The 63,417-nt window shown below is 39.7% G+C and overlaps 1 protein-coding gene and 1 pseudogene across 4 annotated transcripts; both read left to right on the top strand.

The window, feature by feature from the left end:
* The first annotated feature begins 5,744 nt into the window (after positions 1–5,744).
* LOC128583384 (solute carrier family 25 member 43-like) lies at positions 5,745–6,744 on the top strand (annotated as a pseudogene).
* Positions 6,745–31,004: 24,260 nt separating this feature from the next.
* ZNF268 (zinc finger protein 268) lies at positions 31,005–50,518 on the top strand. 4 transcript variants are annotated; one of them, XM_053587559.1, is made up of 7 exons: positions 31,073–31,105; positions 31,587–31,671; positions 34,046–34,157; positions 35,399–35,599; positions 40,062–40,188; positions 40,481–40,576; positions 46,696–50,518. In XM_053587559.1, exons 5-7 carry the CDS (start codon positions 40,077–40,079, stop codon positions 49,158–49,160), a joined length of 2,673 nt encoding a protein of 890 aa, XP_053443534.1. In that variant the 5' UTR covers positions 31,073–31,105; positions 31,587–31,671; positions 34,046–34,157; positions 35,399–35,599; positions 40,062–40,076; the 3' UTR covers positions 49,161–50,518. The 4 variants fall into 4 exon arrangements, with proteins under 4 accessions (XP_053443533.1, XP_053443532.1, XP_053443531.1 ...); XM_053587558.1 differs by having other exon boundaries at positions 31,005–31,671; positions 34,046–34,118; positions 34,207–35,599; XM_053587557.1 differs by having other exon boundaries at positions 31,005–31,671.
* The last annotated feature ends 12,899 nt before the right edge of the window (positions 50,519–63,417 follow it).

Below are 63,417 nucleotides of genomic sequence, written 5' to 3'. Positions count from 1 at the left end.
GTGGATATATGAATTCATATCTGAGGGTCAGCAAACAACTTTTAATATCATATGCAGATCTGGTTTGTACAAAGGTTCTCCTTTCTAGATCTTCGGTAAGTCCATAATCCTAAGAAGATTCAGAAAGAGAATCTATTTTAATTTTCTATTGTATTCTATAAATTTTATGTGTGTAGAGACTGAGCATATATATTAGATGCTCAATGATTGATTGTTGAAGGATAAATGAATATTGTTGTGACCAAGTGGACAGAGATCTTGATGTCTTTCTGAGGAAAAGTATAGAAAGGATTACTAGAAGTGCGAGACTTTAGAACTACAAGGATCATGAGAGGATCTAACTTGTACTCATTATAGTACAACTGAGATAATGTGAGTCAGCTCAGGTATCATGTTTTTAGTGAAGATCCAGAACTAGGTCTTGGGCTTTCTCATTCATTTCCTGCTGCTCCTCTTGGTGCTTATACAGCATGCAAATATGTAAGATGCCTGTAGAAATGGTTTCCATTATAGTAGTGGTTCTTTATGAGAGTAGAATAGCTCCTTAATTGGGCCTCTCAAAATTGCAGATAACCTGTGTCTCACCTTCCTCAATTGTATAATGATGGTAGCAGTATCTACCTCACAGGGTGGTGGTATGGATTAAGTTAGATGATATGTATGAAGCATACATACATAGTAGGTGCTATATGTGTGATTTATTAATATTACTGTTAATACCCTAAGAACCTAACCCATAATGTTTAGAGTCATATACATCTGTGGATAATCATAGAAACATTGCTTATAATGCACAATTTGCAAAGTAAAAATGTACAAGAGTATAATAGTTGTTTGTAGCATAGCTCTGTGATGGAATGTTATACAGACTTTAAAATTAAGTGCATATTTGGTACCAAGAAAATCCTTGATGCTGTTATGTCTTACAAAAAAAGCATGATAAATAATTTTCAATATAAAGTAAGCTCAAACATATAAATAATCACATTGTAAAAAACGAATGTTGCTGAAAATTATAAGGAAATTTTGGAAAAGATTAATAAGCATTCAACCTATATATTGGGAAAATTGGTGTTTGCTTTTCAATTTTTTGTAATTTTTGGCAAAATTTCTTCAAAGAATATATGTTACTTTTAGAATCAGAAAAACAGTGTCTTCAGTGGTAGAATCATTTTTCCTACTCAAAATGTCATATCTACAAATAAGCCACTAGAATTTTCTTAAGGGAATTTAGCAAGGTCATAGGATACAAGATTAATACACAAAATTCAGTTTCATGTCTGTGTACTAGCAGTGAATGGGAAGTGAATTCAGAAATACAGTTACATGTACAATGATGCAAGAATGTGAAATATTTTGAAAATTTAATAATGTGGCCGGGTATGGTAGCTCACGCCTGTAGTCGCTGTGGGAGGCAACTGAGGATTTCCTGAGCCCAGAGGCTCGAGACCAACATGAGCAGGAGTGAGCCAGAGTGAAACCCCATCTCTACCAAAAAAAAAAAAAAAAAAAAAAAAAGCTGGGCATTGTGGCAGGTGCCTATAATCCCAGCTACTTGGGAGGCAAAGAATAAGAGAATTGCTAAAGGAAGAACAGAAAATTAAAAAAAAAAATTCAAACTAAGAAGTGAAAGCCAGCTGAAATTGAATGCCAAAATAAAAAAAAAGAAAATTTAATAATGTATAAGATCTATACAGTGAAAACTAAAGAACATTTTTGAAAGAAATTTAAGAACATATAATAAAGAATACATAATAACCTCATAATAAAAGGAGAACTATTTTATGGCCAAGGTTGGGAAAACTCACTATTGTTAAGATGGCAGTTCTTCCAAAATTAATCTTTAGATTTAGAGGTGTTTCTTTGGAAATTAACAGACTAATCAAAAATGTATATGAAAATCCAAAGGACCTAGACTAATCAAGGCAAAATACTTAAAATAGTTGAAGGACTTATATTACCTAATTTCAAAGCTTTCTATAGAACTACACTTATATGGACTATGTGGTGTTAGAATGATGATAGAAATACATAAATAAAATATGATAGACTTCAGAAACTATAAAGATAAATTAGTGGTTGGCTGGGGGTGGGAGAGTATTTAAATGTAAAGAGACCATCAGGGAACCATGGGGGTGATCTGTGTCTTGATTGTGGTGATGATCCCATGACTATTTATTTTTCAGACGCATCAAGCTACACTATTAATGGATTCACTTTGATGTATGTAAATTTTTATCTCAATAAAGTTGACTTCTTTTAAATGCTTGGGGATGCGTGCAAGTGGCTTATACCTGTAATCCCAGCACTTTGGAAGGCCAAGGAGGGAGGATCACTTGAGGCCAAAATAGTCCAAGACCAACCTGGACAATAGTGAGACCCTGTCTCTACAAAAAAATGTAAATAGTGTGGTGTGGTGTCATGCTTTTGTAGCTCCAGCTACTCAGGATGCTGAGGTGGGAAGATCTCTTAAGCCCAGGATTTTGAGGCTGCTGTGAGTTATGATGACATCACTTCATTGTAACCCAGGAAACAGAATGAGACCTTCTCAACAAAAAAATGTCCAGAAAATCAGGGATTGCTAGGAAAAAAGAAAATCTGCGGCTTTAAGTCAATGCTAGTAGTAGTAGTAATAGTAGTAATTTTAATTGCTGATTTTTGTAACTTACCTATATTTATAGACTGCTTAATGTGAGATAGCCAATGTACTAAGCCCTTTAATGATTAGATAATTTCATAATTTTATCAACCCGATGAGGAAATTGATGTCATCACCCATTCTATAGTTCAAGGAACTAGAGTTTGGAAATTTTAAGTTACTTGCCTAGATTCACATAGCTTGTAAATGGTGTAGGCTTGTTGGAAGAATAACTAGCAAGTTTGTGGCAGAGATCAAATAAGATATTGCCTGGCACATAGTAGGCGGTGTCTTATAAAATTAGCTATTCTAATATTAAATATCTAATAAATTTTAATATTTATTAAAAATAAATATTTACTGCTATGTTTCTTATTCTCCCCAGAGACTCATTCTCTCAAACCTCCTTCAGAAAATGTCCTCTGTCTCTGTTTATATTGCCTCTTGGTCATTATTTACTTTCAAAATGACACAGCTCTTAAATGAAAATTAAAATCTAAAGTGAAGAAAGTAAACTATGCTGAACAAGTCACATGTGGCATGTAATTATATGTATCATTTGATTTTCACAACTTGGATAAGTATATACTGCTTCCTTCTGTTTTATTAGGTCAGAGTAACTTGTCCAAGGTTGTATAATAAGTGGAGGACCTGGGGTTCAAACCCAGATTACTCGACTCCAATGGCTACACTTTTTCAGCTATAGGTCTTGGCATTCATTATGTTGAGAATAATAATAATGAGAAAGCATTGAGGAACTTTAAGCTAGGCTGTGGTCATCAATTACCAATGCTGTAGACACACGAAAAATCAGAAAGTATTAACATTCATCCAAGCTTTATGCACATACTGATTATTTGCTATTTGTATAGCTCTCCCTGGAAATAAAATTACTGTCTGAATGAATCAATTATTACTTGTATTTTCTGAAAATCCTAGCATATTTATTTCTAGAACACCAGGAGTTTTAGTTGCCAACTCACCATATGTTCCCTATAGCTCATATACTCATAGGATCCCTATTTATGCTCTTGACTCTTCTCTCACTGTCAAAGGGAAGTTGCCTTTTATAATCTAAATTTATGTGATAAAGAATCAGAAAAAAAAGAAATTGGACAATAAAGGCAAGAGGAAGTGCATGAATTTCTCTTTTGTGGCCAAGCCAAGACAGTGTGGAGTGTACGTAATACCACTGAACAGTACACTTAAAAATTAAGATGGTGGGCAGTGCCTGTGGCTCAAGGAATAGGGCGCCAGCCCCATATGCCAGAGGTGGTGGTTTCAAACCCAGCCCCAGCCAAAAACTGCAAAAAAAAAAAAAAATTAAGATGGTAAATTTTGTTACATGTATTTTACAACAATTAAAAATAACCTTAGGAGACAAAATAATGTTTCACTTGATAGGATGTAATGAAAAGAACTCTCTTGTTTCATCCCATGGAACCCTAGGCTGAAGTTGCTCTCAAAGCAAAGACCATGACATTCCATGTAAGTGAGTGCCCCAAACCATCCCAAGATAGGGCTGGTTGAGATACCAAAGAAAGAAATGCTAAACACCAGGGTGATTAGTCCAAAGTATATAAAGTATTAGGGAAGCTTATGTATAGAGTGCTTGCAGCATATCCTTGTGACAGTGAAAGAAAAAGGGTGTTCTACCTAGGCAAGTCTATGGCAAAGGGGTCAGGGTCTGGAGGGTTTAAGGAATTTAGCTCAGGGCTAAATTTTTCCTTGTTTTGGGCAACGTCGATTGCTTCTTTAAGGAATGTTTAAGGTTCTGGTTTGGGTTTAAGCCTGCTGGGAAAACCATGCAGCTGGCTGGATAACAGAATGGCCAAGGCACTCTGGTTTTCAGCCAGAAAACAGAAAGCAAGGGAACCCAGGAGTCCCTAATCAGCATAATTTCTATGGCATTCTTGCCAAAGATAGATGCATAACATGATTTAATTGTGAGTATATATTAGACAAAAATTGAGGATTATTCTGCAGATAACTAGCCTGTGATTTTCAAAATTGTCAATGAGTCACAAAAAAAGCTGAGGACTTGTTCCAATTTGAAGGAGGCTATAGAGACATGACAACTAAATAAAATACATGCTATTGTTTATTGTTTATTTAGTGTTTGACCCCTCTAAATCTTATGCTGAATTTTAAGCCCCAATGTTGGTTGTGGGGCTTAATGGGAGGTATTTGGGTCATGGTAGTGAATCCCTTATGGCTAGATTAAAGCTCTCCCTGAAGGGGCTGATAAATGAGTTCTCTGTTACTTCCTGTGAGAACTAGTTGTTAAAAAGAGCTAATACCTCCTTACCCCCTTGCTTCCTTTCATACCATGTGATCTCTGCACACACTGGCTTTCCTTTTCCTTCCACCATGGATGGAAGCTGTCCGAGCCCTTATCAGAAGCAGATGTGAGTGTCATGCTTCTTACACAACCCACAGAATCAGGAGCCAACTAAAGTCCTTTATGGCAATAGAAATGGACTAAGACAATGATTCTGGGCTGGGTCCATTACCATAAAGGAAATTATTTGGGGGATACTTCAATGAAGTTGAAGATTAGATACTAATAATAGCTCCATCTTAATCTCCTGATTTGTAAAGATACAGAGAATGACCTTATTTAAAGGGTATTTTAAGGTTTGAAAGGTTATCATCATACTTGAATGGTTCAGGAAAAAAGTTACTTTATTGGATGTGCAACTGTCCTGTAGGTTTGAGCTTGTTTAAATATTTTTTTGAAAGGAAATAATTTTGTATATTTTTCACAAGTAAAAGTTAAATTTATGGGGCTCGGTGCCTGTAGCTCAGTGGCTAGGGTGCCAGCCACATACACTGTTGCTGGCAGGTTTGAATCCAGCCTGGGTCTGCCAAACAACAGTGACAACTACAACCAAAAAATAGCCGGGCATTGTGATGGGTGCCTGTAATCCCAGCTACAGGGGAGGCTGAGGCAAGAGAATCTCTTAAGCTCAAGAGTTTGAGGTTGCTGTGAGCTGTGATGCCATGGCACTCTACCAAGGGCGACATAGTGAGACTCAGTCTAAAAATTAAAAAAAGAGAACCTACCCCTGAACCACACAGTATCCCAGGCCGGGCCCGCAGCTCGATGGTGACGTGTAGGCAGGACAGCCGGCTGACCGGCAGCCAGAGGCTGCTGTGCGCCCGGCTGGCGGGGGTGCTCAGCCTCAGCCTCACCACAGCCCTGGAGCTCGCCACCGTGCTGGCCCAGGTTGGTGTCATGGGAGCCCATGCCCGGGGGCCGTGGGCCACTGGCCGCTCGGTGTGGCAGGCCGAGGGGCCCCGTGCCCTGTGGAAGGGCAACGGGGTGGCCTGCCTGCACCTCTTCCCCTGCAGTGCCATACAGTTGGCCGCCTACCACAAGTTTGTTGTGCTGTTCATGGATGACCTGGGCCATATTTCCCAGTGGAGCTCGATCATGGCTGGGAGTCTCTCAGGCATGGTTTCCACCATTGTGACATATCCTATAGACCTCATCAAAACCCGGTTGATTGTATAGAACATGCTGGAACCATCTTATAGGGGGCTTCTCCATGTTTTTTCCACTATTTATCAACAGGAAGAGTTCCTGGCCCTTTATCGAGGGGTTTCCCTCACTGTTTTAGGTACTCTCCCATTCTCTGCCGGCTCCCTTCTTGTTTACCTGAACCTGGAGAAAATCTGGAACGGACCCGAGATCGATTCTCTTCCCTGCAGAACTTTGCTAATGTCTGCCTGGCTGCTACAGTGACTCAGACCCTCTCCTTTCCCTTTGACACCGTGAAGAGAAAGATGCAGGCTCAAAGCCCCTTCCTTCCCCCACTGCGGAGGATTAGACATCCATTTCTCAGGAGCAGCAGACTGCTTCCGGCAGATAATGAAGACCCAAGGAATACTGGGGCTGTGGAATGGATTGACAGCCAACTTACTGAAGATAGTTCCATATTTTGGGGTTATGTTTAGCACCTTTGAGTTCTGCAAGAGAATCTGTCTTTACCAAAATGGTTACATTGTATCTCCTCTGAGCTATAAATTGATCCCAGGAATTATGGGAATTAAAGAAGTTCTTCAAAACTGGAAAACTAAAGTCTAAAAACCCAACTCTGTAAAATGGAGTGGAGCTAGAAGTGCACGGACTAAAGGCACGTCACGGTCATAGATCAATGTAGCCTCTTAACTGTGCACAAGAGGAGGGTTGAGAGGCCACTCCTGTCTGCCGCTCTTGGCAATGACATGGTTTGGCATTATACCACTTCAGAGCTCCCAACTGGTTTCCCCATGAACACCTGTACCATAAGGTTTCCCAACACCACTGTGTCATGATGGCATTCCACCAGATTATAACCAAGACCTAACAGTAAAAAAATGTGCTCTTTACACTTCGAATAGAAACAAGACAGACACCAAAGCAAGGGCATTGCTGTGACACCTCAAAGCAACATGTAGTTAAAGTGGCTGAGTGCATACCACGTGGTGAGCCTAGCCCCAAGGTCACTCCCGGTTGATGCAAACAGGCACGGTCCAATGTCAGGCTAGTTTCACTCAGTCCTGACCTGAAGCTTCCCAGTATCACTGTTCTTAACTCGTAACCTTTGCTGACTTCTGAGTGCACACACCACAGTGTAAATTATGACTTATCAGAAAGTAAATGAAAATATTTAACATTTAAAAGTTGTTACTATTGGCTGGGTGCAGTGGCTCAAGCCTGTAATTCTAACACTCTGGAAGTCCGAGGCAGGTGGATTGCTTGAGCTCAGGAATTCCAGACCAGCCCGAGCAAGAGCAAGACCCTGTCTCTACTAAAAATAGAAAAACTCGCCTAGCATTCTGGCAGGCACCTATAGTCCCAGCTACTCAGGAGGCTGAGGCAAGAGGATCACTTGAGCCTAGGCATTTTAGATTGCTGTGAGCTATGCAGGCTTGGCACTCCAGCCTAGGGCAACAGAGTGAGACTCTGTCTCAAAAAAAAAAAAAAAAAAAAGTTATCACTATCTTAATACAACCATCCTTCTTTGTTGAAATTTGAAGCATCCCAAGGTCAGAATCTTGTGTTACAGGAAGGCAGTTTTTACTGTGATTGCTTAATTATGCACCCAATGGCATTATTTGAAATGAAGTCCTGTATAGTTCAAGCAACCTGAATTCTCTACCTTTGCAACTTGCTTTTCAAGCTTACCTTGAAGATAAATTATTTAATCAAGTTATTCTCGCAAGATGTCCCAGTTGCCTAGAAAGGATCAAATGTAACATTTGGCACATGTACCAAAAACATGTGATTGATTAAAAACACTTTATTTGGCACACGTACCAAAAACGTGTGACTGATTAAAAACACTTTGGGCTAAATATGTGTACTAATTTTTTTTATTTAATTTAATTTAATTTTTTTGCAGTTTCTGGCCGGGACTGGGTTTGAACCCACCACCTCTGGCATATGGGGGTGGCGCCCTACCCATTTGAGCCACAGGCGCTGCCCCTAGTATGTGTACTAATTTTTTAAAAAACAAAATTTAGGATTATTCCACCTTGGGAATTCTATGTAAAGTTTTTAAAGTACAGATAAGACACTTTTGAATAGTGTCTATCTGTACTTTAAAAATATATTAATACCCTGAACCCCATAAATGCATCAATGTACAAAGTTATTTGTAACATTTAATAAAATTATATATATATATATGTATATATATATTAATAGGCCAGGCATGGTGTCTCATGGCTGTAATCCCAGCACTCTGGGATGCCAAGGCAGGTGGATCACTTGAGCTCACAAGTTGAGACCAACTGAGCAAGAGTGAGACTCCATCTCTAAAAACAGTGGGACGTTGTAGTGGGCACCTATAGTCCCAGCTATTTCGGAGACTGAGGCAAGAAAATCGCTTAAGCCCCAAAGTTTGAGGTTGCTGTGAGCTATGATGCTATTGCACTCAATGGAGGCAAGAAAGTGAGACTCTGTCTCAAAAAAATAAAAAATAATAAAAAATGTATTAATATCTAACATTAAGTTAAAGTTTCAGTATGTCATATTTTTTCCTATTTTATTTTCCAAAGAAAAATGATGTATCAGTTTCTTATCATTAATCTGAGTTATAAAACTATGGTTAAATACACACTGGCCAAATCTTTAAACTCTCAGAACCTTGTCCTATTTAAATATACTAGAATAACTTACTTGTCTCACTGCTATGGCAGACTGTTTTACGGGGAATGGAAGATAACACGCACATGAAAATCTCATCTGTAGCCCAATCTGGTAGAGTTTGAGGGGCAGAAAATTCTTCACCCGGAGTGAATATTCATATGTGTTACTTTTCATTTTCCTTGAAACAAAGAACTTCAAAAAGTTCTGAAAATGGAAATAAATTTTTTTACTTTTATTCTTTTTTTTTTTTTACTGAATCTAAAATCCTAACCTCAGTTTATTTACATCATACTAGTATTTTCTGTATATTGTACAAGTATTATGAAACAGATAGCTAAGCTCTTGCCACTGTCACACATAGGAATGTTTTCTGAGCTGTAGTTTTGATTTTTTTCAATACATTGAGAAAAATAAAAATAAAATAAAATAAAATAAAAATAAAAAAGAAAAGAAAATTAAATTTATGGGATGACAAAAAAATTATTTATTATTATTAAAAAATTGATTATTATTAAATTTCATATATTAGTCATATATGAAAGGTTATAGATAGTTTAAGTACTGAAAAAATTGCTGATTTGGCCCCTCCCAATTTACCAATTTACATTGCCATTATATATTTTATGCAAATATCTGTTTCACTACATTTACCTAATAGTTAAATACCAGTCCATATTCAAAAATTAATCTGATCTCCAAACCAAAATATGAACAAATCCACTCACACACAGTTCACAAATCATGGTCTTTATTTTTCATAATTAATATTGTGAAACTAACTGTTCATTATAGTAAGTGACATTTACTTTCACATTTAGTAAATATTGATATAGAAAGTATATCTTACATCAAAGTGATAAAATGATTTTTTTAAAGTCTAATGAATTTTTTAATTCATTGATTCGAAGGTTTTTTAGTCAAAAAGTGTTAGCAAATGCTTCTGTAATATATGCTTGGAAAATAGAAACTTTTGTCATAACTGTCCTTGAATAAGTCCATGCTATACAGGCATTGCAAGTATTAGGCCAGGTGTGGTGGCTCATGCCTGTAATCTTAGCACTCTGAAAGGCTGAGGAAGGTGGATCATCTGAGCTCAGGAGTTTGAGACCAACCTGAGCAAGAAGGAGACCCTAATAAAAATAGAAAAACTAGCCAGGTGTTCTGGCTGGCACCTATAGTCCCAGCTACTTGGGAGGCTGAGGCAAGAGGATTGCTTGAACCCAGGAGTTTGAGGTTGCCATGAATTATGACTCCCAGGCACTCTACCCAGGGTGACGGAGTGAGACTCTGTTTCAAAAAAAGAAAAAAATAAATAGATGAAGACTTCAGAAAAACTTTAAGTATGCTCAATGAGTAAAAGGAAAATAGGGATACAGAACTAAAAGAAATCAGGAAAACTACAAGAACAAATGACAATATCAATAAAGAGGTAGAAATTATAAAAATTAAAAGAACTGAAGAGAAATTCTGGAGCTGACAAGTACAATAATTGCAATGAAAGTTCAGTATGGGGTTTGAATGGTATTTCTGAGCACACAGAAGACAGAATTAGCCTGTCTAATTCTGAAAAGAAAGTAAAAAAGGAGGAAATGTGAATAATACAGGCATATCTTGAAGATATTGCAGGGTTAGTTTTAGACCACAAAAATAAAGTGATTATCACAATAAAAATGTCACTTGCTATTTTTTGTTTTTTGCTTTTCTTTTTGTTTTTCAGTGCATATAAAAACTATGTTTATAGGTTGGTATTCAAGATGGCTAACTGACTAGAGGCACCTGGTATTTACCTACAAAGAAGAGTCAAAATATTGGGTAGATAATCACACTGCAAATAGATCATCTGATAGAGAACATTAGAATCCACAAGAGAAAAGTGAAGCAGTTTACTTGACCAGACATTTTCTTTGCAATGTGAGAAAAGGGTAAGTGAGAGACCCCCTGTGGTTCACATTGCTACTATGGTCTCCTGAAATCCTAGCCATATGAGGCCCCTTAACCCTTGCAATCCCTGAGAGTAACTATGCAAAGGGATTTCCTTAAAGAGAGCACATGCTGAGTCCTCATATCCCTAGTCTTAAGCTGTCTTAAGCAGCTACCATATAGCTCCCTTATGAGAGGCCAGCACCAGACTGCATCTTGCCCTGTGACCCAATAGCCCCTGTATCTCCAAATCCTCAGAACCCCATTGACAGGCTTAGTTCACTTAAGCCTAAGGATTGACCCACCTGGTGTCCCTTTCCCCAACAAAAATTTACTATGGCCACCACTAACAACTACACCCTACGCCACTGAAGAAATCACAAAGACCGCTGACACTTAAAGCCAAAGGACTTTCAGAGAGATTATACTACTTCTTGCACCCAGACTCAAAGCCATAGTGCCCTACTCAACTAACACCATAAAATCATCTTTGGCAAAAAGTCCTTCCCTACAAAAGCAAACTCCAAAAGTTACAGGAAGTGACTGTTTTACCAGATGTGCAAATGTCAATGTACAAACACAAGAGACATGAAAAAGCAAGGAAATGGGCTGGGCATGGTGGCCAGGATCACTTGAGCCCAGGAGTTTGAAGTTGCTGGGTTGCTGTGAGGTATGACATGGCACTCTATCCTGGGCAACAGAGTGGCAAAAAAAAAGGAAAAAAAGGAAAAAAAAGGTAAAGAAATATGACACCTTCAAAGGAACATAATAATTCTTCAGAAAGATTCCAATGATAAATTTATGAAGTCCCAGGGGGAAAACAACCCCCAAATAATGATAATTATACAGCTCAGTGAGTGAGATACAAGAGAACACAGATAAACAATACAAAGAAATCAGAAAAACAAATCAGGATATGAGTAAGACATTTACCAAAGAAATGGGTATAATGGGGGGAGAGACAAGATGGCGGACTGAAGCCAGCTTTCAACAGAGGCTCCCATCCAGAAGGAGAGTTAAGGGACAGGAATTTAGTAATTATCCTGGTGGATTTGAGCCACACCAAGAGAGAAGGTTGAAGAACGCACATCAACACCACTGAGGCAAGCTGTGATCACAAGGACGCAAACCAAAGCAAAATGGCTCACTTCTGGATATTCTGAAGCCACACCCCCTGTCTCCCTGGGCAACCAGAGGAGGCCACCAGTGAGCAAAGGATTTGCCTGACACTGCTCACAAACCCAGGAAGCTTCCAGGGCAGGGCCGACACAGAGAGGCAATCGGATACAAACCTCCAGCAGCAAAGACGTTTGAACTCAGAATAGCCCGTCTTCTGTAGGTGATTTTAGCAGAAACAGAGACAGAACCCCGCAAAGTTGTCTGTTCTGTTCTGTTCTGTTAGCAACATCAATCAGAGACGGGGCTAAGCCTGAGTGAACACCTCCCTCCCACCACCTGCATCAAGCACTCAAAGATGTCAGGCCCCATCTCCTCCTGCTAGATAGCGGCAGACTGCAGGGGCCTGGCAGACTTCCTTGCAATTCAGGCAGGTGCAAACCCCTGGAGTATCTGTTCACTACAGGCAACTAGGTTAGCCATCTACAGAGATACCAGTGGCTGGGTCCGACAGAGGGGCAAAGTGGGGAAGGAGACATCAACCTTCCCAGACTGATCTATTTGCTAGGTGGCTTCTCCTGACTCCACGCAGCACTGGAGTAAGCCATATCAGAGGAGTCACCAGACCCCTGTGATCCAGTTCCCAGAGACCTCTTGAACTCTCCCAGCCGAGACAGGTTCCGATTGAGACAATCGATTTGGACCTTTTGAACTGAACTAATAGACTGAGGACTTTTCAGGCGGTGCCCTGGGTATGCGGTTGTAGGAAGGTTTGATTTTCCTTTTCCAACTGGTGCTAGAGGTGCGCGGGTGGGGTGACTTAATTGCTGGTTTTTCCACACAGCCAGCTGAGACTTCAAGCCAGAGTAAATGTTACAATAGGATCAAACAGAAACCAGCTGAAAACAAGACAGAACCACTTAGCCCCACCACACAAGACAGGGCCCCAGTTTCTCAGGCCACAACACTGTACGGGCCCTCAATAAAGCCCCAGGGGAAAAATCGAAGGGAGTAAAATAACCATGGGGCAGAATCAGCGGAAAAACTCTGGCAACATGAATAACCAGAATAGATAAAACCCCCCAAGAAAAGATACGGCAGATGTGATTGAAGATCCCATTCATAAACAACTGGCCGAGATGTCAGAAATCGAATTCAGAATTTGGATCGCAGAAAAGATTAATAAAATGGAATTAGGAATTCAAGGAGAAATTCAAAAGTTGTCTCAAGAATTTAACGCATTTAAAGACAAAACCACCAAAGACTTAGACACACTGAAGCAAGAATTTACAGCCCTCAAAGATATGAAAAATACAGTAGAATCCCTCAGCAACAGAATCGAGCAAGCAGAAGAAAGGATTTCTGACACTGAAGATAAAGTCTTCGAATGCTCCCAATCTCTCAAAGAGGAAGAGAAATGGAGAGCAAAAACGGATCACTCACTCAGAGAACTCTCAGATAATTCGAAGAAAAGCAATATATGAATAATCGGGATTTCAGAGAATGATGAAGTGGCCTCGAAGGGCACAGAGGCCCTTCTGCATGAAATTATGAAAGAAAATTATCCAAACATGCCTAGAGAATCTGAAATTCAGAAAGCAGACAGCTTCAGAACCCCAGCACTATTCAACCCCAATAAGTCATCCCCCAGGCATATCATAATTAGCTTCACTAAAGTTAACATGAAAGAGAAGATTCTGAAAGCAGCCCGGCGAAAGAAAACTATTACGTACAAAGGAAAGAATATTAGAATAACTGCAGATCTCTCTGCTGAAACTTTTCAAGCCAGAAGAGGGTGGTCATCAACTTTTAATCTCCTAAAGCAAAATAACTTTCAACCCAGGATCTTGTATCCAGCTAAACTGAGTTTCATTTATGATGGAGAAATTAAATACTTCAATGACATTCATATGTTGAAAAAATTTGCCATAAGTAAACCAGCTCTTCAGGATATTCTCAGACCTATCCTCCACAATGACCAACCCAATCCTATACCACAAAAGTAAACTCACTCAGAAACTTCGGATCAAACTCCAACTTCCACACTGGCGAAAGGATTAAAAATGTCCACTGGACCTTTGAAAAACTCGATACCCAAAATTCCACCAGACTTATCAATAATCTCCATTAATGTGAATGGCTTAAACTGTCCCCTAAAGAGGCATAGGTTAGCTGACTGGATACAAAAACTCAAGCCAGATATTTGTTGCATACAAGAGTCACATCTTAACTTAAAAGACAAATACAGACTCAGGGTGAAAGGATGGTCATCCATATTTCAGGCAAATGGTAATCAGAAAAAAGCAGATGTTGCAATTTTATTTGCAGATACAGTAGGCTTTAAACCATCAAAAGTAAGGAAGGACAAGAATGGTCACTTCATATTTGTTAAGGGTAATACTCAATATGGTGAGATCTCAATTATTAATATCTATGCACCAAACCGGAATGCACCTCAATTTATAAGAGAAACTCTAACAGACATGAGTAACTTGATTTCCTCAAGCTCCATAATCATCGGAGATTTCAACACTCCTTTGGCAGTGTTGGATCGATCCTCCAGCAAGAAGCTGAGCAAAGAAATCTTAGATTTAAACCTAACCATCCAACATTTGGATTTAGCAGACATCTACAGAACATTTCATCCCAACAAAACTGAATACACATACGTCTCATCAGCCCATGGAACTTACTCCAAAATTGACCACATTTTAGGTCACAAGTCTAACCTCAGTAAATTTAAAGGAATAGAAATTATTCCTTGCATCTTCTCGGACCATCATGGAATAAAACTTGAATTGAGTAACAACAGGAATCTGCATACTCATACAAAAACATGGAAGTTAAATAACCTTATGCTGAATGATAGCTGGGTCAGAGATGACATTAAGAAAGAAATCGCCAATTTTTTGGAACAAAAGGACAATGAAGACACAAACTATCAGAACCTCTGGGACACCGCAAAGGCAGTTCTAAGAGGGAAATTTATAGCACTGCAAGCCTTCCTCAAGAGAACGGAAAGAGAGGAAGTTAACAACTTAATGAGACATCTCAAGCAACTGGAAAAGGAAGAACATTCCAACCCCAAACCCAGTAGACGAAAAGAAATAACCAAAATTAGAGCAGAATTAAATGAAATTGAAAACAAAAGAATAATACAACAGATCAATAAATCAAAAAGGTGGTTTTTTGAAAAGGCCAACCAAATAGATAAACCTCTGGCCAACCTAATCAGAAAAAAAAAGAGTAAAATCTCTAATATCATCAATCAGAAACAACAAAGACGAAATAACAACAGACTCATCAGAAATCCAAAAAATCCTTAATGAATATTACAAGAAGCTTTATTCTCAGAAATATGAAAATCTGAAGGAAATTGACTGATACTTGGAAGCACGCCACCTTCCAAGACTTAGCCAGAATCAAGTGGAAATGTTGAACAGACCCATATCAAGTTCAGAAATAGCATTAACTATACAAAACCTCCCTAAAAAGAAAAGCCCGGGATCAGATGGTTTTACATCAGAATTCTACCAAACCTTTAAAGAGGAATTAGTACCTATATTACTCAACCTGTTCCAAAAGGTAGAAAAAGAAGGAAGACTACCCAATATGTTCTATGAAGCAAACATCACCCTGATCCCCAAACCAGGAAAAGACCCAACAAGAAAAGAAAATTATAGACCAATATCACTAATGAATATAGATGCAAAAATATTCAATAAGATCCTAACAAACAGAATCCAGCAACACATCAAACAAATTATACATCATGACCAAGTTGGTTTTATCCCAGGGTCTCAAGGCTGGTTCAATATATGTAAATCTATAAATGTAATTCAGCACATAAACAAATTAAAAAACAAAGACCATATGATTCTCTCAATTGATGCCGAAAAAGCTTTTGATAATATCCAGCATCCCTTCATGATCAGAACACTCAAGAAAATTGGTCTAAAAGGGACTTTTCTTAAACTGATAGAGGCCATCTACAGCAAACCCACAGCCAATATCATATTGAATGGAGTTAAATTGGAATCATTTCCACTCAGATCAGGAACCAGACAAGGCTGCCCATTGTCTCCATTGCTTTTCAACATTGTAATGGAAGTTTTAGCCACTGCAATTAGGGAAGAAAAGGCGATCAAGGGTATCCATATAGAGTCAGAAGAGATCAAACTTTTGCTCTTCGCAGATGATATGATTGTGTATCTGGAAAACACTAGGGACTCTACTACAAAACTCCTAGAAATGATCAAGGAATACAGCAGCGTCTCAGGTTACAAAATCAACATCCATAATCGGTGGCCTTTATATACACCAACAATAGTCAAGTTGAAAAAGCAGTTAAGGACTCTATCCCATTCACAGTAGTGCCAAAGAAGATGAAATATTTGGGAATTTACCTAACAAAAGACGTGAAAGATCTCTATAAAGAGAACTATGAAACTCTAAGAAAAGAAACAGCTGAAAATGTTAACAAATGGAAAAACATACCATGCTCATGGCTGGGAAGAATCAACATTATCAAAATGTCCATACTACCCAAAGCAATATATAATTTCAACACACTCCCTATTAAAGTTCCACTGTCATATTTTAAAGATCTTGAAAAAACAATACTTTGTTTTATATGGAATCAGAAAAAACCTCGAATAGCCAAGACATTACTCAGAAATAGAAACAAAACAGGAGGAATCACACTACCAGACCTCAGACTTCACTACCAATCGATAGTGATCAAAACAGCATGGTACTGGCACAAAAACAGAGAAGTAGATATCTGGAACAGAATAGAGAACCAAGAGATGAATCCAGCTACTTACTGTGATTTGATCTTTGACAAGCCAATTAAAAACATTCAGTGGGGAAAAGATTCCCTATTTAACAAATGGTGCTGGGTGAACTGGCTGGCAATCTGCAGCAGACTGAAATTGGACCCACACCTTTCACCATTAACTAAGATAGACTCTCATTGGATTAAAGATTTAAACTTAAGACATTAAACTATAAAAATACTAGAGGAGAGTGCAGGGAAAACCCTTGAAGAAATTGGCCTGGGCAAGTATTTTATGAGGAGAACCCCCTGGGCAATTGAAGCAGCTTCAAAAATACACTACTGGGACTTGATCAAACTAAAAAGCTTTTGCACAGCCAAGAACACAGTAAGTAAAGCAAACAAACAGCCCTCAGAATGGGAGAAGATTTTGCAGGGTATATCTCTGACAAAGGTTTAATAACCAGAATCCACAGAGAACTCAAACGCATCAGCAAGAAAAAAACAAGGGATCCCATCGCAGGCTGGGCAAGGGATTTGAAGAGAAACTTCTCTAAAGAAGACAGGCGCACGGCTTCAGACATATGAAAAAATGCTCTTCATCTTTAATCATCAGAGAAATGCAAATCAAAACTACTTTGAGATATCATCTAACTCCAGTGAGACTAGCCTATATCACAAAATCTCAAGACCAGAGATGTTGGCGTGGATGTGGAGAAAAGGGAACACTTCTGCACTGCTGGTGGGAATGCAAATTAATACATTCCTTTTGGAAAGATATATGGAGAACACTTAGAGATCTAAAAATAGATCTGCCATTCAATCCTATAATTCCTCTGCTGGGCATATACCCAGAAGACCAAAAATCACAACATAACAAAGATATTTGTACCAGAATGTTTATTGCAGCCCAATTCATAATTGCTAAGTCATGGAAAAAGCCCAAGTGCCCATCGATCCACGAATGGATTCATAAATTGTGGTATATGTACACCATGGAATATTATGCAGCCTTAAAGAAAGATGGAGACTTTACCTCTTTCATGTTTACATGGATGGAGCTGGAACATATTGTTCTTAGTAAAGTATCTCAAGAATGGAAGAAAAAGTACCCAATGTACTCAGCCCTACTATGAAACTAATTTGGGGCTCTCACATGAAAGCTATAACCCAGTTACAACCTAACAATAGGGGGAAGTGGGAAAGGGAGGGGAGGGAGGGGGGTGGTGGGTAGAGGGAGGGGGATCGGTGGGATCATACCTGTGGTGCATCTTACAGGGGTATTTGCGAAACTTGGTAAATGTAGAATGTAAATGTTTTTGCACAGTAACTGAGATAATGCCAGGAAGGCTATGTTAACCATTGTGGTGAAAATGTGTCAAATGGTCTATGAAGCGAGTGTATGATGCCCCATGATCATATCAATGTATACAGTTATGATTTAATAAAAAAAAAGAAATGGGTATAATAAAAAAGGACCAAACATATCCTGGAACTGAATAATTTATTGGTTAAAAAAAATACATTTGAAACCTTTAACAATAAACTAGATTAAGAAGAAAAAAGAATTTCAGAACTTGAATACAAGTCTTTTGAAATAACTCAGTTGTACAAAAAGAAAAAAAATTACAACAGTAAAGCTTACATAACTTATGAGAGGCCTTAAATTGACCAGATATACGAAGTTTTGGTGTCCCAAGAGGAAGAAAAAACCAAAGGGACAGAAAACCTATTTAATGAAATAATAGCCGAAAACTTCTCAAGTCTAGCAAGAGACGTAGGCATCCAGATATAGGAAGCCCAGGCATTGCCAAATAGATCTTGCCTATGGCACATTCTAGTCAAATTGCCAAAAAGCCAAAGACAACAAGAATTCTAAAAACAGCCAAGAGAAAAATTTAGTCATTTATAAAGGAACACCCATCAGACTATTAGCAGATTTCTTAGCAGAAACCTTCGGCCAGGAGTGAATGAGATGATACAGTCAAAGTGCTAAAAGAAAAAAGCTTCCAGTCAAGGATATTATAACCAGCAATATAGCCTTTCTCAAATAAGCAAAAGCTGAAAGAATTCATCACCAGGAGACTAGGCCTAGAAGAAATTCCGGAAGCTTTGGTGCTTTTTTACTTCTTCTGTATTCCTTTCTAACTTCTAATAAAAGTCCTATCTTACCACTGAAAAACAAAACAAAACAAACAAACAACAACAAAAGAAGAAGAGGAGGAAGAAGAAGAAGAAGAAGAAGAGGAGGAGGAGGAGGAGGAAAGAGGAAAGAGGAAGAGGAAGAGGAGGGAAGAGGAGGGAAGAAGAAGGAGGAGGAGGAGGAGGAGAAGGAGAAGGAGAAGACTCTAGCCTGGGGCAACAGATTGAGACTTTGTCTCAAAAAAGAATTAAGTTTTAGATTTTTTTTTTTGTGGGGAAATTAGAGATTGGGGACCCTGAGTCCCCCAAGGAAAAAACATCCAAGACCAAAATAGAGCTTAGGAGTTTAACTGAACAAAAAAATAGCAGCTTAGCTTTAGAATTTCAGTTGGTTTTTAAGAAAAGTAGCTTTGCTCACCAATAAAAAATCTGTGCACTTCTTTCAGAAAACAAGTTTGAGGAAGGAAACAGAGATTGCAATTTGCTTGCTTAAAGGTTAAATAGCCCAGAAACTTTGGAATGCAAAAGCTGTGTGCATGTGCAACAAGGCAAGGCCTTACAGGTATCTGATCTAGCCTGGGGCCATAGCTCTCCCAGTAAAGGGATAAGGCTCCTGTCCTGAAGGGGGCTGGATCACAGAAACCCTGGGAAAGGGGTGGCTGTTACAAAAGTCACTGGAACAGTGTGCGCAACCAAAACTAATACAAACAAAGGGAGGAACTCTTGGGCAAAGAGGAAGGACTTCTTTCCCTCCCAGCTTCCATTGTGAGCATTGGCATCAGCCGGTTTGCCCCATGGGGGAACAAGGGGTCTATCAGCCCTTTTGGACGCCTGAAGAGTGAGGCCAACCAAGCAGATCTGGATACATCCCATTTGCTTTAAGGTTATGTTCCTTGTTTCTCAAGAATGCACAGGCTAAGTATAGTTAACTATCAATTAAGGAAGAGGAGATAATGGAAAAAAGCGTATGTAGTCATACAATTGCTAATGTATGACCCAAATAGCCCACAGGCTGATCTTTAAAGGCTCAGTTCTCCATTAGCTCATAGACTCTCCCACCTAAAATTGGCTTTGAGAGAACTCAATTATAGCTGAATAGGCAAAGGTTACATGGCCTCCATTGCATCTCACCATGGTTAATGGGGAACTCCTGGAACCACCTTTAAACTATCTCTCTGTCTTGTGTCTTCATTTACCCCATTTGGTGGATTCCACTTTAGCAGGTACCCCACGATCCTGGTGAGGGGCTGGTCCCCAACTTTTTTTAGTAACAAAGTTTCCTTAATACATAGCAGTATGGCAAAAAATTAGGTGTAGGATGTGCCACATTATAAATGAGCTTTGCCTTGACTGCTTGTTACTGGTTGAATTGTGTCCTTATAAAATTGATATGTTGAAGTCTTAATTCTCAGGACCTGATAATATGGCATTGTTTGGAGAAAGAGTCTTTAAAAGGTAATAAACTTAATATGAGTTTATCGGGGTAAGCTCTATTCAATATGACCAATGTCTTTATTAAAAGGAGAAAATTATGAGCTAGATGCATTGACTCACATCTGTAATTCAGCAAGTCAGGAAGCTGAGGTGAGAGGACTGCTTGAGGCCAGGAGTTTGAGACCAGCCTGGCGAATACAGCAAGAACCCTGTCTCAAAAAAAAAAAAAAAATTATTGTTTGGGATTCTTTGAGAGTACAAAGAATTAGGTTACACTGATTGCATTCGTCAAATAAAATCCCCCTTATAATTGTGTCCCACCCCCAAGATGTGTGCAATACACTGTGACCTTCCATCTCCCTTCCTTGATCCCCTGTCCACTTGCTCATTCCCCTACTCACCCTATCTTGTATTAGCTCATCTATTGCCTTCACATTAGAAGTGAGTACATTGGATTCTTGCTTCTCCATTCTTGTGATGCTTTACTAAGAAGAATGTGTTCCACCTCATCCAGGTTAACACAAAAGATGTAAAGCCTCCATCTTTTTTAGTGGCTGAATAGTATTCCATGGTATACATATACCACAGCTTATTAATCCCTTCCTGGGCTGGTGGGCATTTAGGCTGTTTCCACATTTTGATGATTGTAAATTGAGCTGCGATAAACAATCCAGTGCAAATGTCCTTATGAGAAAATGGTTTTTTTTCTGGGTAGATGCTTAGTAATGGGATTGCAGAATCAATGGGAGGTCTAATTTAAATTCTTTGAGGATTCTCCATACTTGCTTCTAAAATGATTGTATTAGTTTGCAGTCCCACCAGCAGTGTAAAAGTGCTCCCTTCTCTCCATATCCACACCAGCCTCTGCTGCTTTGACACTTTGCGATGTGGGCTATTCTCACTGGGGTTAGGTGATATCTCAGGGTAGTTTTGATTGGCAATTCTCTGATGATTAGGAACAATGAGCATTTTTTCATATGTTTGTTACCCATTCGTCTGTCTTCTTTAGAGAAGATTTTATTCATGTCTCTTGCCCAGTGATATGTGGGAATGTTGGGTCTTTTTTGGTGGATTAATTTGAGTTCTCTGTAGATCCTATTTACCAAGCTTTTGTCCAATTCGTAATATGCAAATATATCTTCCCATTCTGAAGGTTGTGTGTTTGCTTTGGTTGTTGTTTTCCGGGCTGTGCAGAAGCTTTTCAGTTTGATTAAATCCCATTTGTTTATTCTTGTTGTTGCAGTTGCCACAGAAGTTTTCTTCATAAAATCTTTTCCCAGGCCAATATCTTCAAGTGTTTACCTTATACTTTCTTCAAAGACTATTATTGTTTCATGCCTTAGATTTAAATCTTCTATCCATCTTGAATCAATTTTTGTAAGTGATGAGAGGTGAGGGTCCAGTTTCAGTCTTTTACGTGTGGTGATCCAGTTCTCCCAACACCATTTATTGAATAGGGATTCTTTCCCCCAGTGTATGTTCTTGTTTGGTTTATCAAAGATCAAATGGCTGTAAGATGTTAGTTTCATCTCAAGGTTTTCTATTCAGTTCCAAATGGCTATGTCTCTATTTTTGTGTCACTACCATGCTGTTTGGATCACTGTGGCCTTCTAGCATAGCTGAAAGTCTGGTAGGGTGATACCCCCAGCTTTGTTGCTAGGTATTTCATTTTCTTCAAAGCTACTGTGAAGGGAATTGTGTCCTTGATTAGCTTCTTATCTTGGCTGTTATTGGCATATACAAAGGCTACTGATTTGTGGACATTGATTTTATATCCTGAGACATTCCTGTATTTTTTGATCACTTCCAGGAGTTTTGTGGTTGAGTCTTTGAGGTTTTCTAAGTATAAGATTGTATCATTGGCAAAGAATGAGAATTTGACCTCCTCTGTAACCATTTGGATGCCCTTTGTTTCCTTTTCTTACCTGATTGTGTTGGCTAGAACTTCCAGCACTGTGTTGAATAGTATCGGCAATAGAGGACAATCTTGTCTGGTTCTAATTCTAAGTGGAAAATTTTTGAGTTTTGCTTCACTCAGTATAATATTAGCTGTGGATTTGTTATAGATGGCTTTGATCAGTTTACAAAATGTACCACCTATGCCTATATTCTTAAGTGTTCTAATTAGAAAAGGATGCTGAATTCTATTGAATGCTTTTTCTGCATCTATTGAGAGAATCTTATGCTCTTTGTTTTTGCTTCTGATGATATGGTGAATTACGTTTATGGACTTGCATATGTTAAACCAGCCTTGCATCCCTGGGATGAAACCTACTTGATCGTGATGAATGATTTTTTTTTTTTTAATTTCAGCTTTCTTGTTCATTCTTCTTCATTTGAAGTATTTTTTTTTGTTGTTCATTTTCTTCTCCTCTGGAGATGCTCTGTCCCGCTGTTTTTGATGTTAGTAGAGATGGGGTCTTACTCTGGCTCACTGCTGGTCATACTGGTCTCAAACCTTTGAGCTCAGGCAATCCACCCGCCTCAGCCTCCCACAGGGCTGGGACTACAGGCATGAGCCACTATGCACGGCCGTGAATGATTTTTTGATGTGTAGGTGCAATCTATTGGCTAGAATTTTGTTGAGAATTTTTGCATCTATATTCATTAGTGTAATTTGTCTGAAATTGTCCTTTTTCATCGGTTCTTTTGCTTGTTTTGGTGTCAGGGTGATGTTTTTGTCATAGAACATGTTGGGGAAGATTCTTTCATCTCGATTTTTTTGGAATAATTTCTGCAGTATGAGTAAAAGCTCTTCTTTGAATGTTTGATGGAATTCTGGTGTGAAGCCATCTGGACCAGAGATTTTTTTATTGTTTCTTCTATCTCAGTTCTTGAAATCAGTCTGTTTAAGAGATCTATTTCATCTTGATTAAGCATAGGGAGAGGGTGTGATTCCAGGCATCACATCAATCCTTTTTCTCCATATTGTCAAATATTTGGGCATAGAGTTTCTTGTATTACTCAGAGATGATCTCTTGTATCTCTGTGTCATCTGATGTTATTTCCCTTTTATCATTTCTGATTGAGGTTATTAGAGATTTTACTTTTCTGTTTCTAGTTAATCTTGCCAAAGTTTTATCAATTTATTTATTTTTTTAAAAAACCAATGTTTTGTCCAGGTGTGGTGGCTCATGCCTGTAATCCTAGCACTCGGCAGGCTGAGGTGGGTGAATTGCCTGACCTTATGGGTTCAAGGCCAGCCTGAGCCAGAGAAAGACCTTCTCTAAAAAAAAAAAAGCTGGGATTTGTGGTGGGCGCCTGTAGCCCCAGCTACTTGGGAGGCTGAGGCAAGAGAATCACTTGAGCCCAAAAGTTTGAGGCTGCTGAGAGCTATGATGCCACAGCCCTCTACCGAGGGTGACAAAATGAGACTCTTTCTCAAAAAAAAAAAAGAAGAAAAAGAAAAAGAAAGAAAGAAAATAAGAAAAAAGAAAGAGAGAAAGAAAAAACAACTTTTTGTTTTGTTAATTTTCTGAGTGATTCTTTTCAATTTCATTAATCTCTGATTTAATTTTGTTTATTTCTTTTCTTCTGCTGGGTTTGGGATTCAATTGTTTTTCTTTTTCCAATTCCATAAGATGGTTCATGAGTTTATTGATGCAGTGTCTTTCTGTTTTTCAAATGTAGGCTTCTAATGCAATAAATTTCCCTCTTAAGACTGCTTTTTCTGTATCCCACAGGTTTTGGTAACCTGTGTCTTCATTGTTGTTACATTTGAGGAACATAACATAACGATTTCCTCTTTTATATCTTCCTGAGCCCAGCTATCATTCAGCATAAGGTTTTTTAATTTCCAAGTCTTTGTGTGAGGATGAATGTTTTTGTTGAAGTTGAGTTTCACCTCTATTACCTTGTCGTCTAAGAAGATACAAGGTATAATTTCTTTTCTTTCTTTTCTTTTCTTTCTTTTTTTTTTGTTTTTAGGCAGACTCTCACTTTATTGCCCTTGGTAGAGTGTTGTGGATCATAGCTCACAGCAACCTCAAACTCATGGACTCAAGTGATTCTCTTGCCTTAGGCTCCCAAGTAGCTCGGACTACAGGTGCCTGCCACAATGCTCAGCTATTTTTAGAGACAGGGGTCTTGCTCTGGCTCAGGGTGGTCTTGAACCTGTGAACTCAGGCAATCCACATGCCTCAGCCTCCCATAGTGCTAGAATTACGGCCATGAGCCACCAGGCCCAGCCCCACAAGGTATAATTTCTATTCTTTTAATCTTGCTGAGGTTTTATTTGTATCCTAGGATGTGGTTGATTTTGGAGTATGTACCATGGCCTGACGAGAAAAATGTATATTCTTTAGCTTTGGGATGGTGTGTTCTATATATGTCTATTAATTCCATTTGTTCTTGGGTCAAATTTAAGTCCTTTGTGTCTTTGTTTAGTTTCTGTTTGGAGGATCTGTCTATTTCTGTCAGAGGGGAGTTAAAGTCCCTGGCTGTTATGGTGTTAAGGGATGTCATATTGCTAAGACCCCTCAAAGTCTGTTTCATAAATCTGGGAGCATTTGAGTGCATAAGTATTTAAAATTGAAATGTCTTCTTCTTGTATTATTCCCTTGACAAGTATAAAGTGTTTACCTTTGTCTTTCTTAACTTTAGTTGGTTTAAATCTGCTTGTATTTTAAAATAAGATTGCAACCCTCTTTTCTTCTGATTTCCATTTGCTTAAAATACTGTTTTCAGTCCTTTAACCCTGAGTCTTAATTTGTCCTTCAAGGCTAGGTATGACTCTTAGAGACAGCATATGGATAGCTTGTGCTTTTTTGTCCAATCAGCCAGCCTGTGGACAACGGTGAATTCAGTCCATTGACATTTATTGAGAGAATTGGTAAATGTAGTGGAGTTCTAGTCATCTTATTTTGTGAAAGTCTGTTGTGTAGTTTTATCCTTTATGCCATTGTGGAAGCTATGTTTTGACCTTTAGCTTCTGGGTGTTTACTTTGCTGGTGGTCCATTGTGATGGTCAGTGTTGAGAATAGGTCTAAGCATTTCCTATAGAGCTGGTCTTGTTGTGGTGAATTTCCTCAGCCAGCAAAGATTTGTTTCTCCATCAATTTTGAACCTTAGTTTAGCAGGATACAGAATTCTGAACTGAAAATTGTTTTGTTTATGAATGTTAAAGGTGGATGACCATACTCCTCTTGCTTGGAAGGTTTCAGCTGAAAAGTCTGCTGTTATCCTAATCACTCTGCCTCTATAAGTCAGTTGACTCTTACTCCTGGCTACTTGTAGAATTTTTTCTTTCATCTTGACTTTGGACAGATTCATTACAATGTGTCTTGGAGAGACTCTGTTAGAGTTTAGATGACCTAGGGTTTGATATCCATCTGAAAGGAGTGTATCTGGGTCTTTAGTAAAACTTGGACAGTTTTCATTTATGATAGTTTCCAGTAGGGCTTCCATTTCTTTGGGATAATCTTCTTCCCCTTCAGGAATCCCTATTATTGTATGTTTGAACACTTCAGAGAGACTTGTAGTTCTCTAAACATCTATTCTCCTTTCTGTCTCTCTCTCTCTCTCTTTTTTTTTTTTCACAGTATTTGGATGGGGCTGGGTTTGAAACTACCACCTCTGGTATCTGGGGCTGGTGCCTTACTCCATTGAGCCACAGGTACCACCCATCTTTTTTTTCCTGCTTCTTTAACTACCTAGATTAACTTGAAAACTTTATCCTCATGCTCTGAGATTCTTTCTTCTCCATCATCTAATCTATTTTTGATATTCTTTTTACTGCACCTTTACATTCCCTGATTGTCTCCTTCATTTCCTCAAGTTCTGTCATATCCTTTCTATAGTCTACATTTCTGCCATCCAACATTTGGTTCTATCTTTCCATTTTCTTGTTCATTTCTTTTATTGTCTTTCTTTTTTTTCAGACAGAGTCTCAAGCTGTCACCTTGGATAGAGTGCCATAGCATCATAGCTCACAGCAACCTCCAACTCAGACTCAAGCGATCCTCTTGCCTCAGTTATTCTATTTTTTGTAGAGACAGGGTCTTGCTTTTACCCAGGCTGGTTTCCGACTCCTGAGTGGGAGGAATCCACCTACCTTGGCCTCCCAGAGTGCTAGGATTACAGATATGAGCCACTGTGCCTGGCCTCTTTTATTGTCTTTATCATCCATATTTTATTTATTTTTTCTTTTTTATGTTATTTTATTTTTTAGAGATAGAATCTCACTTTATCACCCTCAATAGAGGGTCATGTCATCACAGCTCACAGCAACCTCCAACGCCTGGATTTAGGCAATTCTCTTGCCTTAGCCTCCTGAGTAGCTGGGACTCCAGGCGTCTGCCACAATGCCTGGCTATTTTTTTGTTGCAGTTTGGCTAGGGCTGGGTTTGAACCCACCACCCTTGGTATATGGGGCCGGTGCCCTACTCACTGAGACATAGGCACCACCCTATCATCCATATTTTAAATTCCCTTTCTGTCAATTCCATTAATTCTTTATAGGTGGAGTCTTCTGCAGTAGCAGCCTCATGGTCCTTTGGGGGAGTTCCTCTGTTTTGGTTTTCGATGTTGTCAGGTTTTTCCTCATGTGTTCTTTATTCTTCACCTCCTTGTTCTCCTTTCACCTTCTCACTGCCTCCTTTGCTTCAAATACCTCGTCTCAGAGCTTAGGTCTTGAAGTGGCCTCCACCTGAGCAAAGCCAAACTTCCTCCTGGCCAAATAAACAGAAGTCCTTGCTTTTAATGAGAATATGTTGCAGTGTGTTAAAGGGGACAACAGGTGGCGCTATGGTTTTTTTTTTTTTTTTTTTTAGGAGATGGAGAGAACAGCCAGCAATCTCTATGGTTCTTAATTCCAAATTTAGTTGCTTTTGGTCATCCACCTGATTGTTTCCTCACCATTCAGCTCCTGCTTGGTTGGGATCTTAAAGCTCACAATAATCCTTTAGGGGCAGGTCTCACAGTGACCCCCTGACTCCAGGTCCCATGGGGTGCAGGAGTCCTTCAGCCTGTCCCGAGAGTGGAGTTCTGATTCCAGCTGGCAGAATTAACGTGGCTGTGCTTTAGGCCCCTGCTCAGACCTTCTCACAAGGGCAGCTCCCTGGCCACTGAGACCTTCTCAGTATGGCTGCTTGTTTAGCCACCGCATCTATGGTGAATCCACTTCATCAGCATTCGAATCTGGTTGCTGGATGCTGTTTGAGTCTGCCCACTTTTCCAAACTTTCCACTCAACCCACCGCTTCCCCCAACAACTGAAAACTCCAGAAACGTTTCCTCTCATCCCAAACCTGTGTGTGTGTGGGGGGTGGTCAGCCAATCCCAGCTGGTCACAATCACTTGCCTAATTCATCAGATTTCCACCATTCTGGATCTTACACTGTATCCAGCTCCCCACCTCCTCACTGTGCTCCCTGAGCTGTCCCCACACCAGGTACACCTGGGATCTCTCTTTTTCCTCAGTTGTTCTAGGAGAGCTCAGCTGAATGATCATTCTGATCCACCATCTTGCTCCGCATCCAGCAATTCTCAAAAAAAAAATTTTTTTGAGAATTTTCTGACAGCTTTGTCTCAAGCTGTCACCCTGAGTAGAGTGCCATGGTGTCACAACTCACAGCAACCTCAAACTCTTGGGCTTAAGCGATTATCTTGCCTCAGCCTCCAATGCCTGAGTATTTTTCGTGGGCCGGGACTGGATTTGTTGTTTGGTGGGCCGGGACTGTATTTGAACCTGGTATATGTGGCTGGTGCCCTAGTTACTTGAGCTACAGGCACTAAGCTAGTCCAGCATGGGCCAGGTAATTGCTAATACCTGCAATCCTAGAACTCTGGGAGGCTGAGGTGGGTGGATCACCTGAACTCATGCGTTTGAGACCAGCCTGAGCCAGAGAGAGACCTCTGAGACCTCTTCTCTAAAAATAGGCAGGCCTTGTGGCAGGTGCCTCTAGCCCCAGCTACTTAGCAGGCTGAGGCAAGAGGATCACTTGAACCTAAGAGTTTGACGTTTCTATGAGCTGTGACGCCATGGCACTCTACCAAAGGTGACAAAGTGAGACTCTGTCTCAAAACAAACAAACAAACAAAACTTAGCCCAGCATGGTGGTGTGCACCTGTAGTCTAAGATACCTGGGAGGCTGAATCAGGATTGCTTGAGACCAGGTGTTCAATCAATGCTGCAGGTAGGTATGATCATGCCACTGCACTCCAGCCTGGGTGACAGTGGAGATCCCATTTATAATAAATAAATGAGTATAAAAAAATAAGGGGAAATTTGGGCATGCAAATATATAGAGAGGGAAGATAATAAGAATAGACATATGATGACCCTCTACAAGTCAAGAAAAGAGACCTAGGATAGGCTTTTACATTAAACTTTACCATCACAGCCCTCATTAGGAAATGATCCTGCTGACATCTTGATTTTGGACTTCTACCCCCTAGAAATGTGAAACAATGAATTTCTGTTGTTTAAGTAACCACGTCTGTGGTACTTTGTTGTGGCCCTAGGAAATGAAAATACTACTTTATTTAAAACTTATGTCACCCTATTGGCTCTGCTAATCTCTTTTAGACTGTTCTTTTAATTTTTTTCATAGTACTTGTCATATTTTTATCTTATATTCTGATTTCCCTTGCCCAGATGAGTGTTTCACAGGGGACTTGAAGGTTATTATTATTATTATTATTTTTGAGACAGAGCCTCAAGCTGTCACCCTGGGTAGAATGCCATGGCATCACAGCTCCAACTCGTGGACTCAAGCTATTCTCCTGCCTCCAACTCCCAAGTAGCTGGGACTACAGGCGCCCACCACAACACCCGGCTATTTTTTGGCAGCCGTCATTGTTGTTTGGCAGGCCTGGGTTTGAACTCACCAGCTCAGGGGTATGTGGCTGGCACCTTAGCCACTTGAGCCACCAGTGCAGAGCTGGTATTTTTTTTTTTTATTGTTGTTTTGTTTTTGAGACAAGAGTCTCACCTGGTTGCCCTGGATAGAAAACCAGGGTGCATAACTCACAGCAACCTCAAACTCTGGGGCTCAAGCAATCTTCTTGCCTCAGACTCTAGAGTAGCTGGGACTACAGGTTCTTGCCACAAGGCCCAACTAGTTTTTCTATTTTTAAGAGAAATGGGTGTTTTGTTTTTTTTTTACACATACACTGGTTTTATAGACCATTTGACATATTTTCATCACACTGGCTAACATAGCCTTCCTGGCATTTTCTTAGTTATTGTGTCATTTAAGACACAATAACCTGCCACATATAAGACATTTATATTCTGCATTTACTAAGTTTCACATGTACTCTTGTAAGATGCACCATAGGTGTAATCCCACCAATCACCCTCCCTGAGAGATGGGGTCTTGGCTTGGCAGCTGTAACTCAGTGGTTAGGGCCAGGTGGGTTCAAACCCGGCCTGAGCCTGCTAAACAACAATGACAACTACAACAAAGAAAAATAGCCAGGCAATGTGGCGGGCACCTGTAGTCCCAGCTATTTGGGAGGCTGAGCTCAGCAAGAGAATTGCTTAAGCCCAAGAGTTTGAGGTTGCTGTGAGCTGTGACACTACGATATTCTACTGGGAAAACTAAAGTGAGACTCTGTCCCCCCTCCAAAAAAAACCTAAACATATATGGTTGTTCTTTCATCAAAGAGAAAGTGGAGAAGATAGCCCTTGCACCATGGAGATAGATCCCTAACATATATGACAATTTATTATAATAGTTTTACATTAAACTTAATAATAAAAGCCTAAAACGTAGATGCAAGACTCAAGGAATAAAAATAACAAAGAGTGGCTGGGAGCACTGTAACTATTATGGGACAAATTGTGGCCCCCAACTCCCATATGTTATTGTCCTAACCCCCAATAACTCAGGCTATTATGTGGAGATAAAGTTCATCTACGTGGTCTCATATTGTACACTGTAAAAAAAAAAATTACCCTTGTTCAGCTTGCACTATTTTTAAATACTTCCACAAACTAGCTATGCAACAGATGGAACATAGAAGCAAATAGTGAGAATCTAGCTATTTCTTTCTTTTTTCCTTTTTTTGAGAGTCTCACTCTGTTGCCCAGGCTAGAGTGCCGTGGTATCAGTGTAGTTCACAGCAACCTCAAACTCCTCGGTTCAAGTGATCATCCTGCCTCAGTCCTGCAAATAGCTGGAACTACAGGTGGGAACCACTGTGCCCAGACATAATCCAGCTATTTTCTATTAAAAAGAATTAAAAAAAAAAAAAGATTAGGGCGGCGCCTGTGGCTCAGTGAATAGGGCGCCGGCCCCAATATGCTGAGGGTGGCGGGTTCGAACCCGGCCCTGGCCAAACTGCAATAAAAAAATAGCCCGGCATTGTGTCGGTCGCCTGTAGTCAGCTACTTGGGATGCGGAGGCAAAAGAATCGCCTAAGCCCAAGAGCTGGAGGTTGCTGAAGGTTGCTGTGAGATGTGACGCCACGGCACTCTACCGCGGGCAATAAAGTAGACAGTCTCTAAAAAAAAAAAAGGAAAGAAAGAAAAAAAAATTAAGAAAAAAACAAAATGCCACTCCTTACTAAACCTTTTTTGTTTCTTTTGGAAAATACGTTTAATTTTCATTGAAATGTTTATGTTAACATGTAATGGCAGTATTACCTATCCTTGTGTTATTAAAGTGTAAATTAATAAGGCTTTTACCATTTCGTAAAAGCAAGGCCTAGGACACTTGTAACCCAATTTACATCCTCCCGCCTTTGTGCCCTGGTGGCCAAGTATTCCAATTATCTACATAATTTGACGCCTACAAGAGACGGAGCCCACAGACTGAACCTGGACAGTTCTGTCTTTACTGCCGTCCCCCTGCAGCGAACTTCTGCTGGAATCCGCAGGGCGCCAAAGGAACCCTTCGCAGAGCCTTCTGGGAGCTGTAGTTTTCCACCTTCAGACCTCGACACGCAATTCCGTTGCGTCCCTAACCGCCGCCATTGTTCCGCGCCTTGGGACTGTGAGTTGTTTTGCCGGGGGCTTTTGTTACTTTTCGCGATCATCGGGTCACCCAAGTCTGCAGGGGCCGAACTGGTCTGGTCCGAGGGCCGTCGCTAGAGACCTGGACCGGGTGCCGCTGGGTCACGAGCGGGGACGGAGCTGATGTGGCGCTAACCTTTCTGGTTGCGGATCGTGAGGTGGAGGCAGGAAGTCTCCCCTGCTGCCCATTCAGTGGTTGGAAGTGCCAGAGACACAGTTCCTCCAGTTTGAAGGTTACAGGACAATACCGAACTAATCTGGTTTCACTCTTTCCTGCTCCGGCGCGGTTGCCTAACCAGATCCCGTGTGTTGGTGGTGGGTGGAGATGAAGAACTCTACGTCTGTTAGCAGGGAAGGAGTCAGCTCTGGGAAGCGCAGGCCTCCCTGTTGCCTCGCCCCTCCCTCTGTGGGGGGTAGGAACTGCGGGGAGACCGCTTCCTTCACCCGGCTCTCACTTATAGCATCCCTAGCGTCCTGCCACCTCCTGCTCGCTTCACAAAACTGACCGTGAGGATGGCCACCAGGGTCCGCACAGCTTCCATTTGGGTGAGTAGGAGTTTTCCTTTATTCCTGAAAAGTTATCCCTGAATGCTGACATATAGGCGTCCCGTCTCTTTGGGGATCTGAGCTTGCCAATAACTTTCTTGTTTCATCGCTATTCCAAGCAACTGGACTTCCTTTAAAGCAGTGGTCCCATCCTTTTTGGCACCAGCAACCGGTTTCATGGAAGACAGTTGTTCTATGGATGGCAGAGTTGGGGGATGATTTCGGGATGATTGAAACGCATTACATTTATTGTGCGCTTTATTTCTTTTCTCTTTCCTTTCCTTTTACCTTTTCTTTCTTTCTTTTTTTTTTTTTGAGACAGAGTCTATGATGTTGCCCTCGGTAGAGTGCCGTGGTGTCACAGCAACCTTTAACTCTTGGACTTAATTGATTCTTTTGCCTCAGACTCCCGAGTAGCTGGCACCCGCCACAACACCCAGCTTGTGCACTTTATTTCTATTATTATTACGTTATAATACAGTAGAACCTCTGTAAGTTTACCACCCAAGGGACTGTAACAAACTAGTCAACCTACAGAGGTGGTCAACATTAAGAACTAGGCCTACTGTACTGATATGTACTAGTGGTACATGTTCAATGTATAACAATTAGGTGGTCAATGTTGGGAGGTGGTGAACTATGGAAGTTTTATTGTCTATAATGAAATAATTAGACAACTAACCATAATGCAGAATCAGGAGGAGCCCTGAGCTTGTTTTCTTGCAACTTGCTTGGTCTCATCTTGGAGTGATGGCAGACAGTGACACCTCAGTGTTGCATCTATAATGCCTGCCATTAAATGCAGCTTAATTGTCACTTGCCACTCACTGATGGGGTTTTAATATGAGTCTATAAGTGATTGATTTATTAAGGACTCTGTGCAGTCAACCTCTCTGCTAATGATAATCCATATTTGCAGCCTCTCCCCAGCACTAGCATCACCACCTGAGTTCCACCTTAGATAATCTGGCGTTAGATTTGCATAAGGAGTCCTCAACCTAGATCCTTCACATGTGCAGTTTACAGTAGAGTTCATGCTCGTATGAAAATCTAATGCTGCTGCTGATCTGATAGGCTGTGTTCAGGCAGTGATGTCAGCCATGGAGAGTGGCTGTAAATACAGATGAAGCTTCTCTTGCTGCTCTCTGCTCACCTCCTTGCTGTGTGGCCTGGTTTCTAACAGTCTATGGCCTGGGAGTTGGGGACCACAGTTATAGAGGATGCTGGACTTTACAGAAAGGCTTCTTGTCACCAGACTTTTCATTTCCTCTTGCCTTCTGTCTGTTTTCTACCAACTTTATATCCTGAACTTTCAGTTAACAAGGGGTAATCATCCATCTTTCAATCATTTTTTCTGATTTTGATTTCTTGTCTGATAATTTCCCTCACCCTGCTTTTAGTATCATTTATAGTTTACCATTATTTGATTATTCACCTTCTTGTGGTTCAAGGTGAGAAGTAAATAAGTACCCAAAGTCAATGTCAGAGGAACCTCTTACACTTTTTTTTTGAGACAGAGTCTCAAGCTGTCGCCGTGAGTAGAGTGCTATGGCATCACAGCTCATAGCAACCTCCAACTCCTGGCTCAAGCAATTCTCCTGTCTCTGCCTCCCAAGTAGCTGGGACTGTAGGTGCCCGGCTATTTTTTGGTTGCAGCCATCTTTGTTGTTTGGTGGGCCCAGACTGAATCCGAACCTGCCAGCTCAGGTGTATATGGCTGGCGCCTTAGCCGCTTGAGCCACAGGTGCCAAGCCCCATCTTTCAATATTTTTAACCCATATTTATTATCTTCTATGTTTCAGATTTTTGAGCTTCTTTTTTTTTTTTTTTTTGCAGAGACAGAGTCTCACTTTATCACCCTTGATAGAGTGCTGTGGTGTCACACAGCTCACAGCAACCTTTAACTCCTGGGCTTAGGCGATTCTCTTGCCTCAGCCTCCCAAGTAGCTGGGATCACAGGCGCCCGCCACAATGCCCAGCTATTTTTTTTTGCAGTTTGGGGCCAGTTTGAACCCATCTCCCTCGGCATTTGGGGCTGGCGCCCAACTCACTGAGCCACAGGTGCCGCCCTGAGCTTCATTTTTGAAATTACACATTTACTCACTTAATTCAACAGTTTTGTTTATTGTTTTTTGTTTTCTGGACCCTGGCACAGGTGCAAAGACTGCAAAGATGGGTTGTTCATTTATCTTTCTGTGGAAGAGCAGTAGTCTGGTGGGAATGGTGACAAGAAAATCACAATGACCAGTTAATAGGTACTCTGGGAGCAAGCTGTGGGACTTGAGGGACGGAGAGTAGAGGTTCAGTTTTAGAAGCATGGACACCCGAAGAAATGCTTCAGAGATTAAGAGATTTTTTTTTTTTTTTTTTACAGAGTCTCACTTTATTGCCCTTGGTAAAGTGTGGTGGCATCACAGCTCACAGCAACCTCCAACTCCTGGGCTTAGGTGATTCTCTTGCCTCAACCTCCCAAGCTGGGAGTACAGGTGCCTGCCACAATGCTCTGCTATTTTTTTGTTGTTGTTGTTGTTGCAGTTTGGCCAGAGATGGGTTCGAACCTGCCACTCTCAGAACATGGATCCGGCGCCCTACCCACTGAGCCACAGGCACCACTCGATTAAGAGATTGTTAAACTTATGTTTGAAAGATGAGTGATGTGAATAAGGGCTTGAAATCCAACTTAGGAAACGAAGGCAACATGCACATTTGAAAGGCTTGAACTGACCTAGTATGGTGATCTTTGAGTGTTAATAGGGTTGCTAGAATGTAGACTTTTGGTGTTTAATGATGATGGTGGATGTATATACTAAGAAATGAGGCCAGAGCCAGAGGCAGAAGATCATAGAAGGCTTTGAGATTCTCATTAAAAATCTTTGAGATAGTACTTGTTAGGTCACTTAGTGACTTTAGGAATTTGTTTTTACAGTCATCTGCAGCTCTGAACCTGAGAGGAATTTAGCGTGTTGCTTGTAAGACTTGCTCACTCAGATTCCACCATGAGAGGATGCTCTTCTGTTTGAGATATACATTTATCATGGCTTTGGAGATGCTGCTACAAGATGGCCCATCAGAATCTACCCTCATTTCCTACCACTTCTCTGTTGTCACTGTCATTTGCTACACTTGCTGCTCTTGTACTTGGGTCACATCTGCCCTTATGCTGTGACCCTATCACTTTGTTTTTGTTTTATAGATGTCATTATTTTTCTATTCTGGTAGGTCTCTTTTGTTTTCATTGGGTGTTTCAGGAAGACAAACACTACTACAACCCTGATCTAACCCTACTCTTAGTGTTTTAACAACAAAAAGCGAGACTCAATGAGAGAGTGAATTGTTCATAGATACCTAGATAGCAAGAAGAGGAAAATGTTTCATTCAAAATCTCATACTGAAGTACCCCCAAAATTTCATACTGAACTAAAACCAAGAATTGTTTGCTCCTGAGCATTTGGCATTGTGTTCTCATTTAAATAGCTACCCATGTGTGGTCATTGCACTTTCAGGGATCCTGGGGGCCTGTGTGCAGAATCTGTGGGTGGAACTGTCATCACTGTGCTGGGTTCCTCATGTGCATTTCTTCTTGCTGTTCTGAGGCAGCAGCCCTGAGCCCAGTTTACAGAATATCCAGTTCAGCCTCCATTTAAGTGGGTTTCACCAGCCTAGGAGATCAAGGTTGAGGCCCAGAGGCAATATGCTTGCTAAAGTGAGTTTGCTCTTGAGTCTATAGGTTCCACCTCTCCAGGAAGGAGAGCGTTCTTGTGATAGGATCAGAAAGTTCCAAGTTCAGGAATCCATCCTTGGCCAAAGGACCCCTGACCATAGACCTCTGCCTGGATCACCCTGGCAGAGGCAGAAGAGTCATAGGACAGAGCAAGTGCTAGAGTGGCTGTTTATTTCCCAAGAGAAGTTGAAAATCACCAAGTCCTGGGTAAGTTTATCTTATTTGTTTATTACCACTTCTTTTCTTTATTATTTATTTATTTATTTATTTTGGTAGGAGGAGAAGGATCCTTAGGTCAAAGAGTTAAGTTAATCATTCCCCAGTTAATGGCCTTTTTATCATTGGTTTATATATGTTTAAGGTCCTTGTCTACTTCTATTTATATTATATATTCCCTTATTGCCCCATACTCAATTTCCGTCTTCTCCCCCACCCCCTAAAAATAATTTTTTTTTTTTTTTTTGAGACAGAGTCTCACTATATCACCCTCAGTAGCATGCTGTGGCATCACAGATCACAGCAACCTCAAACTCTTGGGCTTAAGCCATTCTCTTACTTCAGCTCCCAAGTAACTGAGACTACAGGTGTCCACCACAACACTGGGCTATTTTTCTTTTTTCTTTCTTTTTTTTTTTTTTTGCTTGCAGTTGTCGTTGTTGTTCAGCAGGCCCAGGCCGGGCTCAAACCTGCCAGCCTCTGGTGCCCTACTCACTGAGCCACTGGTGCCGAGCCAATATTGTATTTTATTTATGTTTATTTACGAAATATGTATTGTTCTGGAAGCTTGTTAGAAAAGCAGAATATCAGACTTCATTCACCCCAGTCCTGTTAATATCAGACGCTTAATTTTAAAAAAGATTCAGTGATTTTTACACAGTAAAGTTCAAAATAAACTTGTTAAGAAATCCATATTCAAATTTTTACCTGTGGTGTGTTTCCTCTACTTCCACCATTTTGTTATGAAAATTTTCAAACATAGGGCAGAGCTGAAAGGATTTTGCCAGTGAACATCAGTATATCCATCACGTAGAATTTACTCTTAAAATTTTACTGTACTGGGCAGCGCCTGTGGCTCAGTGAGTAGGGCGCCGGCCCTGTATGCGGAGGGTGGCGGGTTCTGACCCAGCCCCGGCCAAACCGCAACGGAAAAATAGCCGGGCATTGTGGCGGGCGCCTGTAGTTCCAGCTGCTCGGGAGGCTGAGGCAAGAGGATCGCGTAAGCCCAAGAGTTAGAGGTTGCTGTGAGCCGTGTGACGCCATGGCACTCTACCCCAGGGCGGTACAGTGAGACTCTGTCTCTACAAAAAAAAAAAATAATAAATAAATAAAAAATAAAATTTTACTGTACTTTACCATAGTATTCATCTTTCCAATCCTGTATACATCCATTATTCCATCTTATTTTTGGTGTATTTCATGAAATATTTTATTATTTTTTTTTTGCAGTTTTTTTTTGGCTGGGGCTGGGTTTGAACCCACCACCTCTGGCATAGGGGGCTGGCGCCCTACACCTTTGAACCACAGGCGCTGCCCATATTTATTTATTTATTTATTTTAACATTTTAATTTTAATTTAATTTAATTTATTTATTCATTTTGAGACAGAGCCTTAAGCTGTCACCCTAGGTAAAGTGCCATAGCATCACAGCTCATAGTAACCTCCAACTCCTGGGTTTAAGCAATTCTCTTGCCTCAGCCTTCCAAGTAGCTGGGACTACGGGCTCCTGCCACAATGCCTGTTTTTTGGTTGCAGCTGTCATTGTTTGGCGGGTCCGGGCTGGTTTCCAACCTGCCAGCTCTGGTGTATGTCGCTGGTGCCTTAGCCGCTTGAGCTATAGTTGCTGAGCCTCATGAAATATTTTAGACATCAGCCCGCTTCTCTAAATACTTTCCTATGTGTATTATTAGCTGGTGTTCAATATTTGTTTATGGGTTTTGGGATTTTTTTTGCTTGCCTTTTTACTCGGTCAGTGCTTACTTTTGATGAACCGATATTCTAACTTTTACTGACTCTGGTTTATACATTTTTTTTTTTTTTGCTAATGATTTTTGTGTTCATTTTAAGAATTTTTTTCTTATGCTAAGCTCATAGATATTTTCCTTTGTTAATTCATTACTTTACCTTCCACGTTTAGATTTACAATACATTTGAGGTTGGGTTTTATGTTTGGTTTGAGTGGTGGCACCTTTCTCATGTGCTAAGTGTTCCTATATATGGTTTGGTTTTATAATCCTGTATTCTGTTCCATTGATCTATTATCTATCCTTAGGACAGTACTGCATTATTTTTATTTACACTGAGTCTTGGTATTCAGTTGCTTCCAGTTTTTGGCAATTGTGAATGCTATCAACATTTGTGTATGAGGTTTTATGGAGATGTATTTTCTGATCAATTGGGTAAATACCATGTTTGCTGTATGGTAAGACTATGTTTAACTTTATAAGAAACTGTCTTCCAAAGTAGCTATGCCTTTTTGCATTCCTACCAGCAATGAATGAGAGTCCTTGTTGCTCTGTGTCTTTGCCAGTACTTGATATTTTTTTTATTTTGCTATCCTAATAGATATATACTATATACACAATATGGTTTTAAATTGCATTTGCATAATGGCGTTGAGCATCTTTTTATGTGTTTCTGCACTGTGTATATCTTTGGCAAAATGTCTGTTCAGATCTTTTGTCTATGATTTTTTCTTTTGTCTATTTTTTAATTGGGTCATTTTCTTGTCATTGAGTAGTAAGAATTTTTTACATATCCTGGATTGAAGTCCTTCATTTAAAAAAGTGATTCGTAAATATTTTTTCCCAGTCTCTGGCTTGTGTTTTTGTTCTCATAGCATCATTTTTCACAGACTAAAACATTTTGATTTTGATAAAGTCCATTTTCCCAATTTTAATTTTTAAAAATGGATTGTGCTGGCTCAGTGCCTATAGCTCAGAGGCTAGGGTGTCAGCTACATATACCAGGGCTGACAGGTTCGAACTTAGCCTGGGCCTGCCAAACAGCAATGGCAACTACAACAAAAAAATAGCCAGGTGTTGTGGTGGGCGCCTGTAGTCCCAGCTACTTGGGAGGCTGAGGCATGACAATTGCTTAAGCTCAAGAGTTTAAGGTTACTGTGAGCTGTGATGCCATGGCACTCTGCTGAGGGTGACTCTGTGTCACACACACACACAAAAGGATTGTGTTTTTGATGTCATATCTAAAATCTCATAAACCAGGCAGTGCCTGTGGCTCTGAGTGGGGCTCTGGCCCCATATACTGAGGGTGGCAGGTTCGAACTACAACAAAAAAATAGCTGGGCGTTGAAGCGGGCGCCTGTAGTCCCAGCTACTCGGGAGGCTGAGGCAAGAGAATCACCTAAGCCCAAGAGCTGGAGGTTGCTGTGAGCTGTGATGCCACAGCACTCTACCATGGGCAACAAAGTGAGAAAGTCTCTAAAAAAAATAAAAAATTAAATAAGTAAATAAAATCTCATAACCCAAACCAAAGTGTACAAATTTTCTCCTCGTTTCTATAGAACTTTTATAGCTTTGGCTTTCATTCTCAAGCCACGAATCATTCTCCGTGATTCATTTTGAATTAATTTTTATACAGAATTTGGGGTATATGTTGGATTTCATTTTTTGTGTGTGTGTGTGTGTGTATAGATTTACAAGTGTCATTTGTTGAAAAACTGTCCTTTCTCCATTCAATTGCCTTTGTAAAGAATTAGGAGACAACAGATGAGTCTTTTTTTAGGTTCTCTATTGTGTCTCATTCACCTATGCGTGTACTCTTTCTCCAGTACCACACTATCTTGATTTTATAGAAAGTCTTAATTAAAATTGGCTATGAGATTTCTCCATCTTTGTTTTTCTTTAGAGTTGTTCTGGCTATTCTAGTTTCTTTGCCTTTCCATATAACTTATAGAAAACATGGTAGATAGCTACAAAAAAGCTTGCTGTGATTTTGTTTGGAATTATGTTGATTCTATATATTTAATTGAGGAAAGTTTATTCTGAACAATATGGAGTTTTCCAATTCTTATTTTTATTTATTTATTTTTTTTGAGACAGAGTCTCACTTTGTCACCCTCAGTAGAGTGATATGGCGTTATAGCTTACAGCAACCTCAAACTCCTGGGCTCAAGCGATTCTTTTGCCTCAGCCTCCCAAGTAGCTGGGACTACAGGCACCTGCCAAAATGCCCAGCTATATTTCGAGATGGGGTCTCGCTCTGGCTCAGGTTAGTCTCGAACCTGTGAGCTCAGGCAATCCACCTGCCTCGGCCTCCCAGATTGCTCGGATTACAGGTGTGAGCCACTGCACCCAGTCAGCTTAAAACTTTAAACAGAGACTATCCCATATAGGGCACAGTGGCTGACAACTCTAATTCCAGTTACTCAGGAGGCTGAGGCAGATGAATCACTTGAACTTAGGAATTTGAGGCTGTGGTGAGCTATGGTTCTACCACTGCAATCCAGCATGGGTGACAGAGAGAGACCCCAACTCTTTAAAAAATTAAATTAAAAAATACAAATAAAGAGAGACTATTAATCTCTGAAAGGACTGACTGGGTTAATGTATATTGATAGATATTTTCAATACGATTTTGTTTTTCTCAGAAAGTTGAATGTAAATAATGAATGCCCTAAGTATGAGATTGAGTGGGATTATTATACTTCAGGAACCATTGTCCTTCATGGACGTGTTTGTGGATTTTACCTGGGAGGAGTGGCAGCTGCTGGACCCAGCTCAGAAGCACCTTTACAGGAGTGTGATGTTGGAGAACTACAGCAACCTGGTGTCCCTGGGTAAGTGCTGCATCCCTGGGGAGCAGTATGGGTAATCAATCTCTAGGCTCCTCGGTTGCTGAGACCTGAGGGGCTTCTGAAAATAGTTAATGATCTTGGACTTATGTTCAAAGGCCAGATTTTCTTAGTTCCCATTTGACATCACAGTATGCCAATTAAGTGGCCTTTACTTTTGCCAAAATACAAAAGGGTAGATTTTCACGCCACCTCTAATCCAAATCTTCCCTGTTCTTTAGAATCTGTGAATCCCAAGTAATTTTCTTCCAGATTGTCTGTGGCTTTCTGTTTACAGGTTATCAGTGCTCCAAACCCGATATTATCTTCAAGTTGGAACAAGGAGAAGAGCTGTGGATGGTACATGCCCAAATCCCAAGTCAGGGCCATCCAGGTAAGTTAGACCTTTTACTCTTTATTCAGAATTGGTATGAATTCTGATGTGATATGCACCTCTTGTGTCAATTATAACCATGCACTCTTAGTTACTGTCCTCTTTGTTGGCATCTTCAGTTTCCTTCTTGCTGTCTCTTGGTGATAAGACTTATTTCATTATCCATTTAGGCAAGCTTTTCCTCTTTCCATCACTTGATGTGATGTTTATGCCTCTTCTACTTCTTTTCTATTTGTTTTTTGATTATATTTTGAAATTCCACGTACTTAAATTCAACAAGCTAAAGCTTCACCGTAATCACTCTGTCCCTTCTGAGCACTTCCTTTGATGTTTGATAATGTCTATAATCCTGCTGGTGGCCTTCTCCCTCCACCTTACTTCAGTCATCCCTGTTGACACCATGTTCTTATGCTGTGTGCCAGTTATTCCCCTCACTTTCTGCTGGGCTACGCTTGCTCTTCTTAGACTTCAAAAAAGGCTTTTTGATATTCTTCATTTTCCTCATATAACTTTTAAAGGAGTTCTGTCTTATGTTATTTGTGCTGCTATAACAAAATGCCACAGATTAGATAATATATAAAGAATGGAAATTTATTTCTGACAGTTCTGGAGGCAGGGAAGTCGAAGACCAAGGTGCTGACAGGTTTGGTGTCTGGTGTGGGCCTGCTTTCTGATTTATAGATTGTGTCTTGTTGCTCTGTCCTCCAGGTGATAGGAATGCTGTGGGACAGAAAGGGAGGCACAAAGGGCCTAAGGTAGTTCCCTTTAGCCCTTTTAGAAGGCGCTAGTTATAAGGGCATGATTTAATCACTTTCCACCTTTTACTATCACCACAATGGAGGTTAAGTTTCAGTATGCATCCTGGAGGGAATACATTCAAACCATAGCTACTTCTATTCTGTTGAGTTAAACTCTTTTATTCTGGGTGGAGCCTGTGGCTCAGTTGCATAGGGTACCGGCCCTATATACCAAGGGTGGCAGGTTCAAACCCGGCCCCGGCCAAGCTGCAGAAAAAAAATAAATAAAAGAAAGCAAAAAAAGAAAGGAAGGAAGGGAGGAAGGAAAAAATGCTTAAAAAAAAAACACAAACTCTTTTATTCCTCCACTACTATTTGACAGGCACATTGATTTCTCATCTGCTGTTTGATCTTAGTTTTGTTTTTTTAGGGATGGGGTCTTACTCTTTTGCCTAGGTTGGTCTCAAACTCTTGGCCTCGCATAATCCACCCTACTTTGGCCTCCCAAAGTACTGGGATTACAGGCACAAGCCACCACAACTGTCCTTATCCTGGTTTTGAGTGATCCACTGGCATTGTCTCTGTGCCACAAAGTCCCATTTTCAGAAACGAGATCATCTCTTCTACTGCTGCATATCCACATACTACCTTCTTTTCACCTTTCATCTTCCAGTTTGTTCTGCTGTTTTCTAGTTATTTTTCCTGGCACTAGGGAGTCAAATTGAATCTACCTTCTTTGCAGTTTTCTCTTTGTAGTTCTGTTACAATCTGTCAGTATTTTGGTCCTTTAAAAAGAGGTCTTTTAATGTGCTTGTCTTCTTAATTACTACCCAAAATGAGGCCAGTAGTATCTCATGTCTGGAATGTTGTACCAATTAGCCAAATTTCTTCATTTTATTCTTACTCTTTTTTTTTTTTTTTTTGAGATGGATTCTCAAGCTGTTTCCCTGGGTAGTGCCATGGCATCATAGCTCACAGCAACCTCCAGCTGTTAGGCTCAAGCAATCCTCTTGCTTCAGTTTTTCTATTTTTAGTAGAGATGGGGTCTCACTTTTGCTCAGGCTGATCTTGAACTCATGAGCTCAAGCTGTCCACCCACCTCAGCCTCCCAGAGTGCTGGGATTACAGACATCAGCCACTGTGCTTGGCCTGTTTTATTCTTTATTGTAAATCATCTTGGATTTACTGTCAGATATGTTTCTCTGAGTATCCAAGACAGTCCTTATATTATTAGGATTGTTTTAGCTACAACTTTTTTTCAGTTCTAAACCAACCAAATGAATAAGAAGTGATTTATTATTACACATCACACAAAATGGGGCAACTCTAGGGTCAACTAAGTGATTGACTCACTAAATCATCAAGGGCCTATCTAGGTATGTCATCATTTTTCTAAGGTTACTTCCTATAATGTTCATTAGGTGGCTGTTAAGTTCCAGCTGACACATGTAGATAAACCAGTGGCTGATAGAATAAGAAGGGCTGCTTTACCCAAGTGACTCGAGCAATAAAACCTATATCACAGGAAGCTCCCAGCTAGATTTTTATCATATGCCCCTGTCTAAAGATGTCTGTTGCAAAGGAAATGGGGTTGTCACTGTTAGCTCAGATAAATTGTGCTTTACCTTCTGGAACTGGGGATGGGAATAGGGATGGGTTCTCACTTCCCTGACTGAAACACATTGCCTTAAGGACGGTTGGAAAAGATTAGGTGTCTGCCAGCCAGGAAAAGGGCAGAAGAACCTCTGGGTAGGCAGCACTATCTGCCTTCCCCTCCTTCCTTGACCAGGCAGTAACCATTACATTCTTTTTTGTTGTTGTTGCAGTTCGACCAGGCTGGGTTTGAACCTGTCACCCTCGGTATATGGGGCTGGCGCCCTACTCACTGACCCAGAGGCGCCAACCCCACCATTACATTCTTTTCTCCAGCCATCCATCTTCAAATATATGCTGTAACCCACATTTTTTTTTTTTTTTTTTTTTTTAGAGACAGAGTCTTGCTTTATCGCCCCTTGGTAGAGTGCCGTGGCATCACACAGCTCACAGCAACCTCCAGCTCTTGGGCTTAGGCGATTCTCTTGCCTCAGCCTTATGAGTAGCTGGGACTACAGGTGCCCACCACAACGCCTGACTATTTTTCGTTGCAGTTTGGCTGGGGCTGGGTTTGAACCCACCACCCTCAGTATATGGAGCCGGCACCCTACCCACTGAGCCACAGGCACTGTCCCTGTAACCCACATTTTAATTCTTGTGCTACATGAATGAAAGTCTAGGAACCTGTTCCTATTCAGACCTGGTAATGATTCTTCATAGCATGGAAGCCTAGATTAAAGGTTTGTCTACATATTGCCATCCAAATATGGAAAAATACACCGTCCTCTTGTCCCAGAGGACAGCAGCACTCAACACCACATAGCAGGCACTGGTTTATCCTGCATTGAAACCGTGGTCAGGAAGGCTTTTCCAGCATGTCCTTCTGTGGCTGTGATGTCAGCTTCTTGGGGAGTGTTTGTTTCTGTTCTCTGAGCATCATCTAATGTTAAAATCAATATGGTTATTGGAAAAGATACTTTTCTGTAGTTTTTCCATTGATACATATTTCGGTTCTCAGAAATTACCTTTGGACCCCAGACAGTAATCATGTTTAATGTTTAAGCTTAAGAATTTGTGTGTTCTCATAACTGGGTTTAGTATTTTTTCCTCATTTCTTTTCTTTTTTTTTTTTTCCCCTCATTTCTTGAATTTTCTGAGGTACTACCCATAATCTTATTTTTGCCTTTGTTAATACAAAGAGCATGCTCAACAGAAGGAAGATGCATCAGATTTCCTGGGAAATCAAATGATTGTTTGTTGTGGGAACCAAGGAAAGATAAGAATGGGTATGGTACCCGATATAGAAGGATCAGAAATACAAAGTGTAGGTTTTGATTGTTAGGACAGCTTCAGTGTCCCTGAACTCTGTAAGTCTATGGGGATAACAGTGACTGCTAAACACAGGAACAAATCTGATTCTAGGACAAGGAGTAATTACTCACTGGCCTATTTTCTTTTTGATGGAGACATTTTTGACTATAGCAACATGTAATAGCCAGCAACACTTTTCCCAAGCCATTGTGATAGCCAAAAGTACCTGTATTCATTTCTCACTGTATCTGAGGAAGATATCTGCAGAGGTTGGGTATTGAAGTCTGGGGAGATAGAATTTGGTGGTTGTATTTAAAGTGAATAAGACAGATCAGATTTAATAGGGAGGAAAACAACTTGCTTATTTTTTCACAGAATACCTTGAATGAATTGTTAAGATTCTCTGGTCTCCTGTCAACCTTACTTGCAAGCTCAATATCTTTTGTGTTCATTATCCTGGTCGGCATCTAAATTGCAATCATTTTCTCTTCTTTTCAATCTCCAGGTATTTGCTGTTGTACCTATGTCTTGTTTCCTATCTAGTTTGTATCTTTGACTTTTGTTTTTATATTACAACAGTAGTCTGCTTATCCCATACCTTCTCTGTTTTCTATTCCTGCCAGAGACAACCACTTTCATCTCTTTCCTATAGGACTCTTTCCTATAGGACTTGTCTCCCTAGTTCTAAATAACCAGATTATTCTATTGCACCTTGGCTTTTCCCCTTGATATTAGTCAGTATTGAAGGGTGATTTAATACTCTTTCACCCTCTTGCCCCCACATCTTCCCACCATGTGTGCACTGTCTCTTCCCATGCATCCACCATCCTAGTATAGTAACTTCATATTTTTGGTTAGATCAGTATTTGGTTTTTACATTATTATGACTATGTAATTTCTATTTCCAGGTAATTCATACAACTATACAATGGTTAATTTTTCTTATACATTTTTATTTTTCTATACTTAATTGTTTTATTTCCCAATGTGTCTAACTTAAACGCACAATCTCTTTTTGATGCATATGTATTCTTGTTTGGTACATTCAACCAAATTATTAATTCTGTGCATTTCATTTTCCCAGTGACATCACTCCAAAGACTTTCTGACTTGCTCCAGTGTAGCCTAGTTTTTCTAAAGGCCTGCTGTACAATTTTTATCCTAGGATCTCCTTTTTAATTGTATTTTTTGTATGCTCTTTCATCATTTCTCTTAGTTTATTTTGTTGCAGCGCTTCCCCCAGGAGCTTCCTGTGAAAGGGTGAATGTGATGTAAATGTGCATGTGAAAATGCTTTTACTTTTCTCCCCCTTGCTCTATTTTTTATCTTCTCGTGTTCCTAATAATAAGTCTGTTACCATACTAATCTTAGGTCTGTTATAAGAAGTTTGGAGATTTTTGTTCCTCTGAAAGTTTTCTAATTGCAATTGTTCTGAAATTTTATGATGATGCTCCTTATGAGTGTGTTTTCATCCATTTGTCTAGATATTCAGTGACATGTTATTCTAATCTACAGTGTTGTCATTTTTCTATAGGTTAGCACAGTGTTTGGCACATTATAAGGATTCAATAATATTTGATCAAAGAATAATGTTCAGAGATCCCTACAATCTTATTATATTCTCATTGTTCTATGTGTCATTTTTGCTTTAATTACCCATTGTGTAAAATTGTTAAACTTAATACTATCTCAGTTCACTATGCTTATTTTCAATTTTAGTTTTGCTTTGTTTTCCCCAGTGCTTAGTAGTTTAAGTACATTTACACTTGAAGTTTTATTTATATTATGATCTCATAATTGAAACTAAAAGAAATCTCATGATATGGCATTTGAAGTCCATTTTGTACTATATGAGATTATGTTTTTAATCTACTTAGATACAAAGACTCTATTACCCAGGCTGGAATGCAGTGGCCCCATCACAGCTCCCTATAACCTTGAACTCCTAGCCTCAAGTGATCTTCCCACCTTAGCTTCTTTTTTTTTTTTTTTTTTGAGACAGAGTCTCAACTGTTGCCCTGGGTAGAGTGCCGTAGCATCACAGCTCACGCAACCTCCAACTTCTGGGCTCAAGTGATTCTCCTGCCTCCACCTCCCCAGTAGCTGGGACTACAGGCACCCTCCACAATGCCCGGCTATTTTTTGGTTGCAGCCGTCATTGTTGTTTGGTGGGCCTGGGCTGGGTTTGAACCTGCCAGCTGTGGCTGGCGCCTTAGCTACTTGAGCCACAGGTGCTAAGCCCCACCTTAGCTTCTTGAGTAGTTGGGACCACAGGTGTGTGCCACCATGGCTGGCAAATTTTTAATGTCATTTTTTTGGAGATGGAGTCTTTCTATGTTGCCCAGGCTGGTTTTGAACTCCTGGTTAAAGTATCCTTCACCTTGGCCACCCATGGTGCTGGGATTACTATTGCATGAGCCACTATACTTGACTTCCTGTTATTATTTTTAATGTATGACTTACTATTTTCATTTCTAGATAATGTCTGGGAAATTGATGAACATATCAAATGGCATCAGGAAAACCAAGGCAATCTGGGAAGTATGGCAAAAAGCTACGAATATACTACATTTGGAAAACTATGTTTTCTTAGTCTAAATTATGTTTCTTCACAACAAAAACCTCATAAATGCAGCATACATGGAAAGAGTTTGAAATATAATATAGGTTTCTCTGATTATGCCAGAAAGAATCCTAATGTATTTTGTGTACATCAGGAATCATTCCTCCATTTGAAACATGAGCAAAATGTGACTGGAATAAAATACTGTGAAAGTAATGAATCTGGAAAAGCTGTCAATGAGAGGTCACAACTTATGTGCCAAAAAGCCTATGTGGGAGGAATGCCCTTTGGATGCAATTACTGTGAGAAAGCCTTTAGCAGCAAGTCATATCTTATGGTGCATCAGCGAACTCATGCAGAAAAGCAGCTTTATGAATGCAATGAATGTGGGAAAGACTTCAGCAGTAAATCATACCTCATTGTACATCAGAGAATTCATTCAGGAGAGAAACCTCATGAGTGCAGTGAATGTGGGAAAACATTTGGTCTCAATTCACAACTTGCTATACATCAGAGAATCCACACAGGTAAAAATTCCTATGAATGCTGTGAATGTGGGAAATTCTTCAGTAGGAAAGATCAGCTTGTTTCACATCAGAGAACTCATTCAGTACATAAGCCCTATGGTTGTAATGAATGTGGCAAATCATTTGGTTTAAAATCGCAGCTCATTATACATGAAAGAGTCCATACAGGAAGGAAACCATATGAATGCAGCGAATGTCATAAAGCCCTTAATACAAAGTCAAACCTTATGGTACATCAGAGAACCCACATAGGGGAAAAACCCTATGGTTGCAGTGAATGTGGAATAGCCTTTATGTTCAAATCACAGCTCATTGTACATCAGGGCACTCACACAAGAGTAAAGCCCTATGGGTGCATTCAGTGTGGGAAAGCATTCAGTTTGAAGTCACAGCTCATTGTACATCAGGGAAGTCATACAGGAAAGAAACCTTACGTATGCAATGAATGTGACAAAGCTTTCCAGAGCAAGTCATATCTTATTATACATATGAGGACTCACACTGGAGAGAAACTCCATGAATGCAATGATTGTGGGAAAGCCTTCAGTTTTAATTCACAACTCATTATACATCAGAGGATTCACACAGGAGAGAGTTCATATAAATGCTACAACTGTGAGAAAACATTTAGTCGGAAATATCAGCTCATTTCACACCAGAGAACTCATGAAAGGGAGAAGCCCTATGAATGCAATGATTGTGGGAAAGCCTTTGGTTTAAAGTCTCAGCTTATTATACACCAGAGAACTCATACAGGAGAGAAACCTTTTGAATGTAGTGACTGTCAGAAAGCCTTTAATACAAAGTCAAACCTTGTTGTACATCAGAGAACTCATACAGGAGAGAAACCCTATGGTTGTAGTGAATGTGGAAAATCCTTTACATTTAAGTCACAGCTTATTGTACATCAGGGAATTCACACTGGAATAAAACCTTATGGATGTAATCAGTGTGAAAAAGCCTTTAGTTTGAAGTCACAGCTCATTGTACATCAAAGAACTCATACAGGAGTTAAACCACATGGATGCAGTGAGTGTGGGAAAGCCTTCAGGAGCAAATCATACCTTATTATACATATGAGAACTCACACAGGAGAGAAGCCACATGAATGCAATGAATGTGGGAAATCCTTTAGTTTCAACTCACAACTCATTGTACACCAGAGAATTCACACAGGTGAAAATCCCTATGAGTGCTGTGAATGTGGGAAAGCTTTTAATAGGAAAGAATTGCTTACTTCACATCAGCGAACTCATGCTGGAGAAAAACCTTATGGGTGCAGTGAATGTGGGAAAGCCTTCAGCAGCAAGTCATACCTCATTATACACATGAGAACTCATTCAGGAGAGAAACCATATGAATGTAATGAATGTGGGAAAGCATTCATTTGGAAATCACTACTCATTGTACATGAGCTAACTCATGCAGAGGAAAACCTTTATAAATGCTGTCAGTGTGACAGATCCTTCCGTGGGAAATTACAGCTCTCTGTCCACCAGAGAATGCACACAAGAGACAAACCCTATGAATGCAGTGAATGTGGAAAAGCCTTTGCTAGGAAATCTCAGCTCATTGTACACCAGAGAACTCATTCAGGAGAGAAACCTTATGGATGCAATGAATGTGGAAAAACCTTCTCTCAGAAATCAATTCTCAGTGCACACCAGAGAACACATACAGGAGAGAAACCTTGTAAATGCCCTGAATGTGGAAAAGCCTTTCGTTGGAAGTCACAGCTCATTATGCATCAGAGAACTCATGTGCATGTTGATGAGTTCAGTGTGCGAAATGTTCTATCAGAAGTCAGTCCCCAGAAGTTACCAACAAAATTACATGGAACAGAAACTATATAAATGGAAATGTCTTTTTCTCCAGAAAACTCACACCAAACAGAAACTTTATGAATACACAGCATATGCAAAGGCATCCACAGAGAGCTGTTCTTTACATGCAAAACGATATTAGAAAATGTATATAGGAATCCTGTGAATTTAGTAAACTCTTTGAAATTTTTCAGTAGCAAGTCATACCCCTTTAATCAGTTTGTACAGGTGAAGAACCATATGAATGAAATGGATATTGGAAAGTTGTTAATATATGGTGACATTCACAAGAGAAAACTTTATGAAGCAAATGAAAATAGATGTCTTTAAAATGCATAGTTTATTAAACAATATTTTAATGAGAGAAATTATAGAACCAGCAGGTGGCAGAATTAGCAAAACTATAAACATTTTAGGTGTCATTAGCTCACTTCTCATGAACCATGCTCTAAGGGAGGTTTTTCATCTAAAAATGACAAACTCCTGGCAAAAAATAATGTAGGAATTAAGATCTATTTGTGTATCAAATAAGGTTAAGCCTCAGCAGGAATTTTTATCTCCTTGTATATCAGAGGATTCACTTTTAAAATGCCTATTGTTGCCAGGTGTGGTGGCTCATGCCTGTAATCCCAGCACTGTGGGAGGCTGAGGAGGGAGAATTGCTTGAGCTTAGGAATTCGAGACTTGCCTATGTGACAGTAAGACCCTGACTCCTAAAAAAAAAAGGGAAAACCCAGCTGGGTGCCACAGCGAGCATGTGTAATCCCAGCAGCTTCCAGAGGCTGAGACAGCAGAATGCCCATAGCTTGAGTCTGAGGTTGCTGTGAGCTATGACACCATTGCGCTCTGCTCAGGGCAAAGGGTGGGACTCTGTCTCAACAACAACAACAACAACAACAAAGGCAAAGAAATAAAAATTAAAAATAAACAAGGAAATAAAAAAAGCCTATTGTTTTAATTTGGAGCAATTTTGTATAGAAATTATTTTAAGGGAAGTTATATTCCATGTTTTCCAAAATTTAAGGAAAGTATTGGAGAAAATGGACAACTATAAATGTTTATAAGAAGGTAAAGATTTTAGAATATAAATTTAATAATTCAATTAATAATAAGGAATTCATCCAAAAACATCATAGGCATTTAGACATACATACTCCATGGTATGTATTTTGTGTATTTTGGCATTTTACTTGTGAATGCCACATGTGAAAAAAATTAGTAGGTACAATATCAGACATTTCTGCTATGTATGCCAATGTTGTTTCTTTTGTTCTAATCAAATGCAACTTGTTACTAGAATAATATGGCTTATTAAAAATTCATCTGTACATTACAAACATTTTCTCTTATTTTCCACCCTGTGTAAACAGTCCTTGCAGCTACCTTTTTAGTTGTAGGAACTAATACAGTGTACATTTCATTTGTTTGTGTAGTTAGGAATCTATTCTACCCTCACTGGTTAGAAAGTCTTAATTTCTTTTCTGAGAAATATGGCCTCATAGTGTATGCAGCTACACTGGAATTATCATTCAAGATCCCTTGCCAAGGACATGGCATGATCACTAAGGGTAGCTGAGACACTTGGAACATTTCAGTTTTAGCAGATTTTCAAAGTACAGAAAAGCAACTGAGCTTTTACTCTGTGGTCATATCTGGATGTGATTTTCCAGTAATTATTTCTGTAAAGATAGGCCATAATAGCTTTAGTTACTGTTATTTTCTTAACCTAGTTCTCTTATGTTTTTGAGTTACTTCGTATCATTTTAATACATTCTGTATTCTATTGTTTACAACGTAATAACTCACACTGCTTCAGAAATGAGTACTGGAGTACGAAGTGCAGTCAGAAGCTTACAAGGATATATGGATATTTAGAAAATTTTACCAAAACTAGTCCCTTAAGAACTAGTGAAACTGTTGTTAAATGCAGCCATATGCTCACTGAGGCTCTGGGTGAAAAGTCATTCTATCAGTTGCTTATTCACAACGTCAGTTTTCTTTATAACTTCTCAGATTCCTTATCTAAATGGGCATTAATCTGGAAAGAGTGGGACCCTGACAGTTAGATTTGGGCTTCTTAGAGCAATATAAGAATTCAGTACTACACATTTCTGAAACAGCCTCCATTTTGCACTCTATTAGAGGAGAGAATACCTTATCTTACCCAAAGAAACTGTTTCTTCTTCAAATGGTAATGATCAAGGAATATTGGGCCCACTACTAATATGAATTAATTTCTGAATGCCTACTGTTTATTGTAACCCACTCATTATACAGAATCCAATCTGAAGGTACTTGGGATGAAAAATGATGATTCACAGAAGGGAATAGAAAGCTTTCATAAGGAATTGCAGATATTTGCTAAAGCATATCTCTCAAATCTGGGAAATTTTGTAAAAGTGTACTTTGCTATTAATGTACCAAGGAAGACCAAATAAACTCATAAGGGAAAGTTTCAATTAACCATTACCCATGGTTAGTTGCTGTTTAGTTTGATTTGTCTGATGAATAGCTACTTGCTATAATGCTCAGTAGAAGCCAGCAATGTTGACATAATATGGAAAATGGCATTCAGATACTGTGGGAAAGAACAATACTGGATTAGATCTTATTCTTATGTGAAATGAAAATTTTACCATATAATGAAACTTAGAAATTAGTTGATCTACAGGCAGTAAACAAAATAGATTAACAGAAATCTAGTCACTGGATTTTATATAGAGGGTATAAAAAATGTATATGCATTTTAAGAAAGGAAAAACTCATATTAAAAAGTTAATACTCAGGGGTGGCACCTGTGGCTCAGAGGAGTAGGGCACTGGCCCCATATGCCAGAGATGGTGGGTTCAAACCCAGCCCTGGCCAAAAACTGCAAAAAAAAAAAAATTTTTTTTTAAATACTCAGTATATACCGATAACAAAAGATGAATACAAGTCACATTGAGTATTGCTTGTAATTGCAGAAGTCAAACATGACTTGAGTATTACAACTGTAACACAGTTCATACAGGCATCCTCTGTATATACCTAGTCCTTCTATTCTGACTCCAGTCCCAGAACAGAGAGGTTCCGGAGACTTTTCAGGAATAGGCTTAGTTGTAAACAAAGATAACCCTAGGATTTTACAACTCTCCCATCAAGTAGACATTTGTGAGGAAAAATAACTTGCAAACCATATTTGTGAACATTAGAGTTTAAATTTCTAAATGTAATTATAGCAAACTAATGTATAATTAACAACAAAAAGTCCTGATGTAATTAAGTTTAACAGCTGACTAGTAATGGGCCCAATATTCATTGCTCCTTACCAACAGAATCACTTATCATTTATAATGGTAATGATCCCACTCAAAAAGCTACATACCCCCCCCCCACTTTGTAGCTAATTGTGACCATGCTAATAATTTTCTGACTAATGGAAATGGAAGTTGTTGAAAAAGTCTAGTGGGGAAAGGTCCCCACTAGAAAGGAAACAGCCCCCTTATGCCTTTCAACTTTTCCACTTTTTCATCTATATCACACATGATTGTTGGAGACTGAACAATTATCTTAGACCCTGAATTCATTCTGAGGATTTAGACCAGGGGTCCTCAAACTTTTTAAACAGGGGGCCAGTTCACTGTCCCTCAGACCACTGGAGGGCTGGACTATAGTTTAAAAAAAAAACTGTAAACAAATTCCTATGCACACTGCACATATCTTATTTTGAAGTAAAAAATAAAACGGGAACAAATACAATATTTAAAATGAAGAACAAATAAAGTTAAATCAACAAACTTACCAGTATTTCAATGGGAACTATGGGCCTGTTTTTGGCTAATAGATGGTCAATGTCCGGTTCCATATTTGTCACTGCTAGTCGTAACAAGTCATGCAAGTGTGCATCAGTTAGTCTAGATCTGGTTGGAGATTTCAGATGTTTCATTCTGGAAAAAGTCTGTTCACAGACATACGTGCTGCCAAAGATGGTTGCCATTTTGAGTGCATGGTTCCTTAGATTAGGGTATGTATCAGAGGGGAGAGATGCATAGAAATTAGGAAGGCTACTTGACTTGAATGTGTCTTTCAGAGTCACAACTGTAGTTCAGCCAGTTCCATTTGGTAAATTGTATCCACATTTTCAATGTCAATAGAAAATGGGTTACGGAAAAGCTGTATGTCCTGTTCATGGAGATCAAGCTCTTTAAATCAAAATTGGAACTCCTTTTGCAACTTTTCAAGTGATTCCACACGTTTTGTTTGGGAATGCAACCAATGGTTTTTCTGCTAACAGGTTTTGAGTTGTGGGGAGATGGCAGAAATTTTCCTCCTTGTTTGATGAGGAGGCCTAATTTTACTTCAAGTGCTTTCACATGTCATTGCATATCACAGATGAGCTTCCCCTTTCCTTGAAGTTGCACATTGAAACTGTTGAGTAGCTCTGTTACATCTATCAGAAAGGCAAGGTGCCATTTCCATTCAGCATCATTGAGCTGTGGTACTTCTTTGTTTTTTGAAAACAGAAAAGCTGTAATCTGTGGAAGTAAGTCATAGAAGTGTTTCAAAACTCTCCCTTGACTCAGCCAATGGACTTGTGTGTGGTACAGAACATCTTCATAGGCAACATTTAGCTCAGACAGAAATTCCTGAAATTATCTGTGGTTTAATGCATTAACTCTAATGAAGTTAAAACAAGATGTCACAATTTTCATAACAGAGTCCCACTTCAGTGATTTACTACACAGCGCTTGTTGGTGGATGAGGCAGTGTATGGCTATTGGATTAGAATGGTTATGTTTGTCCATCTCTTGGTTAATGCGAACAATTACTCCTTTCTTAGACCCCACCATGCTAGGAGCACCATCAGTTGTCACACTGGCTACTTTAACCCAGTCCAGCTCCAAACCATTCACAGTTTGGCAAACCTTTTCATAGATATCCTGTCCTGTAGTTCCTTTGATGCTTTGCAGTGCAGCAAGCTCTTCTGTGACTTTGAAATAGTCATTTGTCTCATGAATAAAAATTAGAAGTTGTGCAGAATCACGAGCATCATTACTTTCGTTGAGTGCCAAGGGAAAAATAGGAAAGTTTTTTGCGGAGTTTTGCAAATGCTGATGCAAATTGTCTCCCATTTCTTCAATCCTTCGTGTAATTGTAGGTCCTGAAAGGCTCACTGTACTAAATAAATTGGCCTTCTCTGGACACATCTCTTTGGCAACAGAAAGAAGGCATTCTTCAACAAATTCTCCCTCCATGAATGGTCTGCCAGTGCACGCTATTAGCTTGGCAACTTGAAAAATTGCTCACAGTGATGAAATATTTAGCTGCTTCTGCTTCACAAAAGTATTTTGCTGAGTCAATGTATTTTTCAGTTTTAATATTTTATCTTTTCTCACTTCTCCGACCAAATAATCATATTTATCTTTATGTTGAGTTTGGTAGTGTCAATGCAAATTGTATTCTTTGAACATGGACACTATATTCTGGCATATCAAACACAGAGCTCTTTCCTTGTACTGCATGAAAAAGTAATCATAAGTCCACTGTTTTTTGAATATCTTTCTTGATATCATTGTTTCCTAGGGATTCCAAATTGCTACTAGTAAAATACCAATATATATATATACAGCACTACAAAAACAATATACCAGCAATAACTTTGCCCACACAGAGAAATATAGACTGCACTGCCCATCAATGCAATCTGATCAGTGTCCATCAATGCAGCCTTGCCAGTCCACATCATTTCAGCCTCAACAGTGCCCATATTGGTGGAAGTCCGCCTTTACCTCAGGCTCACACTGGTGTGGTGTGGGAACCAGCACAATTATAGAGACAATTCCTCCACCACCTTTCCAGTTCACACTACCCTGTGTGAGCCGCACTGCGATCTGTGAACTCTCACAGGAATCTGACCACATGGGTCTTCTCACCCCATTTGAAGGGTGAGGAAAAAAGAAGGCATGTATGCCTTTTTTCTTCCGAATCTAGTGCGAGTTCAGCCATACAAGCACATGCTTGTATGGCTGAACTCGCACTGCTCAGAGATTGCAATAATGTGAACCGGGGCTTACACAGCACACAACATACAACATCATACACAACTGAATAGCAATCAGAATATAAATGCAGGGGATTCGGAGAGTTCAACTCACATTCCACACATGCACACTGTGGGCCTGGGACTAGTCGGCTGCTAAGCAGGACAGGCAGCAGCGGCAAAAACACCCGGCGGGCCAGATAAATGTCCTTAGCGGGCCGCATGTGGTGCACAGGCCGTAGTTTGAAGACCCCTGATTTAGACGATCTGCTAGAAATAAAGCAGATAGAGTGACTTGACTTTCTGACAACTATGGATCTGTTATACTAGCCCTAGACTACCTACATCTGGGTATTGTTTACACAAAAGAGAAATGAACTATCTTGTCTAAAAGCCTTCTTTCCTTTTGGGGTGTGGGAAGAGAACTGGTTTTGTTAAATGCAGCTAAAACTGCTCTGAGTAGAAACACATTAGTATGTTTGGAAGATTTAATATTAGGAAATATTTTAATGTAACCACATTACCAGATAATAGAACAACTATGTTATTATTTCAATATGGGTAGATAAATCACTCAATGGGATTTAATACCCAGAGATGACTATTAAATTAAGAACAGAAATTGATTCCATTACTTTGGTAGGGAATATATGTTCCAAAAACACAAGTGCCATACTTTATGATAAAACAGTAGAAATATTCCCTCAAATTAAGAAAATTACAAAAGTGCTCATTAGTTTTTTATAATGGTAGTTCTAGGCAATGTGTGAAAAAAAGTTGTAAAGAATTAGGGGTGGAGGCAGAAGCAAAACTACCATTATTTGGAAATGTGATTGTCTAATTAGGAAGCCCCAAATAAACTACAAACAAATATTTAGAATTTTTGATTAAATAGCAAGTATACAGTTATCCCTCAGTATCCATGGAGGATTGGTTCCAGGAACTCCCCCTGGATACCAAATTTCATGGATGCTCCAAGTCCCTTATATAAAATTTCATAGTATTTACAAATAACCAGTGCACATCATCCCAAATATTTGAAATCATTCATGCTTTACTTTTAATACCTAATATAATGAAAATGCTATATGCAAATAGTTATAGTGTATTGGTATTTATTTTTCTTGGTATTTATTTTTTGAATATTTTTGAGCTGTAGTTGGTTGGATCCGTGGATGCATAGCCCATGAATTCAGAGAAGTAACTGTGTGTGTGTAAATTTTTTTTTTTTTTTGTACAGACAGAGTCTCACTTTATGGCCCTCGGTAGAGTGTTGTGGCCTCACACAGCTCACAGCAACCTCCAACTCCTGGGCTTAAGCGATTCTCTTGCCTCAGCCTCCCTAGTAGCTGGGACTACAGGCGCCCGCCACAATGCCCAGCTATTTTTTGGTTGCAGTTTGGCCGGGGCCGGGTTTGAACCCGCCACCCTCGGCATATGGGGCCGGCGCCCCACCGACTGAGCCACAGGCGCTGCCCTGTGTGTGTGTAATTTTTAAAACATATCAGCTAGGTTCTGCAAAAGACATCATGCTTAAGCAGGAATTAATCAAAAATCATTTAAGATTGTCATTGCATTGTGAGAAATTGTCAAACATGACAGTTCTTTGAATCAAACAGAAAAATAACATACAATTAAGAATTCTTTTAAAAAATCTGAAAAGAGGAGAAAATAAAAGTCAGCAAGAGAAACCTATTGCATCAAAGTGGAGACCTGGAGGAAATGGGTGATTTCCTAGTAAAAATACACAGAAACAAAGTGGACCCTGAGATAAGGAAAATACAAATAGATCAGCATAGAAAAGCCTATAATAATGTGTAGAAGAATGCTTAGCAATCTTCCACTGGAAAGGATACCAGGAACATACAGGGTCCCAGCGGAGTGCTAACTTACCTTTAACAATTTCTGGTTTTAGGCTGGGTGCAGTGGCTCATGCCTGTAATCCTAGCACTCTGGGAGGCTAAGGCAGGTGGACTGCTTGAGCTCACAGGTTCAAGACCAGCCTGAGCAAGAGTGAGACTCCATCTCTAAATATAGCCGGGTGTTGTGGCAGGTGCATGTAGTCCCAGGTACTTGGGAGGCTGAGGCAAGAGAATCGCTTGAGTCCAAGAGCTTAAGGTTGCTGTGAGCTGTGATTTCATAGCACTCTACCAGGGACAACAATGTGAGACTCTGTCTCAAAAACAAAAACAAACAATCCCCCACCCCACCCCCCCAAAAAAAACAATTGCTGGTTTTACTTAAAGTAGTCAAAGGCTAGAAAGGAAAAAAGTAATGATGTCTTCAGTTGATTTTATGGTATATCAAAACTTGATGTAGTTAGCTCAGCACCTGTGGCTTAAGCGGCTAAGGCACCAGCCACATACACCTGAGCTGGCGGGTTCGAATCCAGCCCGGGCCCGAATCCAGCCCGGGCCCGCAAAACAACAATGATGGCTACAACCAAAGAATAGCCGGGCATTGTGACAGGCGCCTGTAGTCCCAGCTACTTGGGAGGCAGAGGCAGGAGAATCGCTTGAACCCAGGAGTTGGAGGTTGCTGTGAGCTGTGGTGCCATAGCACTCTAACCAGGGAGACAGCTTGAGGCGCTGTCTCAAAAAAAAAAAAAAAACTTGATGTAGTTAATATATTTCATTTAGTATGTGATGTCAGTGTTTTTAACCAATCTCTTATGTGCCATTTCAAATATATAGACAAGTAACCAACTTTCATAGAAACAAACAAACAAACAAACGTTGATTAACTTACTTTCATTAAAGCCACAAAATGAATTTGTAATAAAATCTGATTTTGGGCTACTCGGGAGGCTGAGGCAAGAGAATCGCTTAAGCCCAGGAGTTGGAGGTTGCTGTGAGCTGTGTGATGCCATGGCACTCTACCGAGGGCCATAAAGTGAGACTCTGTCTCTACAAAAAAAAAAAAAAAAAATCTGATTTTGGTATAAATAATACATGTAAACTTAACTAATGTTGCAAGTTTTAACATGCCTACTTTTCAATTCTTCAGTATCATTTCAACTACCTTAATACTAAGAAAAACGAAACATTAATAAAAGCAAATATACATGATACGCATTGGCCCTTTCCCTTAGGCTCCAGGGGGAGTCTATAGATCCTCTACTTATCTCCAGTTTTATCCAGGACCATTCTGAAGTTGTATCACAGTGTGTGTCCTTTGTCTGTACTGGGATTTATCCCTAGAAACAAGCCCAAATGCATAAAACGTAGTTTGGCATGCTGTAAAGATGAGTCATGACCTCAATAAATGGATACTGTTGTAAAAATTAAGTTTTGCTAAAATATTACAGGAGAAAATTAAGCACACAGCAAAACTCCCTCCTCTGCACTCAGGGCCACAGATAGGGCCAGTTTTTCTCATCTTTTTTTCACATGGCCCTCATGTGTCCTGAAGCTGTGGTGGTATCTTCCCAGGCTGGTCTTGAGAATGAAGTTCTGGTCTGCTCTGTGGCTCTGCCCTAAGGATAATGAAGCTCTGGACCTCACTATGGATATAGCTCAGATGTCTGTGGGTAGAATGCAGATGTTTCACGTGGGCCATGGGAACATGTTTGTATGCCCCTTGCCCTGTTGCCAGGGTGCAGTGCAGAATGCTTGGCACTTCCTGCTTAGCAGTAGCCATGCTCCCTCTCCTGCAGTCCTGGTGAATTCCTGAAATTCAGTGTTCTGATTATCCTATGCTATACTGTTGAAAAATAAAACTGAAATAGGGCGGCGCCTGTGGCTCAGTCGGTAGGGCGCCGGCCCCATATACCGAGGGTGGCGGGTTCAAACCCGGCCCCGGCCAAACTGCAACCAAAAAATAGCCGGGCGTTGTGGCGGCCGCCTGTAGTCCCAGCTACTCGGGAGGCTGAGGCAAGAGAATCGCTTAAGCCCAGGAGTTGGAGGTTGCTGTGAGCTGTGTGAGGCCACGGCACTCTACCGAGGGCCATAAAGTGGGACTCTGTCTCTACAAAAAAAAAAAAAAAAAGAAAAAGAAAACTGAAATAGATCCACCATCCCATGTCCTAATTGGAATGGGTGGAGATAATAAGCAAAGTTGATAATCAGGAAAAAGACAAAAGTCAAGTGATTTCCCATGTATCAGAAATAATGTGTAGGAATTGTTGGAATTTTCGATGTTAAAAATACCATTTACATTAGCACACAAAAATGAAGTGCTTAAGTGTAAATCTAATAAAATATATACAAATACACATTTAGAAAACACTGAAACACAGTTGAGTGAAATTAAATATAAATAAATGCAGAGATGGGCTTGAAGCCTGTAGCACAGTAGTTACGGTGCCCACCACATATACTGAGGCTGTTGGGTTCGAACCCAGCCCAGGCCAGCTAAACAACAACAACTGCAACAAAAAATAGCCGGGCGTTATGGCAGCTGCCTATTAGTCCCAGCTACTCAGGAGCCTGAGGCAAGAGAATTGCTTGAGCCCAAGAGTTTGAGGTTGCTGTGAGCTGTGACGCCACAGCACTGTACCAAAGGTGATAGTGAGACTGTCTCAAAAATAAATACATACATAAATAAATATAAATGCAGAGATATTCCTTTTTCAGGAGTAGTATAATTATTAAACAGTTAAAATTACAATTCTTTTTGTTTTTTTCTGAGACAGAGTCTCTATCACCCTGGATAGAGTGCCATGGTGTCATAGCTCACAGCAACCTCAAACTCTTGGGTTTGAGAGATCCTCTTGCCTCAGCCTCCTGAGTAGCTGGGATTAACAGGTATATGCCACCATCCCCAGCTAGTTTTTTTATTTTTAGTAAAGACTGGGTCTTGCTCTTGTCAGGCTGGTCTTGAACTCCTGAGCTTAAGCAATCCACCTGCTTTGGTCTCCTAGAGTGCTAGAATTACAGGCATGAGCCACCACGCCCATAAAATTACAATTCTAACTTGATCGACATATTCAGTGAAATATCAATTAAATGCCCACTAAAGATAAAGACAAATTGTTTTTAAACCTAGAACACATATAAGGTACAAGACTCAAGAAGGACAAAGTTAAAAAACTTAAAAATATGCATCTGAACACTTATCATAAAGCTAAAGTAATGAAGAGAATGTGATACTGGCAAAAGAATAGGTGAATAGAAAAATGGAACCAAATAGACCCACGTAAATATAGGCAGTTGATTTTGTCAAAGGGACAAAGAAAATTCAATCAAGAAAGTAAAGTCTGTTCTACAAGTGGCAACAGAATATATGAAAACCATATGTGAAAAAGATAAAAATAGACACAAAATTTATACCTCACCCAAAATTCACTCAAAGTAGTCCACAGACTTAAATTTTCAAATGCAAAATTGTAAAAGTTACAGAAAGAGAAAACAGAAGAAAATCTTCATGGATTTGGTGATGACTTTTTATTTATTATTTATTTTTTGTTTTTGTTTTGGTGATGACTTTTTAGGTGCTATACCAAAAGCCATTCTATGAAAAAACTTGATCTTGTACACTATCGAAATGTTTACTCTGAGAGATCCTGGTGAGAAACAAAAACATAAGCCATAGATGGAGAGAAAAGATGTGATAAACTCATCTGAAAAAGGACTGGTAAAGAAACTGAAACTCAACAAGAAGATAAATGACTCAAATTAAAATGGATAAAAAAGCCGGGTGTGGTGGCACATACCTATAGTTCTGGCTACCCCAGAGGCTAAGGTGGGAGGATTGCTTGAGCCCAAGATTTTAAGGCTGCAGTGTGCTAAGATCATACCACTGTACTCCAGCCTGGGTGACAGAGTGAGAGCCTATCTCTTAAAAAAAAAAAATGGAGTTTGTAAAGATATGAATAAACATTTCACCAAAAAAGATACACAGATGGTAAATAAACAAGGAAAATAATGCTCAACAATACTTGTCATGAGGGAGAAGCAAAACATTGAGATAGCACTGCACATCTATTAAAATGGCTAACATTTAAAAAACCATAGCAATGGCAAGACATGATTGCAAGAGGGACTTTACCTAACAATTGCAATCAGTGTAACTGGCTTATTGTACCCTCAATGAATCCCCAACAATAAAAAAAAAAAAACCATAGCAATTGCAGCAGAAACTTTCATTCATTGTTGGTGGAAACCACTTTGGAAGGCAGTGTGACATTTTTCCCCTAAACTAACCATAGCCTCACTATATGACCAACCAATTACTCTTCTAGGTATTTAGATATCTGTTTGGAAAACCTAGGAGTGATCCAAACAAAAACCAGCATGCAGTTATGTATAGCAGCTCTCTTCATAATGACCAATTATTTTAAGGAATCTAGGTAAATGAATAATCACGCTAGGGTATATCCATGCAATATAATACTATTTAGCAAGAGAAAGCTATGAAGCCACATAAAGACATGGATGAATCTGACATGCATATTCCTAAGTGAGAGAAGCCAGTCTGAAGAAGCAACAAACTGTTAAGATCTCCATTACTGTAGAGAAGGGGAGACTACAGAGATAATAATCAGAATGTATGATTGATAGTGGTTTGTAGGGGGGTAGGGAATGAATTAAATAGGAGAATAAGATGAAGGAGAGAGGCACAAATGGATCAGGTGGCAGGGGACTCCCTGTAGTTGGTGAGATCATGCTGGGTGTGTGTGGAAGAGGCTGGGTTTTGTAGTACCAGCATGAAGGAAAAGGCTACTTCTCAGCCTCAGAGAGAAGGGTTTTCTTTCATCAGCCCTGGAGCTATTTCAGGACCAGTTCTGAGGATGATTTTGTGTGATATAAAAAATATGGTATTAAAATATACCATTTTAACCATTTTAAACGTATAGTTAAGTGGCATTAAGTACATCCCCATTATTGTGCAGCCATCATCAGTCATTTTGCTTTCCATCAGCAATGCATGAGGGTTCAAGTCTCCATATATGTGCCAACAATAGTATGCTTCCATTTTTTTCCCCCTTGATAATAGTCATTCTCATAGGTACCAAATGGTATCTCATTGTGGTTTTGATTTTCATTTATCTAATGGTAAGTGATGTTGAATACCTTTTCATGTACTTACTGGTGCTGGATTTGGAAATGATTTCTTGGGTCTAACACCAAAAATACAAGGAATAAAACAAAAAAAATAGATAAATTGGACTTTATCAAAATTAAAAACTTAAGGCATCAAAGGACACTATCAAGAAAGTGAAAAGAAAACCAAAAGAATGGGTGAAAAAATACAAGTCATATATGTAATAAGGGTCAGTTGTCCAGAATATATAAAGGACTCTTAGAACCCAATAAAACGACAACAAATTTTAAAAATGAACAAATAACTTGCAGAGGCTTTTCTCCAAAGATGATACAAAAATAACAGCCTGTGGCTTAAAGGAGTAGGGCTCCAGCCCCATATGCCGGAGGTGGCGGGTTCAAACCCAGCCCTGGCCAAAAACTGCAAAAAATAAATAAAATAACAGTACATGAAAGGATGCTCAACATCACTAGCCATTAGGGAAACACAAATCAAAACCAAATGAGATAACACTTCACACCCATTTGAATGGCTAAAACAACAAAACCCTCAGAAACTGGTGACCAAGTGGAGAAATATTACCTCTGTTGATGGGAATATAAAATGGTGTGGGCTGCTATGGTTCTGCCATGATATGGTTCTGCAAAAAGCTGACCACAGACTTAGAGAATCCAGCAATTCTTCTTCTGGATATAATACACAAAAGAAATGAAAACAGATATTCAAAGAAAAACTTATACATGAACACTTGTAGTAGCACTATTCACAATAGCAAAAAGGTAGAAACAACCCAAATGTCCATCAACGTGGACAAATGATATGGACAAATATAATGTGGTATATCAAAACAATCAAATAATATGCATCCATAGAAAGGACTGAGGTACAGACACTTACTACAATGTAGAGGAACCTCAAAAACCTCTCAGCAGAGAGCTAAGCGTGGTGATGCACACCTATAGTCCCTGCTACTTCAGAAGCTGAGGCAGGAGGACTGCTTGAGCCCAGGAGTTTGGGTCCAGCCTTGGCAACATAGTGAGGCCCCATCTCTTAGTAGATAGATGATAGATTGACAGATAGATAGATAGATATTAATAGATTAGTGGTTGTCAGGGTAGGGAGGCAGATTGTGTAGTAATTGCTTAATGGATAGGGGATGTTCTTTGGGGGCAATGAAATGTTTTGGAATTAAGAGGTGGTGGTTGTACAATATTGTGCTTGTACTAAGTGTCACTGAAGTGTATATCTCAAGACAGTTTATTTTATATTATGTGAATTCTACCT

This window comes from Nycticebus coucang, chromosome 4 (assembly GCF_027406575.1).
Source record: "Nycticebus coucang isolate mNycCou1 chromosome 4, mNycCou1.pri, whole genome shotgun sequence".
NCBI classification, from domain to species: domain Eukaryota; kingdom Metazoa; phylum Chordata; class Mammalia; order Primates; family Lorisidae; genus Nycticebus; species Nycticebus coucang.
The sequence above is the reverse complement of the archived record's forward strand: the minus strand, read 5'-3'. Positions and strand labels throughout refer to the sequence as shown.

Coding starts and splice junctions, on each gene's coding strand:
- ZNF268 (XM_053587556.1), top strand. CDS start 31,639: ATGGCCACCAGGGTCCGCACAGCTTCCATTTGG. Junction 31,672..35,398: donor TCCGCACAGCTTCCATTTGG/GTGAGTAGGAGT, acceptor TTGAGTCTATAG/GTTCCACCTCTCCAGGAAGG. Junction 35,600..40,061: donor TGAAAATCACCAAGTCCTGG/GTAAGTTTATCT, acceptor ATTATACTTCAG/GAACCATTGTCCTTCATGGA.